Consider the following 72,089-nt stretch of genomic DNA (forward strand, 5'->3'; position numbering starts at 1 on the left):
AGTGCTATTGTGTGGATCAAGTGATCCCTGGTCACAAAAATACCCTGGAGACTGACTACCCTGGCGTCCAGGTTCTGATGTGGTCAGGCATTCCACATGCCTAGTCGATGAGCTGTCTTTGCCATGATGAGAGACTTCCTTCTCAGGTTTTGTAACCCCCAAGGAAAAGTAAAATGCAAAAGGCCATTTTAAAAAGTAGAAGGTATAAGAAAATGCATACAGAAATCTCATTCAATTAATTTCTTTCTGGTCTTTTAAAAAGATATTCTTGTCCAAACAAGAATTTTTTATAATGTATGCATAGAATTGCGAACATCTGCCATACTAATTTAGTGTGAGACGTAACCAGATATTTCTAATTATACCTTTGACAAGCACACATGGGATACTCCAGTTTTACTCTTCTTTTATGTGGGTATTGTATTACGAAACACATTAGAACTGAGAGGAAAGAAACGACTCCTCCCCCCAAACCAGCTCCGTAGACCCTTTCCTCGTTTTGGCCTAGCCTGTGATTATGCTTTGGAGAGTGAAATTTTTAGGTAACATATTCATTTTATGGTGTCCTTGGCGTCCTGAGACCAATGGAGCCCACCTCCCAGTGTGACTGAGTCCCAGGCTGCTGCTGGGTGAGGCTGGAGTGCAGAGTTCTTGCTCCCCTAGGATCCGCCTAGGATCCGCCTAGGATCCGGCGCTGTGCTCCGAGTCCTACTGGACAAACGTGCCCGCTAGGCTGAATGTGAAGCCTGGAACCGTCTGCCTCAGAAACTCATCCCTTGAAGGATAACGGGACTGGGCAGCGTGTAGTCCCGGGTTCCTCCTCATCTGTGTTCCCAGGATTTTACATGTTTTCACAAGGGAATCATGATTGAGTCAGAGGATCAGAGGAGTTCTTTCCCCGCCACCGTCCGGGGATTCTTTCAGGAAAAGGAACTTTAGCGTTCAGAAGACCGCAGCCGGTGGTACTCCAGTCCGAGAGAAAAGCAAAGTCTTCCGAGTGAGGCTGCTGGAGCAGCTTTTAGTTGCTGACTAAGCAGAACAGGACTGCAGACAGTGCCGCGCCTGCCCAGACCCCCAAGAGGGAACCAGCAGGATCAAAACCGGAGCTCTTAGAAAGCCCTGCCGCTTGGAAACCTGCAAAGAGAGCAGAGAAGGAGCCCGTGTGAGAGCCAAGGAGGGGCCTTCCGTTCCCCTCCTGCCTCCTCCTGTCACCCTCTCTCCAGGACAGCTGTCCAGCTCTTGTAATTCATTGGTTTTCCCCGCCCCGCCTTCAAAATACCACCCCAATCCAGTTTAGTCCCCTGCCTCACCCTCTGACCTAATAAGGCCATGCACACTGCAAGAGACCTATATAAAAGTCAGGACTCGTGGGGACTTTGCAGGACACCTGGAGCAAGAAAAGGAAGAGCTGTCCAGCTTGGGAACCAAGAAGGTGACCATGGCTAAGGAGTGGGGCTACGCCAGTCACAATGGTGAGTGAAGCCAGGGCATTACAGGGTTGCCCTTGGCATTTCACAGGCATGCTGGAAAACGTGGGTGTAGGGGTAGTTAGGAAGTAGCATTTACTGACCATGCCGCTGGTCCTTTGAACATGATTCACTGTTTTCCTTTCCACGGAGGAATCTGAAGCTCAGAGACACACTGTAACTAGTCTAAAGTTCAGTGATGAATCTGAGAAGTCACTGGACCAGAAGTCAGGTCCTATTGAAACTGACCCTGCGAAACTGAGCAGTGAACACTTGGTTTCTTTGAGTTTGGGGCCCCAATAACAATCAATGTTCTGATTTTGAGTCATCTCTCAGCAAGAGTCATCTTGGCAAGAGAAGAAAAGTGTCCCCTGAAAGCTCCAAAGTAATGTAAAAATGTGATCAATATGTGATTCGTTTCAAAGATAAGCTTTCAGGCTTCATGATTCCCAAGCCAGGGGAGGGTCTGAGTAGACTGAAATACTCTTCGAGCATAGATAAGCAAGGTTCTAAATAGGTTTGGAACGCAAAGTGCTATGTTGCTTAATCTGAACCCAAGACCTCTTAATATGAAGCCAAGACTACTCTCTGGTCTATGCATATTTTTTCTGGCTTAGTCCACTGGGAAGAGGCCTTGGGTTGTACTAAATAAACATACTCTCTTCTTTTTACTTCCTAGGTCCTGAGCACTGGCATGAACTTTATCCAATTGCCAAAGGAGACAACCAGTCACCCATTGAGCTGCATACAAAAGACATCAGGCATGACCCCTCTCTGCAGCCTTGGTCAGCATCTTATGATCCCGGCTCTGCAAAGACCATCCTGAATAATGGAAAGACCTGCAGAGTTGTGTTTGATGATACTTACGACAGGTCCAGTAAGTACAGCACTTAGGAAGGGTCATGTGGGTGTTTTTGGTATCTATTGTCAAAATGCAGTTTGTGGCAGAGTGACAGAATTACTGGGAAGAGGGACAGGCTCATCCCAGAAATGGAGATGATATTTAACCTGGCTCTAGTTGTAAAGAATTATATTTATGGAATGAAGAAGAATATCACACCCTCCAACTAATTTAGTTACTCTGTTGCTGAAAGATGGCCATATACCGAAGTTAAACGTTCATAACACACTCCTGAGACAGATTATGGTTGGGTAGGGAGTTCACGTGGACTTTCTTCTGACTATTGAAAGTTGAAGTTCTTGTGTTTCCTGATGGTATGGAGAACAGGCTCCCTCAAACAGAAGGAAATCAATTGGTTCTTCTCTTTCCTGGGTGACTGGAAAAAGGCCAATCAATGGGGAAAGGTAGGGATATTGTGTGAGTTCAGGTGACCTGGGTCCAGTACCTCACTGGGGTTCAACCAAAGAATCTTTGTGTTGAGTGTTTCTGATGTATATGACCACTTCTTCTTGGGTCAATGTTAGTGTAAAACTGGAAAAATAATATGTTTTTTAAACTCTACACTAGTATCCAATCTTTGAAATAAGACTAATTTGACTTTATTTCAGACAGGCTTGGTGGCTCTTACCTATAAACCCAACACCTAAGAGACAGAGACAAGAAGACTGCCACAAATATGAGGCTAACCTGGTCTTTCTAATGAGTTTGGGGCCAGTCAGAGCTAAAGAGTAAAAATTTGCTTCAATTAAGCAAGCTTTTATTTCCTTGCAAATAAGTCTAAGTAAGAATTATTCTTTAGTTATCAAGAATGCAATTTCCTAGAACCATGTTCTTCATGATGAGCTAAAATGAATGAACATCCTGGTGATGTCATAAGAAATAATGGTAGAGTGGCCATTCCTACCTTCCAGCTAAGGGAGATGACTGAAGCTTACCATTTCTTGAGCAATTATTTCAGGCTGCTCTTTCCCACTTTTCCTTTGCCTTAAAAGCTGAGGTTCCATTTGGAGGAAAAAAACAACAACAAAATTAAAAACTACAAACATAATCACATAAAATACCATTTAAAAAAACAAAACATTGAGTATTAGAGATTTAATATAGTTTAGTACAATAAGTTATACTCATGTCCTGATCATAGTTATTCTCAGTGATTGGACTAGAAACAAACCAAAGCACCTGCTTTCCATTTGATCAAGCTGGTTCAAGCCTAGAATTATTGCTCTAGGTCTGCACTGTGGGTTTCCTGTCTCACTGCAAGAAACCAAGCCTTTCTAAAATAGCTGCAGTTACAATGTTATTTGCATCTAACTTAACATTGGTAGATGTTAGAGTTAGAGTTTCTGTACAGTTTTCAGTATCTTTTAGAAGACATTTGAACTTTGAAATTATTTTCCAGACAGCATGACTAGAGATCAAATTGCATGAGAGATTTAGATAAGTGTTGTACAAGCCCATACTAATGCCCCAAAATTGTCATATATTATATTTCATATATAGCATATATCATATTTCATATATATATGTATATATATATATAAGTCATGTATCATGTTTCATATATATATATCAGCCCACCCTGACTAGCTTCCTGGGAAACTGCTGAAATTTTGTTTCATCTGACTTGAGCAGTCATAGTCTAAAGTAGATGTGTATGAGAGGTCTCATTTGTCCTCTAAAGTAAAACACAACTGAAATTGGGACACTATGGAGGAGTCCCCACCTGCTCAGTGTTCCCTTCCTCTCAGGGTACTGTGAGATGAGCACCATTTAAGTGCTTGATCTCAGTTAATCCTCACAGCAGCTTGCAAAGTGTGGGATTATTAACACCTTCTTAGAGATTCAAAGACCAGTTCAGAGAAGTTGAGTGTCTTGCCTGAGATCACACAATGATGTGTGTGGACTCGGAAATGGTATCTAAATCCCGTCAAATACCTAGCTCTTCCCTGAACTACTAACCTATCCTCAGGGTCCTATAGTAGTTTCCTAAAGTGTTAAAAAGACAAGAAAAACAAGCAAAAATAAGAAAGGAAAATTCTTCCTTTGATATATTTGAACTTTAAGTTACAAACACTTGCAGATGGCTCCATATTCTTAGGAGTGACATCTTTTACCCATGGAGTCTTCTGTAGAGTGCTGGTTTCAGATAAGGCTCTGCAGAGGGATGGGGACTCATCAGTCACCTTATCTTACTCACAGTGCTGAGGGGTGGTCCTCTCTCTGGACCCTACCGACTTCGCCAGTTCCATCTTCACTGGGGCTCCTCAGATGACCATGGCTCTGAGCACACGGTGGATGGAGTGAAGTATGCTGCTGAGGTAGGAGGAACCACCCTACCACTCTAGGTCTCAAATGGTCAAAACTGGAAACTTAGAGACAACTGCAGAACCCATTCTGCTTCAAGCAGCTCACTCACAAAGTGGAGCCCCACATAAACTAGGACAGAGAAGAGTGGACCAGTGGCTCAGTGCTCTCAATGAAGATTCTCCAGATTAGATTGAAAAAAATGGGCATAGTCTTGAAAGGAACCAGGACCAGCAAGGCAGCTAATGTGTGTGAGACTAATGTGTGCTCTAGCTGATCTGATCCCCACCACAACAACTTGTAAGAGGTTACAGATAAGCAACATAAGGTTACATAATAGAAGCAGTGTGGCAGGGCCTGGTCTTCTTTGTACAGACTGGCTCAGGTACCTCTTTTATGGGTACATATAATGCTTCAAAAAACAATACTTAGCAATTAAAAAAAATCCTTACTTTCTGCTTGCTTAAGGAAGTATGCTTGTATGTATATGCATCTTGTTTAAGGCAGTAACTTGCAGATAGAATAAGACAGGGTACTTCCCATTTTCATTAGAAAATCAAGTCTGTATTGCATTACCCTAGAGGTGAGCAAAATTCACGTTTTTTCTGCTCTACTCTTTTCCAAAGCAGATGTTGGTGGGGACTGGTTTTGGATGGAAATGTGAGCATAGCAGCATACTGCAGCTGATCCATTTGGGGGCATCACTGAGTACTTAACTGTTGGTTAAATAAAACTTGATGAAACTTCAAATACTACCCAGGCCTTATCTGGTTGGCTTCTAAATTAGATGAGATATAACACATTTAGGGTGCCACAGCCATTTCTATATAGCCAATGAGGTAGAGACTAATAAATTATTAGGACTGTCTTCCTGAATAGACATTTCCTTCACCGTTGGAGAAAGCTCAGGCTAATTTTTTTTCCAAATTAGAAATAGGCTTTGAGTGTGATATTTGTACATGGGTTATCTCACAATTTTGGAATTGAATAAAAATTTTTAACAACTATAAACCATTATCTTGCCATTTTAAGGAACTAAATATGGACAACTCGATTACTTAGGCTGTGCTCATGTCCTGAATTAAGATAAGCTTGCTGCTAGACACTAGAGTCTGTCAATTAGGAGGCAAATGATTTCAAACACTTTTTATTTGAACTATTAAAATTTCACTGAAGCTTTGCTTATTAATAATTAGAATTTCATCAACTTCCATGAGAGTGTTCAGCAACAACCTGAAAGTTGCACACATTTGAGTCTCTTGTGGATAATAATGCTCATTTCTGTATCCAAGGATTTTTCTCACCGCCTGTGTTTCGTGGTTGCAGCTCCACCTGGTTCACTGGAACCCAAAGTACAATACCTTTGGAGAAGCTTTAAAGCAACCCGATGGAATTGCTGTTGTTGGAATTTTTCTGAAGGTGAGGTAGACATTGATGGTAATTTTTCTCATTCAGAATGTAATCCAATACTAATGTTTTGAGACCACGCATTCCATCTTTTCCTTGTATTTGAAACATGTGTGAGAGTAGAGGCTCAGAGTTTATGAAGGGAAAGACAAGGACAAGGGTGTGTGAGTCTGACATGTGTTCATATTCTTTTCACACTGGAAACAGGAAAGTCAGTGCTGGAAACTTCTGTGATGCCAAGTGACTGGTTGGACCTACCCTCAGCTTAAGGGGGCCCCCACCCACAGGATCTCAGGCGCAAGGAATGCGTGTGTTGTCCAGCCAACCTTGGTTTAAAGAGGACTTAGTGACATTAACACATGAACTTCGTGGTAACCCAATCTGAGTTTTAAGCCAGTGAATGACCTACTTTGTTCTATGTTCTGAATCCACAGAGAGGACTATGAGGGGAGAGACAATAAGTTCAGTTGTGGAAACATTATCTACTTTTGCTTTGGCTCTTTTAAAAAATGGAATCTCTTTGCAGAAAAAGCCAAGGAAATAGAGTTGAAACCAACATATAATTTTGTGGTTTTGAACTTCAGAGAACTGAAATTCAAATTTAGATTAGAAAATATATATTCTACCATCTTTTAGGATGAATAAACTTATATTTGGCTTAACCAGTGACCATGGAAGATTTATAAAACACCAATAGCAAGTAGATGGGTCAAATCAGCTTTTATGATAATCTCCAATTATGAAGAAGGGAAAAATATCTTATTGGATGTCTATTTTCTTACAGATAGGCCGGGAGAAAGGAGAGTTCCAGTTTATCCTTGATGCCCTGGACAAAATTAAGACCAAGGTAAGAGAAAATCATTTAAGTATGGTAAACTTGAGTCAGAACATATCAATTGTCTTCGAATTTCTGGGAAAACCTGCCACTGTCTGATGGGTGCTATATGTTTGCATATAATAGTAAATATCCTCATATTTCTTTAGTGTTGAGTCCTTAGAGCACTTTCACATCTGTTATTTCATTTGTTGCTCAGCCTATGAGACAAGGACTTTCCACAGGAAGGTGAGTGAGACGTTCGGGGTCTCCTTCCTCTCTCCATGGTGGGCACAGGATCATTGAGGTTCCCTATGCCACCCACTGTCATTCTTTAATCTTGGTACTGTAGTTTTCTGGTAGCTCCTATATAAGCTTAATATTAACAGTATTCTTCTAACTAACAGACTTACTTATCTGTTTTTGAGATTATTCCAAGTAGCGTTTTTTAAGTGTGGACACTAGAAGTAAATATTCTGAGCATGAAATGTACTGAAGTCTTCAAATCAACTTCCAAGAAGTGTTCTTCATTCCGAGTAATCCCTGTGAGAAAGGACAGAATCGCAGTCCCACAGACCATAAAAACAAGGAATAAAATACTGCAATGACTTTAACAGATCGAGTCAGAATATAAAGCAAAATCCTTTTCATCTGAGGTTTACTAGTGAAGGGCCTAAACCTGTTCAAATGGCAGCTTTCCTTTTCGCTGGTGAAATCCCTTCTCATAAATGAGTATGTGAAGCCTCTAGGGGGCGCAGAGTGCACGTGTCCTCTTAGAGTGCTCTTGTCTTCTAGGGCAAGGAGGCTCCTTTCACTCACTTCGACCCATCGTGCCTGTTTCCTGCTTGCCGGGACTACTGGACCTACCATGGCTCCTTCACCACGCCGCCCTGTGAAGAGTGCATCGTGTGGTTGCTGCTGAAGGAGCCCATGACCGTGAGCTCAGACCAGGTGAGTGCAATCACAGGTTGGGCATCAAAGGTTGTCAGGCTTGTCATAAGCACCTTCACACACTGAACCATGTAGACTGCCAAGGCATAATATGTTTTTATGATAATTTCCTATTTTATGATCCTTTAAGGAAAAAAAAAGGAAGGAAGTGGTTAACTTTTGTTGTTTGTTTTTCGAGACAGGGTTTTTCTGTATAGTTTTGGCACCTGTTCTGAAACTGGCTCTTGTAGACCAGGCTGGCTTTGAACTCACAGAGATCTGCCTGCCTCTGCCTCCTGAGTGCTGGGATTACAGGTGTGCGCCACCACTGTCCGGCCTAACATTTTAACATATGGCCTGGTTTTAATTTTTTTTCTCGTCCTTTAAAGTAATTTCATAAATACTTAAGTTGGTCGCACAACGGAAGCCTATCAAAGTTTTTCTTATTTGCAAGCATTCAATAAACCATCATCCCTTTTTATGTAAAGTGATACAGCTCATGCTGGCCCCTCAGTTTACAACCCGGGAGAAATGCAGGTGGGAAAGGTGGTTATCCAGAGAGCAGGGCATCCTGAATGTAAAGAAATGCTTATATTATGAACTGATATTTGCCAACTCATGACCTATCCATGGAGACTGGGTCTGTGGTTTGCGTGGCCAGCTTAGAAAGCCAGTGGTTTCTAACAGTCTGCTATCCTTTACAGATGGCCAAGCTGCGTAGCCTCTTTGCCAGCGCTGAGAATGAGCCCCCGGTTCCCCTAGTGGGGAACTGGCGTCCTCCGCAGCCCATCAAGGGTAGGGTGGTGAGGGCCTCCTTCAAGTGAGGCTCTGTTTCCGTCCTCTTCAGGAAAGAATACCTGCCCCTGAAGAGTTGACTGCCTCCTGGTGCTCTGTGCTCTGCGCTACTCTAAAACACCTAGAGGAAACACGATGCAGTAGCAGGACACCGCAATGCCCTTGACACTATCTAACCCAGAAGCATGAATTTCACCCCTAACCTTTGCAACAACTATGTTTTCTATAAAATTAGTATTTCTAGCATGGGTTCAATGAGGAAGAAATAGAAAAATAGAGATATGGAACTTAATGAGCATACTAAATTTCTCAGAACCTCATGGCTCCTGTTTCCCAGCTGAGCTCGGCCATGTTATTTATATGTGTGGGTATGGAGGCATGTGCCCACCCTACCACAGTTAAGTGAAGGCACAAGTTAAGATCATTGTGTTTGGCCTCTTAAATGCCAGTGAAACTCCATCACTTGTTAAAATTTTGCCTACTATGAAGTTTGCCTGGTTTCAATTGTCTGTAAAACACACACACACATGCACACACACACACAAGATCAAGTGATTTAAAATGTTTGATCTAGCATTTGAATTTTTCCTTCATAAAGATGGTTTTCTTTGAAGCAGGGCCATTTCTTTTTTACTACACTACTTTCATTTTTGCATGCCTATTAAAATAATAATAAAGATAAGAACTCTCTCTGGTGTCTTTTGAATTTGAGGCTGGAATGAATGATTCCTAGAATAGGAAGGAGTGGACGACAACTGAAGCCAAGAGTTTCTACTGTCCCAGAAACTATAAAGACAGGATGCAAATGAAAAGTGTGTGTATTCTCTTTTTAAACGGAAGTCTTAGATTAAAATATTTGTTTTAAGGTAGCATATGAAGTGATACATTTCATTATGGCATTTTCATGCATTCGAGTCATTATACTTTATTCTAATTTAGCCAGTCCTTCACCACCACCACCCATCACATCTGTCCTCCAACAGTTCCCTCTTTTGATATAACATCACATGAATCCTGTTATCCTCCCCTTTAAAAATTTATCTCTTCCTCCCGCCATGATCCCCTTTCAAGTTTCAAGACCCCTTCTATGTCCATACACATATATAATTTTATGCTTAGACTTTATATATGAAAGAAAATATTAAGTATTTATCTTTCTGAGTCTGACTTACCTATAATAAGATTGGGCTGTGTGTGTCCAACTAATGGAAAAGCTTTATAAATGACAAAAATGGAGGAAACTGAGAATGACAAACTTCCCAGTTTTGTTTTTTGTAACTGGAGGATAGCAATAAAAGACTCTCAAGTTCTGAGTTCAGATGTTCCATCCTTAGGAAAGGGAACAAGGCAGTTGGTAAGGGCATCTAACTAAACTGCACACTTGAGCAGAGGGCGTTGCCAATCTCATCATGTGACAGTTCCCAGTTGGACAAGTTGAAGCTGGGTTCTGGCATTCAGATCAGTGCAAACAACTAGTACTCCTTTTAGGCAAGAAAGCATCTTTTATATAATTCTTTAAAAAAATGTACTTCAGCATTGTATTTCCCAACAGTGTAGAAATGCATATATTTAACTTTTAATCCATTTAATATCTCTATATACAAAGTTCAATTGTGATGTGGGATCATGCCAACGTGGCCAACTAAATCCACTTAAAACCTGAGAAATCTTCAAAAGTAATTCTAGACACAAAAGAACAGAGTTAAGCATAGCTTCTTGGTAGCCTGCATTTTGCTTGCTGCTGACAGTGTACTGCAGCTCCTTTAAAAGAAGTCTTCCTGGTTCAGTAGTAACAGAAAAAAAAGCTGCCCCATTTTAAAATGGCTGCTTCCTGGGCTATGCTACCAGTACAAACTCTGATGAAGTCTGGCTTTGGAGCATTTAAATGGGGGTGTATAAGCAGAATGCTACAACTCTGCGTGCCTAAAAATGGGGCAGTGTGCATGGTTTTCACAGGCAGTGAGCAGTTCCACCATGCTGGACTGGGCAGAGCAAGCAGACAGGACTGTGTGTGGAGTTGGTCTTAGCCCTCCACTTAGCATTAAAAAAAAAAGTGCTCTTGGTCAAAAGGTAATTACAGATACACAATAAAGACAAATTCAGATGGAAACGACCTCTAAGTGAGTTACAGTGTTGAATAAATGTATGTCAGCTTGGGAGAGAGAGAGAAGAAAAAGAGTATAGAGAGTTATAAAAATAAATGGGTTTAAACAAAACAAAACAAAGGCTTTAAAGACACAGAGTACAGACAGTCATAGATTAAAGGAAAAAGATCATAAAATAAATATTTAAAAGTAATAGAATAATAACAAATAACCCATGTAAAGATGCAATATACACAGAACATTTGGATTATGTATATTATTGTGTTTCCTTTGAATTTTTTTTTACTGTGAAGGACCTAGTACAAAGAGACATTTCATTGTATGGGCTGCTAAACTAATCCAGCATATGTGTTCTAAAGGTATCATGATTTCCAAATTTGGGTCTAAGGATTTGTTGCTTTGGAAAAGAGGTTCTGCTTTTGTTTCCACAGAAGATGAGAACCTGTGGAATCCTTTTCAGACTAATATGGTTTGATGGACTAAGACCCTCAAAAGGTCATCTGAACACCCCCCAAAATTACTTGGCCCACAAAGAGCAGGAAGAAGTTTGGAGAGAACTACACCCAAATTCTTTAAATGATTGTTTATAAATGTTTGTTTACATTTAAAGGATATATTATAGTGATGTACATTGGTATGAATCTTGGTTTACTGATACAAATTTAAGGTCAGTTTTGTTATATGCCTATCTCTGCTCTTGATTAAGGTATTGTGTTTGTGCAGTTCATTTAAAAATGTAATGTATAATTAAGAAATATAGGTTAATAGAGAGTCATCTATAATAGTCAAGTTTCTAGTCATGTTAGTTAGGTTTTCTAGATATATAGAGATATATGGCAGTTAGGTATTCTTCAACTCTTTCAGAGACTTTAAGAGCATGGCATTTATAGTGCTTTAAGAACTTAGGACTTGAGGGCTGGAGAGATGGCTCAGTGGTTAAGAGCATTGCCTGCTCTTCCAAAGGTCCTGAGTTTAATTCCCAGCAACCACATGGTGGCTCACAACCATCTGTAAAGAGGCCCGGAGCCCTCTTCTGGCCTTCAGGCATATACACTGACAGAATATTGTATACATAATAAATAAATAAGTATTAAAAAAAAGAACTTAGGACTTTTCATGACGTGAGACACATCTCTTCCTGGTTCCTGGCAGAACCAATTATTTCAAGAGGAAGATGGGCATTGAAAAGGCTCCTTATGAAGTTTGCTAGCCATTGGGGCAAGAAACTGTTCTTCCCTGGACTGCTTGATGCTATGCTGTGTGAAGTGGACATGCAGGGCCAATGGCTACTGAACTTGCCTAATGATGAGATGGTCCTTTGGGGTTCCTGCTTCATGAAAGAGTCTGTCAGACCTTCTGCAGGACACAGAAGAAAGTTACTGTCAATATGGGTGGAACTGTCTTTAAAATTTCCTGCTTCATGGAAAAGTCTGCTGGATACTATGGGCCTATAGGCTGAAGATGGATGGCGCAATGGTACAGAAGAACTTTAGGTTCCAGGCAGCGAGATGCCTCTGTCAGCTCTAGCATTCTGACAGTAGCATACAATGCACTTTCTGTTTACTTAGGTAATATTATATCCTTCTGGTGTCATTGATGGAGTTGAAGTTACAATTATAGTTTTCCTTAATTATGACAAAAGATAAAGTAGATATAAATTCTTTAACTATAATTGTTGCTTGATAATTGCTTTGTTGTTTGTAATTTTACTATGTTAAAGTTAAATCCTTCCTTTTAATTAAAAAAAAAGAGAAAGTGATGTGAGATTCCCTTCTGTATTCTGTGAATATCACTGTTTAATAAAGAAGCTGTCTTAGGCCTATGGAGTAGAGCTAGGTGGGGAAAACTAACTGAATGCTGAAAGAAAGGAGGCAAAGCCAGGGAGAAGCCATGGAGCCTCAGCTGGAGACAGAGGCATTAAATCTTTGCTGGTAGGCCATGACCCCATGGTGATGCACAGATTAATGGAGATGGGTTAAATTAAGATGTAAATGTTAGCAAACAACAAGCTAGAGCTAATGGATCAAGCAATGATTTAAATAATATAGTTTCTGTGTGATTATTTTGGGAGTCTGGGTTGCCAGGAAATGAAGAAGCAGTCTCCTACAACACAGTTGTACAGTTAGAGATCTTGGTTATCTTTCATTGCTTCCTTCGCTGGTCTATGTGTTAGCCTTTGTAAAAAAGGGCAGCAATGAGCACATTACCTTAATGGCCCTGGGTCACGAGAGCCCTGAGACATTGGAAGCTAAATCATGTAACTAATTCCTGTGAGGCTAAAGTTATTTAATAGATTACCACTTGGGTGAGGTAAAACCAGATTGGTCAGTGTGAAGAGGATGTGCTAATTAAATCCCTTGAAATTAGGAGGTGTGGAGCTCTGATCATTAGTGGTAATATATAAGCTGCTTGTCTCAGAATACTTAGTTTGTGACATTCAGAGTCCTATGTAGTAATAAGGGCGGCAGGGCTGCATCCCCAGCACCCCGGCTGCCTGCTAGCCTATGCCCCGAAATAACAACACACAAATTCTTTTTATTTAACCAATGACCTTCCTCCATCAGTCCTATGAAGAATGTATCCATTATTTTGCTGTGTATGGTAGACACATGGTCCCGCACTTGTTAGAAATGGTAATTATTCTATGCACACCCTGGGCAAGGCTGGAGGAGGCTATCTCCCTGGACCATCAGCTCCCAGAGGGCTTGGGCATTACTCTTGCCACTGGCAGTTGCCTGTGACCTTATACTGTGACAAGCAAAAAATAACCACTTGCTTACTTTTGTATGAACAGATGATGTCATGAAAATAGGGGTCCAGGGAAGGCTCAGCCTCTTGAACTTCAAAGCACTTTGAATGTTAATGCTAATACCACTTTTGTTTCTCACAGTTTGCATCTTCGTGAAAAATCATTTCATTGGCAGCAGGTAGAGACTTTACAGTGTGCAGTCTGCTATTACTGTCAGTGATTAATACTGCACACAACAGTTTGTCATGTTAACCCCAATCTCCTTCTCACTGTTCCTAACGTGTGATGCCATAATAAACTTCTGCATTCAAGGGGCCATCATTTTCTGGATTAGGTTCAAACCTCCAAACAATTGCTCTACAGGCTTCAGCAGCTTGCAGAACAGTGTGCCAGGAGCTGCCATCTGAAAACACTCCAGAACACACCAACCTCATTCTTTAGGGTGTAATTGCAGGTATCTTCACATTTCAAAGTGGGGAGAAACCTATGTAAATTAAGTGTTTAATAACCTTCGGATAACGGCATGCTTAAAAGCCTACAAGGATAACAACACTAGCAGACTGTCAGGCTGGAAGGTGCATTACATAGTCCTGCATTTGTGAAATGGAGAGATACGATAGCTTCCAGCATCTAATCATGGCCACTTATGTCATTAAACAAATCTAGTTGAGATGAACCAGTCATAAATATGCTTGGAAGCATTTGAAATGGTAATACATCAGATACCAGAATAAAACATACACAGCAAAATAAACCATATGGTGCTAAGGCACATTAACTTCATTTACTAAAAATTAGTTCTCAATTTTCTTTAAGGGTTTATAGGATATATGAAAGAATTCTGGACATGGGTATTTAGAATATGAATAATAAGAGGAGTAAGAAGAAAAATAACTATAATATGTCAGATTTTAATTAGTTAATATTTAATGTTTGCAAATTTAATTTTTTTTAATTAAATGTCACCCTGGATAGTAAGACTTTAAATGCAAATAAAGCCTAACCATGTTTACATGTTATTTTCATTTTGAGCACTAGATGGCAATAAAATCTCTTCTACAAAAAAAGCTTTCCAGCATGTTGCCATATAAGTTGCTCAGCTATTAAAAGTTTTTTGAACTGCCACTTTGTGTCCTTTGCTTACATATTTACTCTTATCCATTTATATTAACCGGCCAAAGAGATGAAGGACTTTTACTCTTAAGAACATTAGCTGAAAAAAAAAAAAGAACATTAGCTGACACCCTGAACCTCATGGAAGAGAAAGTGGGAAGTTCACTTGAACACATTGGCACAGGAGATACTGAGAGAAACAATTAATAAATGGGAACTCCGGAAACTGAAAAGCTTCTGTAAAGCAAAAGACACGGTCAACAAGACAAAATGACAGCCTACAGAATGGGAAAAGATCTTCATCAGCCCCACATCAGACAGAGGTCTGATCTCCAAAATGTGCAAAGAACTCAAGAAATTGGTCATCAAAAGAACACATCATCCAATAAAAACAAACAAACAGACAAAAAGAACGGAGTACAGACCTCTACAGAGAACTCTCAACAGAAGAATCTAAAATGGTTAAAAGACACTTAAGGAAATGCTTAAAATCCTTTGCAGAGAAATGCAAATCAAAATAATTCTGAGATCCTATCTTACACCTGTAAGAATGGTCAAGATCAAAAACACTGATGACAACTTATGCTGGAGAGGTTGTGGGGAAAAAGGAACACTTCTGCATTGCTGGTGGAAATGCAAGCTGGACAGCCCCTTTGGATATCAGTATGGCAATTTCTCAGAAAATGAGGAAACAACCTTCCTCAAGACCCAGCAATACCACTTTGGTACATATCCAAAGGAAGCTCAATTGTGCCACAAGGACATGTGCTCAACTATGTTCATAGCAGTATTGTTCGTCATAGACAGAACCTGGAAATAACCTAAATGTCCCTCGACTGAAGAATGGATAAGGAGTACTACACAGCAGAAAAAACCAAACAATGACATCTTGAAATTTGCAGGCAAATGGATGGATCTAGAAAACATCATATTGAGTGAGGTAACCCAGACCCATAAAGACAATTAGCATATGTACTGACTCATAAGTTGTTTTTAAACATACAGCATAGAAAACCAGCTTACAAATCACAATCCCAGAGAGCCTAGACAACAATGAGGACCCTACATGAGAGATGTACATGGATCTAATTTACATAGAAAGCAGAAAAAGACTCAGGTCTTCCTCCTGAGTAAATTGGGAGCATGGGGACCATGGCACAGGGTTAAAGGGAAGGGGATAGGAATGGAGGGGAGCAGAGAAAAATATATAGCTCAATAAAATCAATAATTTTTTTTAAAAAAAGAATCTTAGCTGAAAAAGAAGGACTGAAGGCTTACAGGAAAGCTGTTTTTGAACAAAGACTGAGATCAGTTTAAAGTCCTGTTTCAGGTTGGAAAAATTACACAGCTGGTTAGGAGACCATGAGTGGATGCAAACTCTGTATGCCTGTGGGAGTGGTCACGATGTCTATAGGGAAGATATTTTAAGAATTAAACAAATTAATATGCTTAAAATACAAAACAATGTCATACTGACAAAACTCTCAATAAGGGTTAACCCTTATCTTTTAAGTTGATTTTACTTAAACATAGGAAAATTCTAATGACTTATTACAATCCTAAAGGTCATGTTTTAAAGTAGCTTTTTGATGTTAGGAATTTACATCTCATCTGTTCATACTGTAAGAAAAGGTATGAGAATTCTACTTACGTCTGCTTATTATTTGATGACTTTCTATTAAATTTATCTGTGTATGTATTTATGCTTGTGTATGCATTCATTTAGGTAGGTAGCTAGTTATATAGTGTGTGTGTGTGTGTGTGTGTGTGTGTGTGTGCAATTGTGCGTGTGTGCTTGTGCATGTGTCACAGTGTTCCTGTGAATGATAGAGGATAACTTTTGGAAGTGAATTCTTTCTTTCTACCATATGGATCTTGGAGGAACAAACTCAGTTCTTTAAGCTTAGCAGCAGGAGACTTTCCCTGCAGAGCCATCTTGCTGGCCCAGTGATACTATTTAATAACTCAGGTACCAGAAGAGAAACCAAGGTGTGGTCACACTGAACCAACACATCTCCTGAAGAAGTGGTTTGGAGGAAGACTAAATTATTTTTCCTGGGAATGTTTCTGCCTCAGGAGTTCTTTTCTTCCTGGAGGAGGCACATGATTAGCAAGACATCCAGAAAATCAAACACAGAACAGAGGCCAGAGAATTATAATGCTCACTTCTGTTGGACATTGGCTTTTCAAATGTCATGAACAGGGTCTCCTGCAGTGCTGAATGAGGTGGAAAAGCCATCTTAATACTGATGGTGGGAAATGTCCTGCAGTGATTAATTTGAGTGTGCCTGGGCATGTCTCAAAGTGAGAAGACAAAATATGATGTGCAAGTTACACCAGGGAGAAGCATTTATGATGCTGAGGGCTTTCAACTCCAATGGAAGAAAATAAAGTCAGGCAGTCTTAGCATAACATCCAGGATCAAGGGATTAGGCAGTGCTAATGATCCGTCTTCTGCTGATGTGAGGGTGTTTAGCAGGTACAACCTGTGACAGCTCAGCCAGGGAGATAGTCACAGGTGATCAGCAAGAGTAAGAGGGAGTGTAACAGCACAGCCCCAGGGGACAGAGTGCACTGCAGTGGCACAAGCCCAGTAATCTAAAAGCTAATTTTAGCCAGTTGAGAAGCTGCTCTACAGTAAACAGGGAACCGAGTTCTCCCTTGCACTTGAATGAGCCCCAGGTAGAAGAGCCTGAAACCTCAGGGAGAATATTTTTCCATTAAGTGAACATTTCTCTCTGTTCCAACTTGCCTGTAAATTTCTATTGCATTCATGTGCTCATTTGAAATTTGGATGGTTTCAAACACATTTGTTTAAGGGGAAGTCGTTCCCTAAAGACCTCCTGATTCTCATGGAAGCATAATGCAAATGGAAGTGCCAGAAAGTACAAGGCTCACAGAAGTCATACTTCAGCCTCTCTGTGAGCAGAGTAGAGCAGAGCCTCAGGTCACCAGGGGCATTGCCTGGATGGAGCAAGAATCCCAGAGAGACTGGAAAGGGCGATGAGCCAAGCAGAGCAGATGTGAGAGCAGGGCCCAGTGTGGAGCAGAGATGAGAGAAAGGCTGTATGCAGTTCCCTGAATATATAGGGACTCAAGTTCTTGCTCTACATGTTAATTTAGGAAGAGCTAATGTATTTAAAATTTCTATGTGAAATGAAGTTTGGTATGAGTTAGTATGAGTTTTGTGAATAACAGGAACAGACAAAAAGGTTTTATGGCAGTAAGGACTTGATCTGTTGTGTTGCACTCAGGACTGATGACCTCACTTATAACCAGGGACCTCGTAGAACTCAAAATTATTTGTTAAAGGATAAGGGAATGAATGGATGGTGAAATAAGATTTGCACTTGTCTTTGTCACAGCATTCTGGCAGGAGTTATTCCCTCACACTTTGAAAGTTAGAGACATCTCGAAGAGGTTTTGGAAAATTGTAGAATCCAAGTTATGAAAAGAATGCATGAGAAAAGCTATTTTACATATATCCAAATATTTGTTATTTGTAAATTTATAACTGAATTCAGTAAAGAAGAGATGTGTGTTAGAGGATAGGAGAGAAAATTCTACACAGGATACTTATCTCTTTTAGCAGCTGCACTGCTCTGTGCAAATGGAGCGAGGGGCTGGCAGAGCGCCTGTGGGATTCGGTTCCAGGAGCTCTCATTTGCACCATCATCCTGCTGCTTGTGTTTTCCCAATCTCTTTCTCCTAGAAGTTTTTCTTAATTTTCTCAGTGTCTTTGGTTCCCCAGTAGTATCCAGTTTTGCGGGAGGATGGGTAAAACAATTCCACAGACATAGTAAAGAGTCCTTTTCTTAGGCCTAATCCTTGCCTCATGGTCAAATATCAGAGAATAGAATGCATGTGAAGATTCAGTAAGCACTTCTAACTCATCCACTCCAGGAAGACAGTAAGTTCAAGGAAATGGCCTCCTCCACGTGCAGAAGAGACGCAAATCCTCCCGATAGTACTACCAATTACTACTCAGTACCTTTCTGCTGTGTGTATGTGATGCTGGGCATCAAGCATGCACTCTCCCATGACTACATCCTGGACCTTTTTATTGTTATTGTTATTATTGTTGCTGTTGTTTTAAATTTTAAAACAGAGCTGCATTAAATTTCCAAGTCTGACCTTAAACTTGTAATTTTTCCTCCTCAGCCTGTCTGGTGGTTAAGATGATAGATCTATACCATGAGGCCGATCTTAGTACTTTTTAATATAGCTGAGAATATTTTCAGAAAAAATCCAAAATTTGACCCCCAGACAATGAATTAAGAGAAAACAGAATTGCTTTGGTGTGGGGAGATTAGATGGTTTTTTATATCTTAGCTCAGAAGTTGACTTGTAAATTTCTAGTTCCCTGTTATAAATCCTTTTCTTTTAAAGGAATATTTTAATGACATTTCATTAAAGAATGTCTAATTTCTCCCCTTTGTTTTCTCTATAAAGGGCCTGTTGTCAAGATTGTGAGGTATGCTGAGCCTCATGTCCTCAGCAGCCTAACTGATAGAGAACATAGATAGGGAGGAAGAGTTCCTGAGGAGTAGGGAATAACCACAGGCTCAGAAAGGAAGGGATGTTACTAGAAGTACTGCCGTGAACTGAATATAGAAAAAGCTTTCAGTCTTAGACATGTGCTTAAAATATATATACACAAGTGGCTTTGTAAAATCCTCTTTTCAGAATTACTTCATGCTTTTCAAATATGTTTGTGTGAAAAGAATATAAGAGATCAAAGAAGGTCAATAAACAACCTGGATGCAAGAAGGAGAAAAGAATAAGAAGAGAAGGGCAGCTGCTAAGCATTGCTTGAGAGAAAGGCTGATTTGGGCTGTGGCCACCAGAAGGAAAACTTATCAGGCATGGGCATGGCCACAAAACCAGGGAGTGTTGAGTAGAGATATCAGCACCACTGGAAAGGATGCTTAGATAGCAGGGCCCGGGACAGGTGGCCTGCAAAACATGGTTCTGGGTCAGCAGGCCTGGGATCCCATCCAGCTTACTTTGGGTGATATGAGCCCTGAGGCACATGATCCCCAAATTGGACTTTTTAAAAAATGATATATGTGCATATATAACTTATATAGCTGCTGTATAATTATATAACAGATACTTTAGTTTTAGTATCCGTTTTAGGATAAAAGTAGACATTTAATCATAAATACAAGTTCTTCTGTTTTCTTCCTGCCATGGGTAGCAGACATATCATGAACAGCTCTGAAATGCATGGAGTTGTGGGTAGAACTGGGGTAGAGCCTTTTACTAGCTAGAGCGGCTGTGGCCTTCAGCCTCTCTGTGCACCCTGTTCTTTCTCACTCTGCTAATCTGCTATTTCATTTACAGGCTTACTACGTGGGCACCTGAGAGGGAATAGTAGGAAAACAGAGCAATAATCCTTCCATGGTGGGAGAAGGGAAGCATAGTCCAGCGCCAGCACTTGGTGGGTCGAGTTTGAATGGGATATGACCCTTTCAGTTTGATCAGGCAATGCAAAAAAGAAAGAAAGAAGAAAGAAAGAAAGAAAGAAAGAAAGAAAGAAAGAAAGAAAGAAAGAAAGAAAGAAAGACTAAAAGGAAGCCTGTTGTTGAGGAGAAAAGAAGAAGTAAAGAATAAAAGGTAGAAATAAGAGGGATGGACAGAGGAAGAGAGTAAAAAGGGACATAGAAGAGAGAGAGAACACATTTTTCATTTCATCTTTAGGGGTCAGGTGACATTTACTATGTTTCCTCTGTCCACTGAAATAACATTCAGTTATTCATTAAAATGTGTGTATTCATATTTCAGCCACTGTAGAGATGGGGGAAAGAGAGAGACAGGGCAGAGAAATGCTATTGAAGACTACACCGTTTAATTTTGAAAATTTTGTATGAAGTGTGGTATGAAGCAAAGGTGCTCAAAGCAAATGCTGTCAGAGTTCAAAGTCAGAAGCATTTTCTTTGATTATGCTTTCTATTTTCCTGAATCCTAATTTTGAATAGTACAAAACTTTTAAAACAACTTATTTTGCATGTGAATAAAATACATTTTTCTGCTTCTGAACAAACTTAGATAAGCACAAAGCAAGAAAGCCACAGTTAAAAATGGGGCCATTCCATTTGCTGAAGCCCACTCATACATGTTACAGGGCTGTGCATCTGTCTGCCCCTAGTGAGCAGGGCTAGTGACTCTGGCCTCCTTCCCGTAAGCAAGAGAAATCATGTCATCCTCACGCCCTTATCCCCGCATGGAAAGCGCTAGCTTGCTCTTGTTAGTAAGAGGGAGTCAGAATCCCCCAAACAGAGCGGTGACTTATAGGTGTTTATTCATGCAGTGAAGCTAATCCTCACCTAATGAACTGTTAGGATCTGCACAGCACAGGTGTGCATTCAAGCACCATAAACTGACGATTTCCCAAGGTGCAGTGGTAGGATCCTATTCTTTCTTACTCAATCCAGTAAACAAAAACAATTACAAATACAAATAATTGTTTTCCCGATTCTCTCTCTCTCTCTCTCTGTCTCTCTCTCTCTCTCTGTGGGTGTATGTGAAAATGAAGCCATGATTTTGCTCATACTAGGCCAGCACTCTGCTCTTGAGCTCTACCACAGTTCTTTACCATGTAGACAGTCTTATGTCAGAATTTCATGGCCCAGAACAGTGGGTTTTCTCATATGTGAGGAAATAGATAGATCATTCTTGTTGTTCTTAATTCCTGGCTGGCTGCGGGTTAGAGGGTAAAGACCTTACGCGAGGAAAAAGACACAGACACGCGGCGGTCCCACGTGGGTGCACTTTAATGGGGGAGGGGCAACGGGCAGGTAAAGGTGTGCGGCCACAAGGGGAAGGCGGGGAAGAAGAAAGAGAACTCGTGGCGGCCTTTGCTTTTAACGGGGAATGCAAAGGCTTCTGGGAAATGTGTCCAGCGCTCACGTGCGCTGGAGTCCAGCGGAACGCTGGGAGCTGTAGTCTTGCAAAGGAACAACAATTCTTATCCCCAGATGCTCTGCTGTTTTGGTGCACAGTTCTAGTATTAATTTGTCTTCCCAAGTTTTGTACTCTGGTTACTACTTTTGTGCTTTGAGTCATGATGAAGTAAAACAGGTGTTGCTTGAAAAAAAAATTCTCAGATACCTGGGTGGTCAATCTGATAACCAAGATACCTGATAAATTGTTATTGGCAGGTAGTGTTTGTAGCATATCTTGGTGAGATCAGTCAGAATATTGTTAGATTTCATGAGAATGGTAAATGATAAAAGTTTTATAAATAGTTTGTTTCTGGAATCTACCATTTACTATTTCCTTTATCTGACTGACCGTGGATAACTGAAGCTAATGAAGCTGTGGGTAAAGAAAATTCTCTAGATAGGTGGCATTAGGGGTTGAACTGTGGCAACCCTTGACCTTTGTCCATTGGATGCCAGCCACACACCACTCATGTCTCCCAAGCAAGGAAAGCTAGAAGTCTCTCCAGAGATCATCAATGTCCCCTGTAGGGTAAATCAGTTAAGAACCGATGTCCTAATGACAGGTGGGCTTTTATTTATTAGAATATTGTGATGGTGAATGAGGCAGCTGCGCTGAAACACCTGATATTAAAAAGGTGTTATTCACATGCTTGAGCATAATTTTTTCATTTAGTATTTCAACTCACTTCTGCTTAAAATGGAAAGTTGTTAATGTACTTGAACTCATTGACTACTCTGGATGAATTTTGTTCTCATAGAAATTAAATATTACCAGTTTTTATGAAAAGCAAAAACATTTTTAAATGTCTTTGAAACTTAGAAATGTAGGCATTACACTTTTTTAAAATCTAGAAAACATCTGGCTAAGAGCAGTTGAATTCAACTGTTTGTAGATATAAAGTTTGTGTTATCTCTCCCCCATGCTGTACTCAGAAGGACTTTGGCAGGATGTTCGAGAAGTGCTTGGCATGTTGACATAACTTGGCTTTCCAGAGTAGGGCTGCACACACAATCTTAACACATTGTTATTCCACTACCATGGAGCAGAGTCCTTGACAAAGAGGAATGCATTGGCTCTTAGGAGGCCAAAGGACAGGTGGCTGAGGGTTCAAACTGGAGTTACCAGTTTGTTTCACACCTGGCTCTGTTGCTTGCTAGCTCAGTGACCTGGGGTCAAGAAGCTTATCTCTGTCATCCAGTGTCTCTGGCTGCAACTTAGACTGTTGTGAAGAATTTAATACTGTATTGGTAGATAAGTACTTTTAGTAAGTTATTTTTCAGAACTATATTGGTAAATGAATAGTTTTAACAAATTATTTTAAGAAATCAAATTTTAAGCATGTTATTTAAATTCTCTTTTCCACACAAGTTAATAACATAGAAAAGGCAATCTATTATTTTTAGTGGAAAATATTATAATCATCATTATATTATTAATTCAGGAATAAAACCATGTCAGGCTTTTAAAATCTTCCAGACCCTTTATCTTATATCTGGCTATTCTATGGCCAGAATTCTCTCTCATTATTTTACAAATGGAGCAGGACAAGCTGAAAGGGATTGCATAACTTGCATACCTTTAGCTCAGGGCTATGGTGGAGTCCAGGGGTGGACCTAGCTCACATGGAAAGTCTGATTTTAATTTTGTTAATCCATGCTTCTCCTCTACAATAAAATGGAACCTAACAGAGAAGCTAAATAACACAGGAAGCCTTAGCTAAGCTACATAAATGAAGCTTATCACTCAACAGCCCTGTATTAACAGTGCTGAATACATTCCACATATAAACACAGAGGCTTGGGGAGTGGAGCAGATCAGGCAGGTTTATACAGTGGAAAAGGCTCAGAGACCCAGTACAAACCCATAAGCCTGTCTCTCATTCCTGAAGAAGAAAGCCAGGAGCCTCACAGGAAAAAAGGGAAGCCAGAGTCAGAGTCAGATGTCTTTCCATACCACAGGGACTTGTCATGAAGGGAAACACAAAGGTGGAATGACAAGGGGAACACAGACCCCCTATCTTACCCTTGTCAGTAAAATGAAGAGTTGGAATGGGTCACCTCAAACTTCTGTCTATCTTAGTTATAATTTGCATCAGTCTCTTCCTTACACTTGCCTCTGGCTTCTTCGTACTCTTAAACACAAAACGCTTTCAAAAAGTTTTACAGGGCTGGAGAGATGGCTCAGTGGTTAAGAGCATTGCCTGCTCTTCCAAAGGTCCTGAGTTCAATTCCCAGCAACCACATGGTGGCTCACAACCATCTGTAATAAGGTCTGGTGCCCTCTTCTGGCCTGCAGGCATATACACAGATAGACTATTGTATATATAACAAATCAATAAATAAATATTAAAAAAAAGTTTTACATGAGTGGCTACACGTTTATCCTGGGGCTCAGCTTAGGTAAAGGGTTCTAATACCTAGGATATAACAAGAAAGAGTATTTCTTAGCTAGGGTTACTATTACTGTGATGAAACACCATGATCCAAAGCAACTTGGGGAAGAAAGGGTTTATTTTACTTTCAATTCCATATAACAGTGCATCATCAAAAGCAGTGAGGACAGGAATTCAAGTAGGGAAGGGACATGGATGCAGGAGTTGATGTAAACGCCGTGGAGAGGTTCTGCTTACTGGCTTGTTCCCCATGAGAGGCTCAGTCTGTTTTCTTATAGAATCAGTACCATCAGCCCACCTCCCCACCAATCACTAGGTAAATGTTGCATCTTAGGCAGACATTTTCTCTGTTGAGATTGCCTCTTCTCAGATGGCTCTAGCTTCTATCAAGTTGACATAAAACTAGTCAGTGAGTATGATACAGTTTGTACTTTCATGGCTCAGTGTATGTTAGAATGGATGTTCCTGTCCCAAACATTCTTCATCCCCCGCCCACCCCCTCAAAGAAATTCCAGGCAGCTGGAGGCTTTCTCTCCCTTTGGCCCAGATGTTTACTTTTACATCTGTTGCATGGTATTTTGTACAGCCCTGGGTAGGACGAACTCTAAAGATATAACTTATTGATGACTTCAGGTGTCAGGTGGTTAATGGGCACTCACTAACTGAATTCACCTCACAGTAAGCACTCAATGGCTTATGGTGGTGTGTTACAAACAGGTGCATAGACAGTGGTAACAGATTACTTTGCTGCATCACAGACACTAGGTTAGAGAGTAGACTACATATAGAGCTCCAGAAGCCCTGAGAAGTGAATGGCCCTCTGTCTCCATAGAACCTTATTACTCTAATGAATAACTATGAGATTACTGACTCCTTTCCTTGATTATGGCATGAATCAAATCATATGTATTTCTTTGTAACATATATTAACTATCTGTATTTGGGAGTAAATCAAATGTTTTCTCATTTTGTTTTAAATTTTTATTCAGATTCATAATAAAGACTTTTTAGTATAGTAAGTGAAACACAATTTTAGTAATTTTTATGTTTTCCTGATCCTGATCATCATGTGATACATATAATATATATATATATATATATATATATATATATATATATATATATATATATATATATATATATATATATATATATTTTCCCCTGGAGGTACATTTCTTCTCTCTAAAAAGACATGAGCACAAAAGAATTGTTTTTGTTTTTAAAAGCCCAGTGTTAACCTCTGAAAGCCACTGACTGACGACAACCTGGAAGGAACGTCAGCTTGACAGTGACGGATCTATCTGTGTGACTGTGCAAAGCCATCTCCGGCCATGAAAACCTAGCAGACAGAAAATGCCAACAATCATGTAATTTGAAAGGGAAATGAATAAGAAATCCAATATCCGAGACTGTCTTGATTGTCCAAAGTAGGACAAGGGAGATTCCCTAGCAGGAGCCTGGCTCCCAGTAAGAAGTACCAGAACCTGGCAGTTGTGGCACACGCCTTTAATCCCAGCACTCGGGAGGCAGAGGCAGGAGGATCTCTGTGAGTTTGAGGCCAGCCTGGTCTGCAGAGTTAGTTCCAGGACAGCTAGGGCTGTTACACAGAGAAACCCTATCTTGAAAATAAAAGAAGAAGAAGAAGAAGAAGAAGAAGAAGAAGAAGAAGAAGAAGAAGAAGAAGAAGAAGAAGAAGAAGAAGAAGAAGAAGAAGAAGAAGAAAGTACCAGAGATGATGAAGATTCCCAGTAGCTACAACCGGAATTGGTGGGATACTTGATCAAAACCTGTTCCTATTCAGTGCAGGGCAGTAATGGAACAGTGGACTTCACAGGAAATGAGTCAGGGCCACACAGCAAATTATTCAGGTCTAGTGTCACAGATGGAAGCACTCTGTGAACTACATTCTGTAAAAGTCCTAGAAATCTAAAATTAGTGATTGACTCTCCTTTGTCAAAAATTTCCCTTGACATCAGCACGAAGACTCATATATAGAGACACAATTTTCTGAATCTTAAAATAAGAACAAGGAGATCTACGCACACATCATCTCTGTGTGGCATTGACTGAAATAAATGTATGTAGATTCCAAGAACACTGAAAATCTAGTCACATGATAATGTGCCATTGCATTTGCACATAGATTTTAATATATAAGTAACGTGAAATCTAGCACCCTCGCCCCCAATTATATCCAGCTTAATTTTATGGCCTCAGATCCACAATAGATTCAGAAGTCTACGAAAACGTTCTCAAAGTCAGAATGGGAAGAAACCAAAGGGAAGTGTTTAAATATAAAAGCCCAAACGGAACACTGCGAAATGTATCTCTGGAACGCCTTAGGTTCCTGGAAAGCCAGAGAGCTACCTTTTTTTTTTTTAAAGTCATTTTGATCAAATTATTTTGTTGTTTGTTTAGGCATTCCAAAATTCCTTTGCCAGGCAGGAAAAGTTCTCGTCTCTTTGGAAGATTTTTTAAAACCCGATTCCAAAAGAAAAAACGATTTTTGAGAAGTGTTGGGTTATGTTGAATCAACACACGACTGGAAAGCTCAGTGTCCTGTGTTAATTTGCGGGCAAGTGAGAAGCTGGAGGAGGGCGCCCTGGTGGCAAGGCTGGGTCGTCTTGCCGCAGCCGGGCAGCAGGGGGCCCCGGTTCCCCGCTCCCGGCTCGGGTATCCCTGTTCCGGGCTGCTCCAAGACGTTCCCCGCCCAAGGTCAAACTCTGCAGACGCGTGCGGGCCACTGCCAGGTGGTCGGGCGACGCTGGGAAGCGGAGTCGAACTCTGTGGGCGGCTAGCGCGGACTGTGCATACAATGGTGCCGGGGTTGTGGGGCGCTGGCGGCCCGGGAGGTAGCGACGCTCCCGGGAGGGGTGGAGAGCGCGCGGTTGCCGCAGAGTGGCTCGGACGCAGAAGCGGAGAGCAGCCGGAGGGCGCCCCGCCCCGACCAAGCAGCGGGAGCCCCCGGCTACCCAAGCCTCCGCCTGTCACCTACGTCCAGCCAGCTCCACGGTCTCCTCCCCTTGTTCAGGTCCACTCGGTCCCTCCCCTGGGCCGTCCAGAGCGCCAAGTTGGCGGGAGCCTATAAAAGCCGGACCGTGCGACCCGCGACACATACTGCAAGACCGCTAGACAGAGGACAACTGCTGTTCTGCCCCAAGCACAGGCGCGACCATGTCCCACCACTGGGGATACAGCGGGCACAACGGTGAGTGCGAGGCCGCGAGCTCTGGGCCACGCGCTCCAGGTCTCGGTTTAGGCTGCTGCCTAGCACCCAGCTCCCGTAGCGCAGCTGGATGCTTGGGTCCCAGCCGGGCCCCCGCGCTAGGATGTCCCTGGCGCGACTCGGAGAACTGTCGAGGATCTGGTGTCAAGCCAGCCTGGCCGTGCGCAGGGGCCGGGAGGGACAGCGCAACACAAGACCGGAGGACAGTACCTGTAAGGACCACAGCTGGTCACCTTATGCCAACCTAGGCAGAAGCACACGAAGGTTGTTACAAATATTTTAGCTGTAGGTCACAGAAAGATTACGGAGGGGGAGGGGGAGACGGGGAACTCTTGTCCCCTTCGCTTCAGTCTCTGCCGCACCTGTAGCTAAGATTTCCAGCGCAATTTGTTAAGGCATCTTCTGGAGCCCGTTTGAATCTAAATGAGCTGGCTCCAGAGTTCTCCATTCATTTCTCAACTTGCAGTGTCGTTGATAACTAGATGTTTTCCTGGTCACAGACCTATGTGCCAGAGGACAGCTGAGGGGAAAAGAAAATGCACCTGGCTCGCGGCTGAAGTGTGTGGGTCTCTAGTAGAAAGAATTCAAAGGAGGTGTCTGTGCCTGAGCTTTGGTCTATATCCTCTGTACTCTCAGCTAGAGTGACAGCAGCAGGCATCCAGACCTGCTAATGCCATAGGGAGAATATATATCCCAAACCCAATCTCAAGAGGATGTGTAGCCTCAGGTGGACTACAGCCCTATCAGTAGTTCTGCCCAGTCTTAGTTACTGAATTTAGGTAAAAAGACCTTAAAATTGTTAACGTTTGCCTGACATCATCTGTTAAGAAATGGATGTATGTGAATTCTAATTTTCACACAGATCTTTCTTAGGAAGGCTTGAAATATTATTGCTTCATGTCACTAATATGGAGACTGAGGAACATTTTGTTTTTGTAAATGTTACAGTGCTGTAGAGTATCACCTCCAAATTTGGAACTGAGCAGACTATCTCTAGAATTACCCGTGGTTTCTAGTTGCTAGTGTTCCCTTTCCTACACTGATGGCTTCATGGCGCCTTTTCACTTTCAGGACCAGAGCACTGGTATAAAGACTTCCCCATTGCCAATGGGGAGCGGCAGTCCCCGGTTGACATTGACACCAGCACTGCCCAGTACGACTCTGCCCTCCAGCCGCTGAGTGTATGCTATGACCAAGCTACTTCCAAGAAGATTCTCAACAATGGCCACTCCTTCAACGTGGAGTTTGATGACTCCCAGGACTGTTCAGGTCAGTTTCCATTTTAATGGAAGTTGCAGGGACACTGACAGGAGGCCCTTGCCACCATAGTTTGTTTCTAGAAGCTAAGATGTCATGCTGGTTTCTTTATTAGGTTCTAGAAGCAGGCTATGTAAACTATCCTGGGGCTGTTTGCCACTTTGTCAGATTGTGAGATCTGTAGGGTATTGTTCAATGTGCCTTCGAGAAGTCATAAAAAGTCCGTAACCAGGGAATTTTTGAAAATTTTAAACTTTTAAGATTAACTTAACTTTTAAACAACTTTTAAAACATTTATCCTCCCAAGCTGATGATGTCTATCCTCGAAAAGTATGTCTTTGGTGTCTTCAAGTAAGCAGTATGGAAAGTGATGAGTCTGATGACTTAAAATGTTGAAGTTCCTGGTAAGCATCCTGTGTATTGGCCAGTGCCGGCATACTGGGACAAAGGCAGCAGGATCTCATTCAGAAATTTGCTTCACAAGGGAAGAGTTTTCAGAGTGAGTTGGCTATGCTTAAGCAGTTACTGAAAAGCCCAGTTACCATAATTTATTTGTAACTGGGCTGCTGACAGGATGTTGGTGAATGCTTTTTTGCTTTGTTTAGAAAGAGGAGACTGATTGCGTTTAGACTTGGTAGCTGTCTTGATTTAATTGCCAGTGTCCTACTTTCCTGAGTGTTCTCCTTTGAAGGTCACTGAGTGAAATGGACCTGTAATACATTATGCTTGGTGGTAGTTTGGAAAAGGACAAAGATAGAGAAAACAGTTACTATTGCTGTCACAGGTGAAAGTAATGCCTCTGCTAAATACTAGCATGTATATGATGTGCAATTAAAATATTATGTTTCAGTAGCAGCAGAAAAATCTCAAATACATCAGAGAGAAGCAACAGTTGAAAAAGGTGCACTTATTGGGGGGTGAGGTCGCATACATATACAGCAGATGCATGGAGAAAAGACCCTCTACAAGAAGATGGAAAATTCTGAATACCAAAAAGAAAAAAAAAGCCAGTCTCTTCTTGAAGGCAGTTTTTTTTTTTTTTTTGTAAAGCCTCTGAAGTATTTTTCTCTCCTGACTTAAGGTTGGTCATTTTAAAGAAAGCTGGGTGGTTGATTGGCCCACAATTGTCTGTCGGGCCTGTCCTGAGCAGCCCTTGGGACTTTGTTGAGTCAGTCGGTCAACAAGGGCCCTGCTGGTGGGAGACAGAAGTCTTGCAGAGCCTTGTTGTTATGTCAAGTCACACCTAGCTATGGCCTCTTCCCCGTGTCTGCCATACTAGGAGTCTTTCTGTCAACATCACTAACAACATGCCTTGTTAAGATAAGGGACATGAGGGTAGTTGAGGTCTGATTCCTTTCTTGTATCCTCAGAGTCCAGAATGTACTGAAGACGTCTCAAATAGAAGGCTATAAAGAAGGCTATAAAACAATAGGCTTTGACGGTAACCTCAATGCATGCAAAAGTAAACTGTTCAAGGAACTGATATGAGATCCAAGGGTCTTGAAATGGATTGTTTGGTTTAAGAATTCTCTGAGGAGTGTTTAAGACCCTAGCAGAAGCAAACAATGTGTGGGTGGATGGGAGGGGGGTGTTGATTGAAGAGAAGAAGAGGGTTCCGGTGGCACAAGTCCGGTTTCCGAGCTTTTGGAAGATAGAGTAAGGGGGATGGTTTTGTGGTAGTAGCTTGCCCACAGGCCCAAGCACAGGGAAGTGGGTAGGGAACAGGATATGTGGCTACCAATACGTTTTTTGATTTAAATTTGTTCCCCAGGTGGGAAATCCTGACATTTGGAAGACAATGTTCTCAGATGGGTATCTGTCAACATCTGCGAAAAGGGAGGGCTGTCACTTTGGTGCTTGCAAAAATGATGTGAGAAAAATAAGAAGGCTTAGGCGTCCACATGACACCCCAGTAAAGAATTCCCAGAGTAAATTCCTTTCCTTCGGAGGAATAAATGATTGGGTTTTGTTTTAAGAGACTCCAGCAAAGGGAATTAGGAAACTCCAGGGGGTTAAAGAGAGAACAGAATGTGTGTCTTTGTGCCCTAGATAGCAAAAAGGTCTAAGAAAAACAAGGGTCAGTGAAGATTAGAGGGAATTGTTCTCCCTTATCCATGAAAGATTCCTTTGTAATTTTGCCAGCGTCTCCTATCTCTTTCAGTGACATTGGCTAAACAAGAATGTAGAATGTATTAAAATGTTGATATAAAAGGAAAATCAACTTACAGAATAAGTTAAAAAGTTATGCAGCACCTGGAGAAATACTCTTTCGATTTTCTTTTTAACGATTCTTAAATTCTCAAAAGCAGAGGAAATGGTAGTCAGCCCACAATCTGAAGAAAGAGAACCATGTGCTGAGGCTTGTCCTTCCCAGCACCACTCTCCTGTAAACATTCAACTAGTGGCCTTTAATATTTGTGCATATGAATACTCAAATGATAAGCACTGTCAATGTTTAATTCTACATACCATATTTTTAAAAGCTGATATTACACGTAAGTCTCAAATGAATTCATTTTGGTTACTTCATATTTTGAAAGTTAACTTTAATGATTCTTGGTTGAGCTATTTTTAATTTTCTGCATTTAAATGCATCAGTAACTTACCCCAACCCACTCTGTTTGCCCCCTGAGATCGCAGCCTCATAGAATTAAATCTTGAATTCTGGCCTTGAAGTATGTTCTAAATGTTATCTTACACATAGATTTTAGTACCTGCTGTCAAAACTGAACTAGCTGAGTTTGATGTTCTGTCTTTTTACCTGGAGGTATTTCTTTTAACACATGGAATTAATAGGTCTTAACCTGAAACTCATAGTAAAGTTTTCAAAATTACTTTAAAGTCAATAATCTTAAATTAATGGAAATTTGCTAATAATCCCTTTTTAAAGTTCTGCTTGAGATGTTTTCCTGCCAGCTTTTTCTGGTACTAAAGGAGTGGAAGCATTAACCACTGCTAACTTATTAACTCTCGTTAATAAGTTAAAACTCTGCTTTATTGCAAAGCTACAGAAGAATATTGAGTAACGTTGGAATTTTCAGTCAGCTCACACATCATATTCATTCCAGTTAGGGCTTCCTTTTTTAAAAGAGAAACAATGTTTATTTGTTTATGCTAGCTCAAGAAGAAAGAAGGAAGCTGAGTTGTTCCCCAGTGTACCTTTGAAGCTGGCCATTGTCTGGGTAACATAATGGAGCTTTGTACCTGGGTTCTGTTTAACTTTGCAGGGACTTAGTTTTGGAGCTGTAAATTTATCTTCCACAAACAATCATGAGTAACCAAGGAATCTCTAATACTCAGAACACTGATCAATGTTTTCTAAGCGCACTAAGTAGTGGTGACATGCTCTCCTAAAAAGGGTCAGGCATAAGCCTAAGTAATCCTACATAACGTAAGCTAAAACAATTGATTTTTCACTGTGCTACTCTAATGAAGCTGATAGCTCAATGTTTTATTGTTTAGCAGAAATGGAATATGAGCTCCTCTCTCAGATATGCTTGCATGACTATAGATAGTCTTAGGATTATTTGGTACTGCCAATCGAAAAGTATGTATAGTTTAATAAGTAGTTAAAATTGCAAGCATGAATTAAAAAATTTCAGAGTTTTTGCAGAGAAAAGATTTTAAGTATTAACGTTGACATCTTATCTGTGGAAAGTTTTCATTTGTTTGGACAGGAAATCAGTAAATGTTGGTTTATGTAAACAATATTGGGATGTTTACTTATTTGGATTAAAGGAGATTACTTACCCCAGTGGTCTTTAGTTTGTTGTTTAAATACATCCTAATTAGCAATAGTGACTAGGAAGAAAAATAGTGAAAAAATGGTAAATTTTCAGTTATTTTATATGGGTTTCTAATTGGTTTCAGCAGTATAGAATCTCCTATTTTAACAAAAATATGGTTTAATAATTTAGGTATTCAGCATAAGAAGACATTATTATATAGTGTTATAGTATTTATACTGTGTTTAACTGGTAACAGATTATAAAAGTTGAAATTGGGACAAGTTCTGGTTTTAAGAGTTGAAATTTAATTTGCTATTTGAAAGTCTACAGTAAAGCAGAATAGAAAGCACCCTTTATCCTCCCACCTGGTGGAACAAGTTTCTGTGGCATAGCGAAAGCATGAACTCTGTGGAAACCCCTTACCCCCAAATACCTAGATTTTACAGAGGATAATCATACAGCTAGTAATTTCTACCACGGTGAAAATTTTTTGCATGAGAAAAAGCAAGCAAGGCATATTTAAAAATGGGGTATCACAGTCACAATAAATAAATTTATTTAGGAATATAGTGTAAATTATTTTTATCAAAGTGTTATATTTTTTATTTCTTAGACAAAGGGAAACATGTTATATTTATCCAAGATAAAGACATTGTAAGATTCTGACAATGTTTTCCAATTAATCAGCTAAACTTCATGTTAACAATTTCTGAAACCAGAACTGTTGCTGTGTGTAGCAATTTAATTATAAAGATTTAATAATCTTTACTAATGACAATGGACTTCTATTATGCATAACAACAAGTTTTATTTTAATGTGGAGTAAAATATCTGTCTAGTGTTAAAACCACTGGTATATTTAACATTGAATCATTTCTTCTAGTGTCCACAAAGCCTTTAAACATAAAAGTGCATATGCACTCAAAATATATTTGTGTTTAAAATATTCCCTAAAACAAATGGAAGATGATGCAATTTCAAAGTCTGAAAAAGAGGGAATAAGAAATAGTGGGAAAGTATATTCACTTTAAAATATGAGGTGGCGGTATGATTCTCCTCTGGTGGAATGCAGATACACTGAGATTGGTGATGCCTGATGCTTAAGATAGGTTCATTGACTTGGATTAGCCCCTTGAGTGATCTAATGCACATGACATTATGCATGGCTTTTGCTGCATACGAGCTTTGCAGAATTAGGGCAAAAAGCCTTTTTCCCTAGCACTAAAATTGCTTCATCAAAATGATGGCATTGTTAAGTGTGTATTTGTGATGGTGTATGTCTGGTCATATTGTAGTTTGTGATGCTGTATTTGGTTGATATCCCTGGATATCTTGGTGGAGGGGAGGTGGAGGGGAAGTGTTTGGGTGGGAAGTTCATCTGGAGAGGGGAGTTGTGGGGAGAGACTGGTGGAAGGGGAGAACTACAGTCAGGATGTAATATAAGAGAGAAGAATAAAAAGGGGAAAACCGTATTCTTTCATTTCTGAAAAAACATAGCATATGGGCCTGGTCTCAATACTTTCTTCCCACGCTCATCAGATAAATAAACACAGTCGCTTCTGTGCTTCAAGGGACACAATTTCAACATAGTACATTTGAGTTCATGTTTCTTCACATGAGTAATATAACACCATTTATGATTCATTTTTTTTCTGCTTTCATTCTTTATTTTTCTTTGTCCATTGGAAGAGTAAGCAGCCAATGGTTGCATAGTTGCTGTGGAAAGGCCACACTGCATATCTCTGCCATTTTCACCCTTTGAATGGCTGAATAGGCCTTGCTACAGTATTTAAGTGAAATGAAGCAAATGATATTCATTGTACAGACTTTGCCCTTGTGTTTTCAAAGCCCTGTGGATTTAAGTTCATTATTTTACAGAGTTATAGTCCAAGGCCAATAAAATGTACCTAAAGCAGCAGATGCTTTTCATCCTAGAAAGATAGACTCGTAGAACGGAGTCACTTCCGAAAACATCTAACTGTATTGTTTAAAGGGTATAGATACATACAAATAAAGTAAAAGTTTCAGTTTGTTTGCTTCTATTGTAACCCTTGTTCCAAAGACACTTGCCAAGTGTCTCTAAATGACGCAATCCAAGCCTGTGGCCTCTAGGATGATCTGTTGACTAAAATGAAGTTAATTCCAGGATAGATAATCCAAATAGTTTCTATAGTTTAAATTTCAGCTTCTGAAATAAAGCACCTTGCAATACACATAGAGATGATGGATAGGTTATGATTAATGAAATAAACAATTGAACTACACATTTTACAGAATAAGAAGTTTCAGAGGTTGGATACAGATTTTCAGGGACAAAGTTAGTTAGCATAAGCACAGTTAAATTTTATAATATTTTGAATTCTTTCACAAATCTGGTGTTTGGACTGTCAGGATAATCTTTGGGCTACACGGGAAGATGGGCCCCTGGGTTTGCAGATCATTCCACTAGCCCTTTGGCTAACTGTCCATCAAGTCTCCCCTCTTCGGGCCTGAGAGCTTACAGGAGACATACCAATGTTCCTGGCAAGTGTGTGTGTGTGTGTGTGTGTGTGTGTGTGTGTGTGTGTGTGTGTATCTGGAGACATTATATGCATGTATTGTCATTTCAGTGCTGAAAGGAGGACCCCTCAATGGTACCTACAGATTGATCCAGTTTCACTTTCATTGGGGCTCATCTGATGGGCATGGCTCTGAACACACTGTGAACAAAACAAAATACGCTGCAGAGGTAAGATCATTTCTTTGTCACAGAGAAAAGCTTATTTAGCATAAATTTCCAAGACTTAGTTTTATATAAAGTCTAACACATACCAAGTCAACAACCTCTTTGCAAAAGACCTTCATATTGGTTCTTAGGGGCTTTGTTACCATCCAGTTAAGTCTGTCAGAACAGCACGGAGTTTATTTTATTATAAATCCAGAAATAATCTCTGCCTTTTCTTGATATTCTACATTTCCTCATCTTAGAGTAGTTTTTAAAGTGATGTATTAATATAACAAATATAGCCAGAAGTAAATCAAGTTTTTTTTTCTTAAAATTATCCACATTTTCTTTTTAATAAAGCTATAAAGAGAAGAGAGGGAAGAGTAGCCACTAGATGAAATCTTCACTTTTATCATGTGATTCACGTACTGTGGTTCTTCTCTCCTGACTTTAGCTTCACTTGGTTCACTGGAACACCAAATATGGTGATTTTGGGAAAGCTGCACAGCAACCAGATGGACTGGCTGTTTTGGGTATCTTTTTGAAGGTTAGTTAATGGCCCAGTTCTTTGTTTGATTGGCTAGATAGAATATTGATAACAGGAAGAACATACTACTAAAATTCTGAGAAAATGCTTTGGGCACTAAAGTATTTCCAGGCTCAATTCTCTCTCCACCACTTCATTCTATCCTATGGATGTCTGAAAGACACCTCGAGTGTGTCACTTAGAAACCAGTTAGATATTAATGTGATGAAAAGACAGACATAAACTTAGTGTGACCAGTAAGATATTTGCTTTAATCAAACCGTCAGCTAAGGTTCCTACTTGATTAGTTGTAGGACAGACAGTGCTAAAGTGAGATCAAGTTCTGTGGGGTGGTGCTGGGGTTCTGGGTCAGCTTCTCAATGTTGGCAAATTTTAGGAACTGTGGGCTCAGAGTTGAGCTGCCCCTAGCAAATTGGAAAGGGAAGTCTAGAACACTTTGGGATGGACATTCAAGAGTTATGTCCCATGCTAAGGAGGAAGTTGTAGCAGGAGTTCATGAAGCTCATTCAAAGGATGCTCATGCAAAGACAGCAGAAAGAGATGATAAAAATACTCAGGATATAATCCTGAGAAACTGCTAATGCGAGAGGCCTTTAAGCCCTGAGAACATGGTTACTAATGATTGAAAAGAAACATAGGAGTCAAGAGATAGGAAGGTGAGAGAGTGGGGAGAGCAAAAGGAGAATTTGTGTAAGGAGGGGTAGTTCCTTCAAAGGCATTAACTGAGGTCAGCTTTTGAGTTCATTCAGCTTAGCAGTTGGAGGTGATAGGGAACATAGGGCAAGGCAGTTCAGGGGAGCGAGTTACAGAAGCAGAGGTAAGCTAAAGATTCAGTGACAGCTGAAATGCTATGTTGTCAGTGTTTACAAGGCACAAATGACTTGTGGCATGTCTAAGGAATAACTGCTTCTTCTCCTTCTTCTTCTCCCTCTCCTTCTCCTCTTCCTCCTCCTTCTTCTTCTCTCCTCTTCCTCCTCCTTCTCCCCCTTCTCTTCCTTCTCCTTCTTCTCCTCCTCCTCTTCCTCCTCCTTCTTCCCCTCCTCCTCTTCCTCTCCTTCTCTTTCTCCTCTTCTTCCTCCTCCTTCTACAGAAATTTTATGATTGTGTTGCTCAAATCAAAACTGGTGAGTGCCAACTGGCTTATAAGGTCTTGTAACTCTCTGCTTTTCCATAGATTGGACCTGCTACACAAGGCCTTCAGAAAGTTCTTGATGCCCTGAGCGCCATTAAAACAAAGGTAACTCTTTTCAATACTCTAGATTTTAAAATATTCTTTTGATCAGAATGAGTAGTTTTATTGATGATGTGGTGGTTGGATGAAAATTTCAGTGAAGGCAAATAATTCCTTATATTATTTTTCCTTCTGCAAAAATGGATTCTAATTCTGCTGAATAGTTTGTCTTGTATTGACTTTCTATTAGAAGCATACATGTTCAAGACCCAGAGGACATCAAAGGGCCAGAAAGATCATCTGAACAAAGCATTCAGTGATTCATACAGTGTTTTTGGAGGCTTGCTGTGTTATGGTCTCTATGTTAATCTAGGAGATCCAGAAATATTTGGGGTGGACAAGCCTGCTCTATGGAGATTCATATTCCATGATCTGAGTTCATCCATTCTGTGTAAACCCTCTTTGCAGCATTGGTATGTTGAGGCTTTGGGACATCTGCTTATGTGCAACATTCACTTGCCATCATTGGCCATCCCTATGGCAGCCTGGTTGCACAAAGCCCATCTGCAAACAGCACCCAGCTTATAAAATACACAGTGTTTGCATCTATCTTGCACATCCCCTCGAGTCATATGTGATAAGACTGATCTTGTCTTCTTCACGGTTTTATTTTCTTTCTTAATTGCTAATTGTCCTTGGTTCCCTTCATTTCTTTTTTTCCAATATCACTTCATCTCAGCAACAACTTTAAAGGGAAAATAGTAGCGTGAAAGTTTGCAGTGTCGTCCAGTTACTGGTTTAATAGTGCTGCATCAAGATCTGGACATTTTGCTTTATTGTAGCTCTGAAATATAGAAAAACCATTTTTTTATTGCCAGAGATCATTTATTTTTGTTAATATTGCCACCTAAGTATGTTTACCATTTTAGTAGTAACAATATAGTTTTAAAGAAATGCCATAAATGATTAGTTAAGGGCAATGGAAAACTTTAATTGTTTTGATGACAAGATGAAGCACAATTAACTTGTCATGATCTCACTAGGCAATCTATGTTTCTAAGTGAAATGCCTTCTGTTAGTGCTCTTCATTTCGTTTGTCATTAAACCTGGCATTTCTGTACACACGACTTCCCGTGACAACTGATGAGACTGTGGCTGACAGTCTCCAGCTGTGGACTGGTGCTGACTTTCTTCTGTGCTTTGGCTTTCCAGGGGAAGAGCGCTGCCTTCACTAACTTTGATCCTCGCTCCCTTCTTCCTGGAAACTTTGACTACTGGACATACCCTGGCTCTCTGACCACTCCGCCTCTGCTGGAATGTGTAACCTGGATCGTGCTCAAGGAACCCATTACTGTCAGCAGTGAGCAGGTTGGTTTTCTAGAGAGAATTCTCATTTAGCTGAGACAGAAAAGCTGCCCTTCCCAGTTAGACCTGGGATATAAGCCTCCTGTGACTTTTCACCCTGTGGCTAATGTCACAGAAGTCTTTGGCAGCTAGTAAAGATTTGGTGTCATTGCCAGCACCGCAGGCAGTTCTTAAGCAGTTTGTTTAATCTGTGATTGTTGGTTATTGTGAGATTTACATGAGAAAGATGTCTGCTTATTAATGTATTGCTTTTTGACAGCTAGGAGGAAATAGAGGCTTTGAAAAATGAGATTTAATATTGAGGGTTACATAGATATCAGCGATAATTCCTAGGCTGCTGCTCAGTGATGAAAGAGCTTAGTGGAATCCTGTGCACGTGAGATGCCATTCTCAAGCTTGGCTTGGAGAAAAAATATCTCTCAAAACACCCTACCCCAGCTTGCTTCGGAGGCTCACACCAGATATTCATTCTTACATTTCCTGAGCAATTTGGATGTTTGACTGCTCAGTGCAGCCCCGAAGTCACCAGTGAGCCCCCATACAAGCAAACACAAATGGGTGTTTCCTCTGACTTCCTCAGCATATTCTGAGAGTGGAAAACACGCTTTTCTCAGAAATCACAAAAGGTCAGATCCTGGTAATATAAAAGACAACTGCAGTCAGTTTTGAAGTGACAATTATTTGAATAACTGTAATTTAAACTTGAAAAATTTTTGAAGTCATGAGGGTTCAGACTTGCAGTATGCAAGAGAGATCACATTGCCAGACTTTCTTATGTCACCATCTGGAATCTGCTGATTAAAAACTGTAAGCACAGGAAATACAAGTGCATTCCACCCAGTTTTTTGGGCAGCACCAGCTATGACTGGTAACATACTTTCTTTTCAGGCTTATCTTTTAGAATATTAATTTATATTTAAGAATAGTTCACACCCAACCCTTAAGGAAATCAATATACAACTAGAAACTCGCATGGAGTAATTTCAAAATGGGCCACCCAATGGCATGCTTGGCTGGTATACAGCTTGGAAATTAAACTGGGAGTTGAACAGTTGAGCAAGCAACCTGAAGTAGCACGAGGGAAAGGTTAAAATGCCACTTCTGATTGTAGATGTGGTGCTTGAAATACAGTGTAGAAAAACAGTGTTCTTCTTTTTCCTCCACTAAGAACAACTTACGTTAGCTCTGAATCTGGTATCAATAGCTGCTTCAGCAGGTATATTTTATTGTCTGCACACATTTTAGTGCCAAATACCGGTAAGTACAGTCAATGAATTTTCCCTTTGCTGTAGAAAATGGTACGAAACTACAAATATGAATAACATGTTTTGGTGAGATTCCATAGTTAGGGCATATTTACATATCATGGAACACAGGATCTGGAGGTCTTGTCATGATCAGTTCAGAGCACAGCTCTGGTTCTTCCTCCAAGACTTCCTTCTCTTGGCTATGCTTCTTGGCTCTGTACAACCTAGGTGGCTGAAAAACCTCTTGAGCATCACATGCTATGAGGCAGCCCCCACTGTTTCCCTGCCCTGTTCTAAAGATCAAAGATGCCCAGCAAATCGTTCACATCTCTGACTAGCATTGTACTTCTTGTTCATTTCTAAGCTATATTCTAGCACGAGAAAGTGTTCCCATGAGATTTTTTATACGTTGCCTTGCCTTTGATTCTAAAATGATGAGTCAAATTTACCAATATTTGAACACGACATGAGTGATGGAATGGGGCCATAGTGTGCTATCCATCCGACTTGATGCAATCACTTTAGGATTGAGGAGATTGCTTATTCAGGCTCTGAAGTACTTATATCAGGACCTGAATTCAAACTCCAGAGAACACATGAAGAAGCTCAGCATATTGGTGTTAATCTGCAATCCCAATGTTAGGGAAATGAGAACTGATGTATCCTTGGGGCCTGAAGGCTAGCCAGCCTCTACTAGGAGGCAAGCTCTGGACAATGAGAGCCTTTTTCAAAAAGAGAGAGGGGGGGGGAGGGAAGGGAAGGGAAGGGAAGGGAAAAAAGAAAAGAAAAGAAAAGAAAAAAGAAACAAGAAACATTTGAGTCTGCCTGTGGCTGCCTTGAGTCAGGAAACCAAACAAGGTTCAAAGGAGACTAAAACTGAGCCAGTTTCCAGGGTTAGAGCGGCCCGAGTGTCTACATATCAAGCAGGGAGCCAGTCTTTCCGGGGAGATGGTAGCCTCTCCCTTTACACACTTGAGCACCTTCTAAGCTTTGCCTTCTCTGAGCAGAAAACAAAACTTCAATATGGATCTAAAACTGTTATCATTGCTTCACATGTCAGAGGTTTTAATTTACAGACTTTTGATGCTTGTTTTAAAAGGAAAACAAGAAAAGCAAGCTGACAAAAAACTTTTATTGGACAAAGACCCCAGTGGCTTTGTGTAATAAATCGATTTCTCATGAAAGCATACTTCTCTCATTTATCTACATGTAATATAACTTTCAAAATTCATGATAGTGTGAATATTGGAGGCTGTATTTATATTTTCTTTGTGTGTGTGTATGTGTGTGTGTGTGTGTGTGTGTGTGTGTGGAGGGAGAGAGAGAGAGAGAGAGAGAGAGAGAGAGAGAGAGAGAGAGAGAGAGAGAGAAATTCTCTGTATAGTCCCTGGCTGTACTGGAACTCGTTCTGTGGATTTCACTAGCGTGAACTCAGAGAGCTGCTTGCCTCTGTGTGCTGGGATTACGGTGTATGCTACCACTGCCAAGCTTTGGAGGTGTCATTTAAAGATAAGACATGAAACTTAAGTACGTAATATTGTGACACTTCATTTTTTTAATTTCTTTGTGTCTTTTAAGATGTCTCAGTTCCGTAGACTGAATTTCAACACAGAGGGGGAACCTGAGGAATGGATGGTGGACAACTGGCGCCCAGCTCAACCCCTGAAGAACAGAAAGATCAAAGCATCCTTTAAATAAAATGGTCCTGGAGCGGGCGTCCAACAATAGAAGTGTGGCCGCCTCTCTGTAGCTGAGCACAAATCTACCTTGGTGATTTGGATCCCACGTTTGCGTCTCTCACCTGTTGTGCTTATTAATCAAATGTGAAGAAGTCTCAGGAGTCTCTCATGGTGGTAGTGTGGTGGCAGGTTGGTAGCTGACTTATGGCACACTCAGTCACTCATAGCAATCTAATGCAAAAGACAGAAATGGCTTCTTGCCTTTCTCCACAGCCATAGGATAATGACTGCTCAGGCTCGTTTGCTAAAATGCTATTCTTAAAACATAGGAAAGTAGAATGACTGGTTACAAGTCCATATCATGAGACAAACTGAGATAATTGAAGCAAATCAGGTAAAATAGTTACAGTTTTATGATTATAAATTATATAAATGTTCACTATTTCAAGATGTTATATTAAAGAAAAACTTTTAATATGCTTATATATTTGTAGCAATGTTATCTTAAATTTGAATTATGTTGTAACTTAGTGACTTGAATTTTAGAGATGCAAATAGGTGTAAAATTGGTATAGTTGTGATACAGAGTATATCATAACTTAATGGATAATGTATTTTAGATATATTCTCTAATAAAAATCAGAATTATATTCTGGGTTGCCGTGATTGTATGCATTACAGGGACAGAAATGAAAGAACAAATGTCTACTTACAAGGACCATGTCAATTCAGATTTGATAGTCAGCCATCACAGCTAGCTTAAAACTGAAGTAAAGTGCCTGGAGCCATGCACAGTTTGCCAGCTCTGCTTTGGCTGCTTTCCGAGCACTTATGTGATTCTGTGACATTCCTGTGGAATTCATCCTGCAAGAGATGCAGGACTGACTGTGCTAGTTTGGGGGGGGGGGTCCCTCCAGCAGTCTATGGAAGCTTATTGAAAATAAAGCCCATGTGTTTAAAAATTGATACCTGGAATTCAAGCTGAGGCTTAGAACACCAAATTGTATCTACTGCAGACAGGGAGAAGTGAGCCTACCTTGTAACATTCTCTCCCTTTTATCCCTTGTTCTTCATCTAGTCTTCTGCCTTGACCATGAAATGTGTGGCTATGAGTTATTCTGGAAATGCCAAATTTAACCTGCCTTGGACTCTATACTTAATATATAAATACCTCACCATTTTGGACTGAAAACTTTTTGTTTTTAACTCAGGTGAATTTCCTTCTACCTTAACTGTTTCTCTTTCTTTTCCTTTCTTTCTTTCTTTCTTTCTTTCTTTCTTTCTTTCTTTCTTTCCTTCCTTCCTTTCTTCCTTTTTTCTTTTGGTTTTTCCAGAAAGGGTTTCTCTGTAGCTTTGGAGCCTGTCCTGGAATTAGCTATTGTAGACCAATTGGCCTTGAACTCACAGAGATCTGCCTGCCTCTTCCCTTCTGAATGCTGGGATAAAATGTGTGAATCACCACTGCCCAGCTTTAACTGCTTCTTAAGCTTTACTCTAATTTTATGTAGGAGCTGGGTGATAATCATCCAGTCCAGTCTCCAGGACTCTCTGGTCCAGGCAGCTAAGTCTTCATTTATTCACATAGAGCTCCCTTCTCATCTCCACATTTCCTCAGAACCACATTGCCTGTCATCTCTGCTTAGTGGGAGGAAGCTGGAAGCTATACTGTTAAAACACTGCATCTTAATCAGGTTGAAGCAGCTTCTCCAAGATTCTTAATCCCTACAAACACCAGACCTCATAGATGGTGCCCAAGCCAATGGGATAGCTCCGTTGGGAAAGTGACTCCAGAGCCCTGTAGGTTCCTGCCATGGAGTAATTTGTGCTTGCCACAGCTTGATTCCCATTCACGTCTTCCCTGGTGTTTGGAGGCACCTTAGCTGAATAGTGACCATTATCATTAGTCTAGTAGTAGTCTTGTGCTCTCTTCTCAAGACTGAAGGAAGTACCCAGAGGCACATAGAAGCCCCTGTCACATGGTAAGGGTCTTCCAAGGACAGTCTTTCTCATCTGAGCAAAGTACGTTGCTTTGCCTCAACACCAAGGTCTGAGGAGGGGTAGAGATCAGCAAGAATATTCGTGATTGGTTTCTGTGCCTTCCAACTTTTATTTCTTCTGTGTCCCGAGTCAGGGAAAGTAGGCTATCTCTTCTAGTATACTGCTTTACCTTCTACTTTGTTTCTTCCTGAAAGCAATATATATTTGAACTCTTTCCCAGGAACATAACAGATACAAGATATGGGGGGAAAAACAGCCAACCAACCAACAAACACTGTCCCCCCAATAAAACCACAAACCTACTTCAAAACACAGACAATTAATTCCCTAGAGATTATTTCCAGACTAGTCTCCACATGACTTTGTTCATGTTCTGGCAAAGGTCAAATGTCTTCAGCCTACTTGGTAATCTAAAAGCAATTTAACCTGTATCCCCATATCCATATCCCCTCTTAATCTCCACCTTTCCTTTCTATTAGAGAAAAGATACCAGGGTAGTTTGGATCTAGGCTGTTCCCCAAAGATGGGTGTGTAATGTTTGTTCCCAGTGTGACACTATTGGGAGATGGTAGAAACTTTTAAGTGGTGGAGCCAGGTGTGAGGTCACAGATTTTATTCTTTTCCTCTTGCACTCTTTGCTTCTCATCTATAACAAAGGAAAGAGCTTTCTCCCCAAATGCTCCTCTGTGACATCTTGCCTTGTCATATGCCCAAAGCTGTGGATGAGGGGGTTCACTAACTCTGGACTGGAAATCTCTGCAACTGTGAGCAAAATAAACATTTTTTCTTTTAAAGTATATCTTAGACATTTTGTTTTGTCTATATAAAGCTAACTAACAGCTTGCTTTTCAACTTGTAGGCTGGCTGTCTTATGGACCAATGGGTTAATAAAAGAGAACTGATTATTCTGAACCTGAAAGATTCATTTTCCACAAATAGAAAACCATACAATTTTTTGTTGATGCTCTGTCATGATAGCTTAAAAACTGCAAAACAAACAAACAAACAAACAAAAAAACCCTCCCCTTCTCTTCCATTAAGTGATAATTTGTAGAACTTCAGGGTGTAACACTGGTACAGACTTGCCTCAGACTTTAGGGAAACCTGTAGGAAGGGTTGAGACTGGAAGGTGTCCTTTCTGACAGAGGCATAAGATTGCAAATGGAAAAAAAAATTGAATAGTTCAGGTAACCTTGTATACTTTAGGCAAGGCCACAGATGTTGGGAATTTCTCACCCACATCTGTCTTTGGTAGGAAAGTTATTTATTGGAGAAAGCATGGACCTCAGTTCTTAGCACATAATGTTGGCTTGTTTGATAGAGAGTGTGTCCATCCAAGAAAAGGACTGTTCAGTGCTTTGTTACCAATTAGACACGCCCAAGTCCCTTGCTCTTGAAAGCTTTAAAGTCTGTATGCTTCATGGCCCAAAGTTAACCCTTCTACAGGATTAATGATGTCATTCAGCCAAGAAACCTGTACACTGAATGCCTGGAGAATTCCAAAACGATTTAAATTACACACACACACACACACACACACACCACAATTTGCAAAATGTGTGTTTATGCTATTTAAAGTGTATGGCTCTACTGATGACTTAACTGTAGTAGAATTTACCACTGTGTTCATACCTTTTTCCTGTCATATCCTACAGCAGAAGATCTGTGCATTTTAAATAGGGCAGTGTGGGCTGCAGGTATCCAAAAGTAGTGTGGATGTACTCCACACATGTGCAGTACTCTGTGGCCCAAACTTCATTCACTAACAGCCTCCTTTCTCCTCAAAAACTCTAAGCGTACTTTTTCTACAATGCTGTATACTTAGGGTATTAGCTTGGCCTCATTCTCTGTATTTGTGACACATATCCATTTAGTTCCATCACTCCAGAGAAGTCCCACCTGATATACACCCATGTATACTCACATCCATGCAGGAGCACATGCACTCGTGTATATTGCATGCAACATCTAAGCAAGCTACGAAAGACCTTATGCCTTTAATCCAAGACCATTCCCCAGGATGGTGACTGAAGAGTTGCAATTACTCATTTTCTTGCTATTAATCATTTTAAATTCTTTACCCATAAATCTATAATTTGTCATATACTAAATATCACAAAATAAAAAATTATTTACCTTTACCGATAAAGCTTGAATGCCACAGGAATCAGTGTCCAGACTCTCTACCATACCTCCTGTAGGCTGACAGGCCCAGGCCCTCTAATTTCATCAAATCTGCATACCCATACCCATTACTTTTCTAAGCCATTGGTTTTAAATGTCACTAAAAATAAAAACTTTCAGTATTAGTACAACCCAGATCAGGTGAGTCTCTCTATGACTTTTCCTCGGCCTCTCCTGGACATCAGAGTACCACGACTCATGCTTCTGAGTGACTGTCTTGAGCACTCTCCTAAATATTTGTACGTATACGAATGAATGGGCACTAAGTAGACAAAAAGCAAATGTACTTTTTTCTCCATGTTTCAAAATCTAGAAAGCCTGAATTCAACGAGAAAATGAAACTAAATAATTTCCCCATTTTATTACTCTGTAAAACACCCTTTAAGCTTATTTTTTGCTGTTCAAGTAAGCTGTCCGTGAGTCCTTCTCTACAAAACTCATACCTCAGAAGAAGGCAACAAGGATGCAAACCCATCAGCCAGGGATTCTCCCTCTCCTCATATTTATTCTAATTTCTATTTTAGTCTGTTTCAGATAGGCATTTTATTCATTTTAGTTTGAAATCAGGCGTAATTAATCGAGAGCCCTTTCTTAGCCTATCTTGGTCTAATATGACATAAAAATGTACATATTGAGTTTGAGGAGAAAGATATTCCATATGAATCATTGTTAGCTATTAGTATGTAAGTTATCAGAAACAAACTAAGATAAGAACTTTTAATAAAAGAAAGAAGTAGCTGGGTGGTGGTGGTGCATGTCATTAATCCTAATAGTCCGGAGGCAGAGGCGGATCTATCTCAGCCTGGTCTACAGAGTTGAGTTCCAATACAGCCAGGGTCACACAGAGAAACCCTGTCTAGGAAATCAAAAAAGAAAAGAAGAACTTCCTTAAATGCCAGCCCAGAGGCCTGAGTTCTAACTGTGTGACCTTGAATAAGTTGCTTAATGATTCACGCCTGTTCTGTGTGTAGGAGGAGAGATCTGCTTCCACAGGTTTGACAGGAAAAGTAAGAGAGATTATATACAAAGAACACCTGTGTGACTTGATTTATAGTAAGTGCTCAGTAAACAATTCTTCTTAGAAATACACTAGTCACAAAATAAGATCTATTGTCCAATTAAACAAAGCTACAGCTACAGCCACAGCTGTATGTGAGGACTGCGTGAGCTTCTGTCTCGTTGCCGTGTGTGCAGCCAAGTAGCAGCTTGTACGGGATCGATTTGGCCAGACTGCAATGCTGAGATCCTGCACTCTGTGATTACTTCCTATGTGACTAGGAAAGATACTCGCTGCTTAGGGCAATAGATTCCCCATCACCTATGTGAATATACTAAAAGCACACTCACGAGGGTTGCTTTAAGGATGTAAAGGACAGTCTGAGTAAAACTCTTAATATACCTAGTTCAAAGAAAATGTTCAATGCATGTATTAACTTGGAAGAAAACTCATTGACTCATGTTATAGAAAGTAGTTTTTTTTCTAAGCTTTTAAAAATGAATGACCAAATAAGAAAATACATGGTTGATTTTACCTTCCAATAAACTTTGACATGTGGTGAGCCTGTGAAATGCCTGATGTTCATGGGAATAGCTCAGGGAAAATCCACAGAGACATCTCTGAAACTGTCCACTCTCCAGCAGTTACACGATTCGTTAACTGTCTATCAGTCCCTGACAGGAAGTTGTGAAGACTAAGTGTCTAGCTTCTTCAGCATGGAGTTAGAGCTGCTGGTCACCAGGGTCCGAGAAGCATGTTTATGGGGTGCTCTCAGTTGTTTTCACTTAGATTTGTTTAAATTTGCTTACTTTTTAGGTGATTTTGCTGAGTAATCGCAAAATGGTCAATAAAGCCTTAAGTTTACAATGTGTTTATTTTAAAAACGCTATTGCCTTTACAGTAATTATCTTACATTTAATATATATATTTATTTTTATGTACATGTGTGTGCTTGTATGAGTTTATATGCATCACATGCATGAAAATGTGGGCACTGATCTTCTGGAACTGGAGTTTTGAATGCTTGTAACCTGCCATATGTGTTCTGGGAGCCAAACCTGGATACTCTACAAGAGTTTTTAACTGCTAAGTCATTTCTTTATCTTTCAATATTTACATAAATATTAAAATGTAAAATGCACTTAAAATGTATCCTAATAAGATTGTTATATCCAAGTGTGCAGACAAGTCAGAAAAAATTTATAATAGTGTTTATAATTTTGAAGCTATCATTTTGCCTCATGGAATTTCAGGATGTTTTGTCTGTGAAAGATTCTTTTCAAATACATTTTCAGATCTGAGATGTGCATACATTTATTTTTAAAATATTCCTTGATCATAGTTTGATGTTACTACTTGCTAACATAGTATGGAATCAAGAAAGTCAGTATAAGTAATCTGTAAGTGATGGATTGATTCAGGTTCCTGGTTCTGGGTCCACTGCCTGGGCTACTAGTCAGGGAAGAGAACTGAGGACCCTGGATGTCTCTGTCAACTTCGTAGCTTCCAGCAGAACCTGATAGCTACACGGCCGTCTTGCCTACATCCTTTACTCAGCTCAAGAGGGTTGCTCTTGACAAACAGTCGCGTCCTATCTCTTTCTGTACTATCACTGCTGTGTGTGCTAGGAAATGCTGCAGGTCAGTTCTTTCAACACACACACATGCACACACACACACATGTATACACAGCATCATTGGTTGCTAGGGTTCTCCACAGCATTGGGTCCATAGGATCTCCATGCGGTGTGTAACTTAGACCTGCACTCTCTCCTCACAGCACTTGCCCTGTCATGGTACATTCTGGTTTTAATCACTTTTTATTGCTGTTGTTTTGGAAAACTGGAATCCCAATGGAATCCGAGTTCCCATGCCTTTTTCCACAGGTAGGAATATTTCAATTGTTACAAAACCTAATTTATTTTAACATATACAGATGAGAATGTCCAGCTCTGTTCTACAGTATACCAGCTTACAATCTTTTGGATTCACGGGGCAGAGGGCAGTTCCTAAATCCACTCCCCAGCAGTGCTTGGCTGACTCGACTGGTTGGCTAGGATTTCTGTAGCAACCAGCTACAGCCTGAGTGAACTGATTAGGCTTTGTCTCACAGGAGGGTAGACTGGAGGTGTGAAGGGCTTCGTCAACCCTCTGGAGATGGTCAAGGAAGGCCTGTCTCATGACCTCCCAATCGAAACCTCATCTGAATAAGGATTCACGCAGATCAGATTTCCAGCACACCTTCCAAAGGAAATCTAAACAAATTGACACGATTTCCAAATAATGGAACTCCTGGAGAAGCAAGCAGAGAGGACTCCAGCTCCAGTACTTTATTTTTTATTCTTAGAATGCAAGTCAACATCTAATACTGTCCAAAATAACCTTTCTTACAAAAGCTGTTTACATGAAAGCGAAGTTATAAACTCTATATTCCCTACTAACTCCTAAGTAACTGATTTGTTACATTTTGAGAACAGGTTTTTGTGGATTAAGTAAGATCAATTTTAGTCATGGCAACAGAAATTCAATATTATTGTAAAGAGGAAATGCACATGGTGGAGCTCTGTGCATTTATATTGTATAAACTCAAGTCTTTTGCCTAAGGCAAAGTTTTTCAACAGAATATTTGTGTAAGTATTATGCAAGAAATAACAAAATTGTCAAGATATACTCATATCCGTGACACCTTTAAATGTATTTTGCTACACATTTTTATGTTTTGTAAAGCAAGGTAGGTGTCTCTTGCCTGCATCTTAATGCCTTATCAGCTTCTCAGTTAAGGACTACATAGCGAGGAGATAGGTTCTTTTCTAATGAGGGCAAACTATTTCTATAACATGATCATATGACATTACTGCCAGTTTATGAAGTAAAGCCCTAAGAGTCTTGTTAGTTGACAAATACATTTTGTTTAAAGTCAACAGAAATTTGGATTTGTACCAACTCAGTATAGGAAACCTTCACTTTTGAACTTTTTAAAAATTCTGATATATTGAATAAATAATTTATATAGCTTTCCTTTGTTCTTCCAGAACAAAAATAAACGTGTCAAACTTGTACTGAAGAATATGTGTAAAAAGTTGACCAAGAATGTTCCGTGAAGAAGTGAGCATGCAGAAAAGATCTCCTGTGTGTGCTGGGCTGGAGACTAGAGGATTGTCTAGACTAGAGGATTGTCTAGTAGAGAGAGAATAAATCATCATGCAATGCCTATAAGACAAAGGCCAGTAGCACACAGGAGAAGCTAGTCCTTAGAATACTCTTTGTATTCTTTATGAATTAAGGTGGCCTAGGTTGTTACTGTTCCATGAAGCGTACCTACACATACGAGCAGATAGCGTTTTATAACTATATCAGGCCTTCCATGGACTCTGAAAACATGGTGCCCTCATGAGAACTGAGTTCTGAACTGAGATAGACAGTCTTCTCTGTACACAATCAGGAAAAATCTGTTAAGATTATTTTTATGTAAACAAAAGTCACTTACTCGCGTAGCTCCCACTAGCATAGTGCAGATTTCCTTCCTGTCCCTGTGTTCCTGACATTTGAATGAGCTTCAGACTGAATCAGGAGTAAATGCTTTCTTCCAATATGTGTCGTGGAATCCCTGGTGACAAACAGTCACAGCTAAAGGACAGTGCACACAGTTTAGCAGAAGTCATATAAATTTTCACAAAATTGCTTTCTTCTCAAAACAAAGAAACAAACAAAAAGCCCACCAGGAAGTAAAGTAGCATGTCATAGCCAAATGACAAGATTTTGCTATTTTGGCCATTATATTATTCTTTATTGTTATAGTTAAAATTTGATTAGCCCATGCATGCATTGACTTTGCACATCACATGTTATTTTAGGGAACTGACTAGTCTAAGTCTTACTTTTGCCATGTTGGAAAATGTAGAAAACTGCTTGGAAAGACCTTTTGTGTGAACTGAAAAGATCATGGATTTTAAAGTGCTTTTCTCTGTGTTGGCACATATATGAGTAATAATTTTTATGTTCTCTCCTTCCTCCTTCTATGTTCTTCCTGTTCTTGATATTAATACATTCTCATTTGTTCTTAAAGCCTACTTTCAGTGTTGCATTTAAGAACAACTGTCCCAAACCTAAATGGCAAAGCAATTTATTATCCTGAGATAGTCCTACTTGGTGTTATATTCATTTCATGCATGGTATATACACTGACCTTAAGCAGAAGCCAATAAGAAACCATTTCTTGGATGTGTGCATCAGACATGAGCTTTCAGATGAAGTTTGATGGTATCACTTGGCTTCTTCTACAATAAGGTATATAGTTAGGAATAGAAAAATATTTTTTTCTGGAAATGACCCCAACTATACAATGTGCAGTTGTTTTCCTTATGGTAAGTGTGGGTCTCATCACAAGCCTGTACCATACTTCTTCAGTCATGTCTGAACCTATCTCAGCTGCCAAGCCTCTTCTCCAACAACTGATTATGATACTTTCTCAATATCTGAAAACTGTGAAAATGATTACAGTATTGTTGCTTTATGAAATTAACAGTATGATGCCAAGTCAGCACTTAGGAAATACTCTATATATCAACCATAAAACCAAAGGCTTGTCAGAACACTTGAGGGTGAAGGTCTGCCCCATTGCCCAGAGCTCTTTCACACCTGGGTGAGTTTCGTCATCAGGCAGCCAGGTGAGCTTGCAAATCTGTGTCTTCCAGGCAGATGGTGGCGGTGCTGCCCACACTTGTCTTCACTTCCTCATTCCCTTCCCTCAGCAGCTCACTTAAGTGAACATTCTGCAGCACTCAATCAATTAAATGGAAAAGACCATAAATACATAAAGGAGATAGCTCTTGTTCCTCTATCCTCTTCCTTGTCACAGCATACATTTAATACTGCATTGGTCAGTCTTTCCTTTTTACTGCTGGTTACCCTGTCCTTTTGGGACAGTAATTTGCTATCTATTTCATGTTAGCCTCCATGACTAGCCCCTTGTTCTGTTGGGTCAAGAGGTCTCATGCAAAGATGGGAACACCACCAATGTCCCTACCAGCGGGACATGAATAAAACCTGATCTGTCTGGATGGGAAGAATGAAAGGGACAAGAGACACAAGAAATAGACAGCTAGTCTATTCTGATCAAGTTGCCAACTTTATTTTTTCTCAGGAGTATTATATAGCAAGCAGGCAGAAGGTAGGGTAGGATGCTGGAATGTCAGGTCTGGAGGCATTCCCTAGCTGACAGGAAGAGATAAGGAGATGCTGAGGGTCTGTAAATGTTTATAGGGGGAAATGTGAATCACTTCCGGTGCCTGGGATCCACAGGTCTGCAGGCCTGTAGGCACTCCTATCTCACAGGGAGATAAGAAGGCTTCTGAATAGCTTACTTAACTTGTGATGGCTATAACCAAAATACAGGTCTTTGCTCTCAGCAGGTCCTCCCTTTTTATAAGTATTAGTATGAGGTGAGTTAAAGGTCATCTAGTAGATGAGCAGGCATTAGTCAGTGGGAGGGGGGCAGAGGCCCAATCCTCCCATGTTTACTTGGTGGGAGAAATTTCTTTCCAACTTGGTGAAGGAAATTTTTCTTCAAAGTTACAGATGTCTTTTTGGGGAGGAGAGGGTCTAGGTTTTTATATCAGTACCTCTGGACATCAACCTCTATGCAATCAGGCATGTTCCTGAGGAGACTCAGAGACAGAATGCATGGTCCTCTCCTGCAGTGCTTTGTCCCGCGCTCCTTTTGCTGGTGCCCATGTCTATCGTGGGCAAGCACACATATCTCTGGGTTTTATCTGGCGCCTATAGGAGACTCAGCCAGATCAAGCCAGTGATAATGGACTTGAATGGGCTTAGAGGTCAAGGAGTCCACCTGTTGGAGAATAAACCTAGTGAGCCTACTGAAGGCCCATGCTCCAAAAGCTATCAATAATAAAAATCCTAAAAGGGGTCCCAAAAAGGAGGGTAAGAGGGTGGTGACCCAGCGAGAGGTGGAAAAACCAGTTTTTAAACCATCCCTCCTTTTGGTCTCTCTGGTTTCTTCTATGCTCTAATCCTTTCCTGACCTTAGTCATATATTTCAGTGTGATCAGTATAGAAGCCACATTCCTCTTTTAAGGCACCCCAAAGGATCAAAATTTAAAATTCTTAACGTTAAACCCAAACATTTACAGGGTGTGTCAAACTGTTTTCAACATCTATAAGCAGTTACAAATATCATTAGGTCAATTTCAGTAAAAGTACAATGACATTGCTGTTATCAAATACCAGTTTTAGTCTCTGAACAGCAGTTAAACACCTAAGTCTGTCCCCTTTTTAAGTGAAGAGGGGTTAGTTCAGTCTGAATTTCAGCTCCAAAGTAAACTGTGGAAAATTGTCGTCACTGCAGTCAGGTTATCTCAGCAGGGCCTCTGGGTCTGTGTTCCAAGTCTGGAAGCAGCTCAGCATCTGTTCCTCGGGGCAGGTGACCTTCCTGGGTGAGGTAAACTGGATTCAGGTACCAGAAGCAGGAAACACATCTTGGCAATTATCTCAGCAGGGTCTCTTTGTCTGGAATCTCTGGCAGAATGGTACCCTGAAGTGTAGAGTCTCTAGTAGCAGGTCTTGTGATTAGACACTCCTCTCCGAGGGGGCAGAGAAGACTGGATCAAGGATTCCTCTCCAACTCGGCTCTGGAACTCCTCTATGGGATGTTTGCAGCTATGAAGTCATCTTGTCTGTCACTCCTTTGCTGTACATGCAGTCATCTCATTTAGCTTTTATTTTCTTTCTGTGAAAAAAGAACATAAACACATCTTCGACCCCAAATATAGGCCGAGTCTTTTTATGATTCACTGCAAGGGCTTCTTTACCTTGCCTTAGCAAAGGTCAGCTTGGTGTCATTATGTCAGATCTGTCTGCAGCAGATCTGTCTCTAGCTTTTACCCGTTAAGTTGTTTTCAAGGAGCCGTGGTACGCTCCACAATCCATTTTTGTTACTAACCATGTATGCAGTTCTTCCACTGGAAGAGCCATTTTGGAAAATTTAGCATAACATCTTTAAAGGGATATTTAGCTATAACATTAGCAAAATATAGTTGTGTGAATTGTAGCAATGATCATCTGGGGAAAGATTATTATTACTCTGGCCTTTAAATTGAGCAAATACAATTGTCCAAAAATTATTATCTTAAAAATGCTCAAACATAACATCCTTTAGCCATTAGAAAAATGCAAATCAAAACAAGTCTGAGATTCCATCTTATCCCTGTAAGAATGACCAAGATAAAAAATATTGCTAACAACTTATGCTAAAGAGAATGTGGGGTAAAGAAAAAAAAACTTCATTGCTGGTGCAAGTGCAAACTGGCACAGCCTCTTTGGATCCTAGTATGACAAATTCTTTAGAAAATTAGGCAACAAACTATCTCAAAACTCAGCAATACCCCTTTTGGGCCTAAATACAAAAAATGCTCAACCATACCATAAGGACATGTGCTCAACTATGTACACAGCAGAATTACTTTATCATAGCCAGAATCTGAAAACAACTCCAAATACACCTCTTCTACACATAGGATAAATGAGAGACAGCATCTTATACAATACACATAAGATAAGCACTATAAAATATTTTGGAGTAACTTTAACCACACAAATGAAAAAAACCTGTATGATAAGAACTTTAAATTTTTTAAGAAAAAAATTTAAGACATCAGAAAATGGAAATATCTCTTATTCCCTTAGAAAAGTAGGACCAACATAGCAAAAATGACAATCTCACTGAAAGCAATCTACAGATTCAATTCAAATGCCCATTAAAATCATAGCAAAATTCTTTAGAGACCTCGAAAGAACAATCTTCAACTTTATAAAAAAAATAAAAACTCAGGATAGCCTAAACAATCTTAAAATCCTATATAATCAAGGAACTTTTGAATGCATCACAATCTCTGACTTTAAATTTCACTACAGAGCCAGAGTACTGAAATCAATCCACCTTGGATACGGATTCACATGCCTACAAACAGCAGATTTTTGACAAAGAAGCAGAATTGTGAAAGAAAAAGAAGCATATTTAACCTGCTTATTTATTTTTAATTGTCCTGAAGTTGCAGCTCTCAGAGGCTACCTTATTTCAAATCTGCCTTTCAGCTTCCAGTTGAAGCTGTGCCACATGGCAGGGGGTAGGACACAGGCTTTCTCCATCTGCCAGCCTGCTATCCCGGGCTCTGGAGGGCAGATTTTTAACTATCTTTTTAAATTTAATTTGTAATTATAAAATTAAGAAAATTTCTGAATACTCTCATTTGTCCTACTGGCTGACTTTGGGCTGATTGTGTGAGGTTAAATTTGTTGTCTAAACTTACTCTGTCTTTTGTTTGCTTTTTACCTGCAAGTGGGTTCCATTCAGATGGCTACTGTTCCTATCCGTTTAGCAACTGATAAAAGTTGCATTTGTGCATCTATTACACTTACAGATTCTAAATATCTCTGCCTTTGTTCCTGCTCCACTCTATCTTAAGCTACCAACATATATAACTGAATACTTTTTCCTTATCCCATATATATATAACTTATTTACAAATCTTTACTCCCAATTTAAATTTTGTCCCGCTTCTCTACACTGCTTTAAAATTTATTTTCTATTTCTGAGCACTGAATACTCACGTATTCAGCTGTGGCAAAATTTTCTCTCGTGGGTTCCTCATGTCTGATCACTTCTTTCTAGCAAACTTTATTCCAGAAACCAGATCCCAGGAAAACCAGAAACAAACTTAAAAATAAAAAACCACCACGGGGCACAGAAGCTTATCAGCTAGCTGAGACCACAGCCAGAGATGGTGTTTGTTAGGATGTGGCAAAAGGCCTGTTTTTAAACCCACTTTTTATAGTAGGGGCACCAAGCATTGGGTCTGAACAAAGGAATTTTCATGATCTTGCCCTGACCAGTTAACATAGACCCTAAGGAGGGGAGTGAGTTTTAACGCCAATGAGTAACTAGGCAGCTATCATGAAATATGTTTCAGAGTAGATTACAGCGAAAGTCACTAATTGGAAGAAAACAGTTATCTTAAGCAATTAGTCAGAAAAGGGACTGCTAGTAATACTAGAAAGTTGATAAATGAGAATAATTGGTTCTTGGGCTGGGAACTTAGAAGATAGCAGAAAGCTTTTCACATTTTCTCAAGGTAAAACTCAGATACAGACTGGAATACTTTACAACCTCCATTATCAGAGCTCATTATCAAACCCGTGTTTCTACCTTGTCCAATGTGTCTCCTGGTACCTCCAGGCAGTGTATACTGGAGCCCCACGCCTCCCCTTTGGTGATGCCAGTTTCCTATAACAGAGACAGTGCCTAACCCAGAGGTCACATAACTCTGTTTCCCTGAGGTTAACTCAGTTCACATCTGTCGTTCATCAAGGATGACCAGGACACTACTCTCAGTTTGCAGAGAGAAGGTCTGGCCTTGTAAATAGAACAGCCAGTTGTAAAATGAAATGACCTAGGCTGATGGAGGCTTCTTAAGCATCTGAGAAAATAGCTCACTGTGAAAGACTGACCCTTGATCTACTGAGAAATCTGCTGACAGTCTGTTCTCATTCCCCTAGACTTAGTGTTGTTCCTCTGCAAAACTACAGCTCCCAGTGTCCGCTGGACTCCAGTGCACGCAAGCGCGGGACACATTTCCCAGAAGCCTTTGCATTCCCCATTAAAAAGCAAAGGCCGCCACGAGTTCCCCCCCTTTCCCACCGTGTTCGCATACCCCTTACCTGCCTGTTACCCCTCCCCCATTAAAGTGCACCCACGTGGGACCTCTGCGTGTCTGTGTCTTCTTCCTCGCGTAACATCTTTACCCTCTAACCCACAGACAAGAAAGCCAGCCAGAAATTAAGAACAACACTTATAATTTTATATTTCTTTATTTCTCCATTCTTATTTCTGGAATGTATATTTTTATTTTCTTATTTTTGGACTCTTCAGTTCTAGGCTTTTGTTTTCCTGTGTTTAAATACCCTGACAAAAAACCAATATAAGCAACAGCAGGATTTATTCATTATACTTCCAAGTTGTAGTCCATCATTTTTGAGAAATCAAGGCAAGAACACAATCAGCTTGAGTTTTACATTCATAGTTAGGAAGAAATACAAAATAAATTCACTCTTGCTTGATTGCTCTCAGCCAGTTTTCCCCTCCCTTATCCTACTCATGACCTAGGTACTGGAACCACCCACAATAGACTGGTGTTGGTTGGGGGGTGGTCACACAAAGATGGAGACAGACCACAAAAGTCTAATAAAGCAAACTTTATTTCAGAAACCATATTCCAGGAAAACCAGAAGCAAACTTAAAAATAAAATAAATTAAAAAAAAAAACCCACCATGGGGCACAGAAGCTTATCAGCTAGCTGAGACCACAACCAGAGATGGTGTTTTTTTAGGCTGTTGCAAAAGGCCAGTTTCTGAATCTAGAAATCATAGTACGGGCACCAAGCATTAGGACTGAACAAAGGAATTTTTACAGTCTTGCCTGAACCCAAGGATTAATCAACAGAAATCCTAAGCTGGGGGAGGGGATGTGTTCTACCGTCAATAAGTAACTAGGCAGTTATCATGAAATATGTTCCAGAGGAGATTACAGCAAAAGTCACTAATTACAAGAAAACATGTTTTTAACAATTAGTCAGAAAAAGGGACTGCTAGTAATATCAGAATGTTAATAAATCAGAATAATTGTTTCTTAGGTTGGGAACTTAGAAGATAGCAAAAAGCTTTCGGTACTATCTCAAGATAAAACTCACATACAGATTACATTACTTTACAACCTCCGTTAGCAGAGTTCATTAGTCAAACCAGTGTTTGTACTCAATCCTCTGTCTCTCCTGGCACCTCCAGGCAGTGTATACTGGAGCCCCATGCCTCCCCTTTGATGGTGCCAGTTTCCCAAAGCAAAGACAGTGTCTAAGCCAGAGGCCACACATCTCTGTGTCCTAAAGGTAAACTCAGCAAATACCTGTTGTTTATCAAGGATTACCAGGACACTACTCTCTGTTTGTAGAGAGAAGCTCTGGCCTTGTAAATAGAGCTATGGATTGTAAAGTGAAATAGCCCACTGTTAATAGTCAATCCTCAAGCTACTGAGAAAGCTGCTGACAGTCTGTTCTCATTCTCCTAGGCTTACAACTTTTATATATTTTTTTTATTTCTACAATTATATTTTCAGAATCTATATTTTTATATTTTTGTTCTCAGACTTCAACTGGGTCTTCCTGCATCAATAACAAGACAATCCACCATAAACGTATCCAAAAACCATTCAGATCTAGATGATTCCTCCAACAAGACTCTTCCAAGGTGATTCTAGGTTGTGTAAAGTTGACCTAAGCAACACACTTCTTTCTCTCCTGGGCCTCTTATTGATTGAGTTCTCCATAGAACTTTGTTTCTTCTTGAGTCACACGCTAGGTTATTAAGACTTTTAAATCTATCTTTCAATGTCCTTTTAAAAGTTTCTTCTAATACCATAAACACTAGTCAGTAGAGGTGAAGGTTCTAGGTAGGCACCAGCATGACTTCTTAATGTTCAATGAGTATTGATTGTCTTCAGCATCAGGTTGTGGAGAGCAACCAATGGCCTTGGAAATCCCTGGGATGTTCGGGGATGTCCAAAGGGCTCCTTTGGCCAACAACTTCATTAAATGTATGCAACCCATACCTGGAATTGGAGTTTTGTTTGGTAATGAGAGCTACATTGTTTGGGCTTTGTCCCCCCATTATTTGGTGATTCCATTTAGATTTTTTCATATGTGTATATTTTAAGAAGCGTCTACTATACTGTGTTTCCATATAACCCCTTCAATGGACTTTAGTTTAAGATGTCTCTTCTCAAATTCCTTCTCTTACCTTCATTTTTTCTTCCCCTCCTCATGTGATCCTCTTGTTCCAGCCCTTCCCTCCATCCATTCATAACTATCTATTCTATTTTGGAGATCTGCACCTCCCTCAGTCCCTTGCTCTTTATGTAAGATTTGTAGAGCCTGCTTATTGAAGACTTAAAAGCTAACATCCACAAATGAAAGAACACATACCTTATCTGTAATTTTGAGTCTTACTTAGAATAATTTTTCCTAACTTTATTCATTCCCCAGAAAATTTCAATTTTTTAAATAGGTGAGTAATATTCCATTGTGTGAATATATCATATATTTTTATCCACTCAAGGTACTCTGCACACTATCAAAGGGAGAAAGACAAACACCAAGACAGCTACAAACCATTCAATCTACAATGGTGACCTGTCTGCAAGATATGGCAATAGTGTGTAGGAATAACCAACCAATATCTGATTGGATTTAAAGCTTGCTCCATTATTTCAAGATATTTGATTATACTATGTAAAAATATGTCACTGTAATTAGCTTAATAAAAAGCTAAATGACCAATAGCTAGGCTAAGCAGCAGGGTATAGCAGGGACATCTGGACAGAGAGAACTCTGGGAAGAGGAAAAGCAAAGTCACCAGCCAGACTGGAATAAACAGAATGGGCAAAATGGAAATGAGGTAAAGAGAGCATAGAAGAATGTAGATTTAACAATATGGGTTAAGTTATAAGAGCTAGCTAAAACAAACATAAGCTAAGACCAAACTTTCATAATTAATATCTCTCTATGTCCTTTTTTGTGAACTGGCAGCCCAAAGAAAAATCTGTCTACGCTCCATGAAACAGAATCCATACCTGACACTGCTGGAATAGCCCAGAACCTGAAACTAGACAGGCCAGAGATATAGGGGGAAAATCAAAGACTACTCTTCTGCTAAAGGAATCTTAGCCATAATATGACTCATAAGGACATTCTGCTATATTCAAAGATCAGGTCCTGGCTCAGCAATCTTCAGAAAAGCTTACTCCTGCAGCAGATGAGAACAAAAGCAAACCCATAGCTGTACAATGTACAGAGAGTGAGAGACCTTGCAACAATCAGTTCTAAATAGGATGTCTCTGTCAAATCTCTCCCCCCGAGCTCAGGGAGTTCTATACAGAAAAGGAAGCAGAAATAATGTAAGAGATAGTGGGAATTGAAAATGCCAAAGAAATAAAGCCTTCCAGACACAACAGTACTGACACAATATAAATTCACAGAGACCATGGCAACCTGCACAGGGCCTACATGGGTCAAAATCAGATGGGATCCATTGTGAGAGGGAAAGTAGACTCAAGCCTCTGTCCCTAACCCAAAAGCAATCTCCAATGAAAACCACTTTCAGTTGTTTTTCCTCAGAGTCTTACTGAGCATACAAGCCACTCTTAAGCACAGGTCTCATGCCCAGCAGTAGATGGCCAACACAAAATGAATCAAATAACATTTTTGGAAGTCCTTTTTCTCACAATGCTTTGTCTGGACTTTTTTCTTTCCTTTGCTTTTCTTCCCTTCTTTTATTCCTTTCTTTTTTCCCCCTTACAAGTATTTTGCACATATATTATGGTTGCTGGTGGTATGTTTTTATGGTGACTATATGCATGTGAACTTGTGTGTTTCTTTCTCTGTGTGCATTTCTTTTTTTTAAATATTTGTTTATTTATTATGTATACAATATTCTGTCTGTGTGTATGCCTGCTGGCCAGAAGAGGGCACCAGATCTCATTACAGATGGTTGTGAGCCACCATGTGGTTGCTGGGAATTGAACTCAGGACCTTTGGAAGAGCAGGCAATGCTCTTAACCTCTGAGCCATCTCTCCAGCCCCTCTGTATGTGTTTCTTGTGCTTATTCTTTGGCTCTTTTTGTTCTGTTAGTTTGTTTATTCCGGTTGTTTATTTGGATTCTGTTACTGTTTTTAGGTATCTGTATTCTAATGAGAAATATAAAAGTTAGAGATTTTGGTGGGTGAGGAAGTGGGTAGGATCAGGGAGAATTGGGAAAGGGAACACTGTATTCATAACATAGTATGTGAAAACTGTTCTATTTTAATTAAAAATAATAAAAATAACCAGGTGGTGGTGGCGCATACCTTCAATCGCAGCACTTGGGAGGCAGAGACAGGTGGATCTCTGTGAGTTTGAGGTCAGCTTGGTCTACAAGAGCTAGTTCCAAATACAGCCAGAGCTGTTACACAGAGAAACCTTGTCTCAAAAAACAAAATAATAATAATAAAATGTTCTATTATATGGCAAAATCTAGGGCCTCATGCATACTAGGCAAGCTTTCTACCACCAAGTGGCATGAAAGGCAACCAGTTCAGAATCCCCAAATTCCTTTCTCGCTATCCTCTAAGGCAAGTGCCCATTTATTCTCTGGCTGTCTAATAGTTATCTAAACTTTATTTCAGCAGAAAGATGATTGAAATCATCTTTGTAATTTCTCTTAGCTCTCTGGGCATCAAAGGATATTATTTTCTATACATGGCTTAATGAAAAATTTAGAAATCACATCTGAGTGCTAATTTTTCCTAACACTTTTCATTCAACTTTTATCCAAACCCTTGTGTTTTCTGTTAATAGCAGTAAAACATTTCCAGATGTCTTCCCGCTTCTATTTCCAGTTAATTTTCTACACAGAAGCTGTAGTCAGCCATCTAACACACAAACCTCATTGCATGCTTCCCTCTGTGATAACGAGACTCAGTTCTTTACCGTCAAGACTGCACATCCTGGCTTCAGCCTTCCTCTTCAGACTCCTTGCCCTCCTCCATTTTCCTATTTTGCTATAGTCTCCTATACTGTTGTTTTCTCACTTAGTACCCCTTTCTGGGATTTCACATGCCTGTCACGGGTCATCTCAGCTGGAAGAATGCCATAAGGAAGAGTTCATACTGTTTTAAACCATTCTCTTACCAGACAGCACTGACTTTTGCTGTTGCAAACCTCTTTAACACTAGCACTGGCAAGGCACGTCTGGTTTGCAAAGTGATGTCTACATGAATAGGGCTACAAAGCAAAACTCTGTCTCCAAAACAAAACAAGAAACCAAAACCCGAAACCCACAAATCAAAAACCAACGCAGTTCCAACACCTTACTCATCACTTTCCCTGTGTAACTTCTATTGAATTTTCGGCAAAACACCTACAATTATTTGGAATGACCTTATTTATGTACCTGTTTATATACTTTATTCATTGTATTTCATGGCCTTCAGTTTGTAGCCTCTGGCAGTGTGCCTCTCCTCTGTACACGGCTCTTGCAAGGTTGACTGGACACTTTAATTCTCAGCAAAGGTGGAATAGCTGTGTTAGAAAGTCTTGATGAATTAGAATCCTTTCTATAATGCTAATTTGTATTTATAGGTTACTCCATAAATGTTAGTTGTCGTAATTACTAAGACACAGATTTTGACATAGAAAACTAGTAATTCAGTATCCATTAATAAATGTTTTCTATCCCTGAAGTGAGCATGGAAACGCATTTTCTCTTGTATTGCCTATAAAAACATGAAGATTTTAAAGCCAGGTCAGAGGATATTAGTAATTTTCAATATGGTCTGGCCTCTCAAATAAAAGCACATTTAAAAGCAAGAACAGAAATTTACAATGGGGGTATAATCATAGTTTTGTCTCATTCCCAACTTTCTTCTATTACTTATATTGTTGTTGTGAGTGTATAATAGGCAAACAAAATAATTTTGGACAATTTAGATTTTTTTTAAAGTTAGGTCTTATATCTCTGGTAATCTAGCTTTCATACTCAATTATTTGAAAATTTTAATAGTGAAATAAACTTACAAACATATTATAGAATCCATTTTCCACTGTTTTCTATTAGCAAAACTCAATATTTCTTTTTCTTTGTCTTCCCATCTCAGTTATCAATGAAAAATAGTAAAACACACACACAATCACTAAACGGATGAACACAAGAAAATTATTTTGCTGATTTTGTATTTTTCACCAGTTTTAATATCACTTTCTTTGGCAACCCAGTGCCTTCAAGACCTGTAATTTATTTATTCATTCTAGGCCCCTGATTTTGTAGATGCTATTTACCTTCAACTGATATGCTGTGTTGTTCACATCCACAATTAACTTTAAATATTTACCTCTGAAATAATAACCATGCCCTTACCCTTTCCTCTTATCAAACAGCCTCACCTTCTACTTCAGTGAGAAAATGAAGGCCATTTGCAGAGCCAACTCCTTCTTTTCACTGAGAACAGAGGTGAGCCTGGTGTGAGCATCGCCTCGCTGTGACATAGCCTGTTGATCTCAGTCTTTCTAGGTTCGCGTCCATGGATTGACTCCTATTTTGAATACTATCTTTCTAGGTTCACGTCCATGGATTGACTCCTATTTTGAATACTATCTTTCTAGGTTCACGTCCATGGATTGACTCCTATTTTGAATACTATCTTTCTAGGTTCGCGTCCATGGATTGACTCCTATTTTGAATACTATCTTTCTAGGTTCGCGTCCATGGATTGACTCCTATTTTGAATACTATCTTTCTAGGTTCGCGTCCATGGATTGACTCCTATTTTGAATACTATCCATGTCACCACTTTATAACTCCCGAGTGTTTTCTCTCCTTTGTTTCAGAAGAAGGAAAGTTTATTCATAGGCAAAAGCTTCAACTTTCCTCGTCACTTTTCCCACAAGAACAGAGTCCACTTTCCTCTCCTGTTACCATCCTCTTTCTCTTCTTGTAACATATTCTATCTCTCATCCTCACTAAAAACAAGCAAAATTCACCCAGCATGGCTTTAGCTAACCTTCTCTGTTTAAAGTCCAAAGTCACTTGGACAGCTCACAACTGGGTAAGTCCACTGTGAGAACCTTCTGGGACTTTAAGCTTGAGCAAGCAAGTACTCTGGCCTGTGTTGCTTGGGGACTGTTCATGTCTCCCTGAGCACACTCCTACACATAACCATGCCTGGCAGTAGGAATTTTGTTTAATAATCCACTGCTTCTAGGAGCACTACTCAGGAACCACACACATTAACTCACATCAGTCTCTCTTTTGGAGTTTTTAATTGGGTTAAATTCCAGTAATTTTTCATGTCTTTTTCATGTATACCTTGCTTTGCTTAACTGGTCTTCCCATATCTCCCCACCGCTTCACACTGCACCTTTTTAAACATTTCTGCCTCCAGTGTTGCCATCTCTATTTTTTTTTTGTAGATGTTTTCCTGCTTCTCTGCTTTTAAGGCATTCCCCACACTCAGTGCCCCTTCCTAGCATCCACAGGTAATCTGCTTGCTTACCAGAATGAAATAGTAGAAACTAGGACCCAGAAGAAAGTGATCATATGACATTTTTGTTCTGCTGAATCTGAACCACCCCACTGAAAATATCTTTTCCTGTTTTATCCATTTTGCTTCAATTTTTACAATTTCATTTTTCTTGATGGCTGAGATGAGTAAAATTACTTTTCACATATACATCACTTTTTTATTATCCATTCATCAGTTGATAGACATTTAGGCTGTTTCCATTTCCAAACTATTGTGAATTGAGAAGGAATAAACATGGATGTGCAGGTGTCTCTGTAGTACTGTCCTTAGGATATATGACCAGGAGTGGAGTAAATATATACTAGATGAATGTTTAATTTAGTAAACAAAAAAATATGAGAATTATATTAAATATCACAATGCCCTTTTGACTATAAAATACCTTGGGAAAAGACACCAACTCAAAGAATAGGTAGTGAAAAGTGATAGTAATCTCAATAATACCTGTTTTGTGATGTTTTGTCTGCTATTATGGTTATTTGTATTCTCTTTTACTTTAAACGTTTTTAATTTGTAACAAGATAGAGGTACTTTGTGTAAGTAGTCTATACCTTGTCAGTTTCCACCATGTAGTCATTCAACAACAGAAACATGGGCTAATGACTATTTGCTCCCATTCTTATAGTATACATCCGCCAGCATATATAAGGTAGTATACATATTCCTACTGCATTGTGAACTCCTTAAAGCTATGGGTTGTGTCTCCAGAACTAGGGTAGACAAGCACTTAGATATTTGCTGCAGTGCTGAGTGCCCCGCATGCCAGCATCATATTTAATCATTCAGAGGAAGCTCTATAAGACAGGTTCATCAAGCAGAAAGCCAGAGAAGTTAAGGAAAGAAGTTAATCAGCTAAAAATTAATTAGGAATGCATAAATAAATGGGAGAGCTAGGCTCAGTTCAGGTTGATTTTGAGAAAAAAATATCATGTTTGCTTCACTTCCCCAACTTTGTACCCCAAAAGTAAAACTTTAAAACTCTTATAAATGAGAAAAGAATTACATTAATATTGCAGGCAACAAAAAAAATCAATCAATTTAATCTTATGAATATGAAGGCAATGAGCCCTTATATAATACAGCATGTACTGGCAACTCTATTTACAGATAGAACATATGTATTAAATTGCAACTTTATCTATTTCATGCTCAGTTTCTAAAGGGATTTAAGGTAGTGGATAACACTTGGGTTAATTGTGAAATAAGAGCAAGTACAACACAAATGAATCAATAAACTTGATTAATAAAAATCAAGTACCTGGCCTGTAAGTTTGGGAAGAACAGAATGGACTTCTTCTCACTGTTTCTGTGGAGTACTGTTAGGAACCCAGAGCTGCCTAGCTTGTTGCTCCTGAGACAACAATGTATGAGAGGGTAGATAAGGCACACTTGACTCACCTGTTCTATTGCAATCCCATAGAGGAACATTAGTGGAGATCAGATTTTGATGGACAATGCTATTGTTTTGAAATAGCTCTGTTAAAGAAATAGAAGTAAGTATATGTAATGGCTACCTCAATGCTAAGTGGCCTTCTAAACAATGATTCTTTCTTAGAATTTAATGTTCTTAACTTGTCACTTCAGGCGTTTACTTCACAAATATTAATTGATCAATTCGAAGATGCTGAGCAGTGGGAAACAGAGAAAGTAGAAAGTCCTGCACATGGAGTTTGGGTATTGTTTAGGAAGTGCATATGTCAACAGATGTTTAAAATAGTGTAGGCAGATCTCTAAAAGCAAGGTGTTACTTCATTTACCAAGATGCCTTGGGCTCACAAACGAAAGGATAACACAAGGAATAATAAATGGTGTGAAATCAGTGCTCACCTGAAGGGAACACATAAACAGCCAGTTCAGTTCCGACCTAAGTTTACAACATAGTGGCAGAGAGGCAAGTTGAGTTAGACTGGATTAATTAAGACACACTAAAGAGGTCTTAATCCTAAAATCAGTGTGGAATAATTGGAGGAATTCAACATCCTCATAACTGAGTTTTAAAAATGCTTCTCCAGCATAGGCAGTGTAGAAAAACATGCTGGAATTGGGAGAGTCAGAAAACAGCAATGCAACTTACAAGGAGGAACAATGTAAGTTCCGAATAAAAATAACTACGGTAGGCATGGAGAATTGTGAGAATGGATTGAACTATAGCAAACCAATTGTAATTTTCCTTTTATTATTACAATTCCAAAGAAAATTATATTCTTTGGCTGTAATGCCCTTGTCCTAAGATGGCTCTTGTCATTTATATCACCATGGTCAAAACTTATCCAATATCATCAAGCAGAAAAACAATTCTTGTTTGTTCTTTCTGGTTATTATCTCATCCCATTTGCTCTTGTCAAATTTATCAGTTATGATTCTGAAAGAAAATATAGAGATTAAAAAATTTTCGATACATATCTTCTATTGAATTCTACAAGGCACCAGAGATGCAATGCTACAAAAATACAAGCATTACTAACTTCCTAATATTGTCTGAGAAATTCAAACTGGATTTGATATTTATGCCTAAAAATAATAAATAAAAATAGAAGCGTAACATGTTAAGGACTATAATGACCTTGTACTCAATTGTGAGAGAAGTTCTAGGTACTAAATGCAATTGTTTCAACTTTTAATGTGATTTTAGAAATTAAGGAGACAATTATACAACATGGAGAAATGTTGACAAGCATTGGTGGGGGACATGTGGGGTCCCCATACTGTCTTTTTTTACTTTGGGTTCAATTTAATGTTTTCTTTTAGAAAATATAAAATCTTCCTATTTAGCAGTATTTTATGGTAAATTTCTATACCAGAATATTAGATAGGTTTTAATTTTATTAAATCATATGGTTAACTCATTGAATCTCTGGATTTATAGGCCTGTGGAATTCATAACATAGACTTGCATTATATTATTTTAGTGTTTTAAAAACAGTCTCAAACATCTCCTATAGAAAGCTGTTTACATTAAGGATTCAACTTAAATCAGTTTAAGATAAAAAATAAAAGCAGTACATGAGTGTCTTCCATCTGAGTAATTTAGTTAGAGGGAAGGGAAACCTTTTGTGTATCAGATAACTATTAACTTATTAGAAGACACCGTTTTATTTTGTCTAACTGTTTATGTTCCAAATTATTTCCAGTTATGTGATGTGAGCTATGATATAAATATGTTGTTTCTTAGCCTCAAAAGATTATTTTGCTCAAATAAAGTAATTAGGCCTAAGGAGAATTGTCCTTATAAATCATTATAAGGGTATAATTTATTCCCATTGTTCATGTCAACAAGGCTTCTGATAAAACTCAAAATGAAAGTTGGCTTAACTGGGATTGAGAAACAGCAGTTAGCAGGAAGGAATTTTTCTTCTTCTTTATCCGAACACAGTTATAAAGCAAATGAAAACTTAGGAAATGCAGTTCAGCAGTAGTTAATGTAAATGACCTCTTCAAACAGACCCTACTAGTTGTAAATTTCAGTGCACAGAAAGAAATGATGAGATCTGTGCTTCCCGAGGCCTGGAAAATCCAACAAACTGCAGCTCTCCATTTCCCAAATTTATGATCATCAATATAAGCAAAACAGTACCAAGACAATGCTCAAGTTATGTGGAAAAGAAGATCCAGTCAAACTGACAAATTATTTGAAGTAAATAAGCTGTTAGAACGTTCGCTTAAAATTCAGAAAGCATTTTCTCTTGATAATAATATTTCATATGGGGATTTGGCCTCAATAAGTTTACAGCATCATTAACACATGGTATGTTTGCGATATGTAAGTGCAGTATGGTGCTGGAGAAATACAATGCGGGTGCCCTGCAGACGTTTAACCCTGGGATTCTTCTGACTGAAGAGGAAGTTCAGTCTATACCTCCTGTATGATGTCCCCTGCTTTCTCTCCCTTTTGGCTTTTGGCTTTGTCACTCTGCTTTCATCACACTACCTCTCTTTCAGATCCTCAGATATATCAAGGCTCAGTTTCACCATCAGACATTTTCACTGCATTTTTTTCTCAGAATGGAATTAGCTCTGATTTTAGCAGAACTATCTCTTTTTTTTTCTTTTGGTATTTAAATCATTCAGAAAATGTCACGGTGACTATCCGCTGAAACTCACATATTAGACCTACTCTGATGACCAACATAATATATATATATATATATCTCCCAATAGTATATATGTGTGTGTGTGTGTGTGCATGTGTTTGTGTGTGTGTGTGTGTGCATATATATATATATTTGCATTCTGACTGCATTTTCCCCTCCCTCCTCTCACTCCAGTTCCCCCCTCACCTCCCAATCTGTTCCCACCCCCCAATCCACTCCTCTTCTATTTTTGTTTATGAAAGGGCAGGTTGCCCACGAATATCAACAAAACATGATATACCAAGTTGCAGTAAGACTAAGCACCTCCCACTGCATTAAGGCTGGGCAAGGTGACCTAGTGTGAGAAGTAGGAACTGTATTAAAGGGTTACAACATGAAGAAGGTTGAGAAACCCTTGTCTAATTGAGATATGATTGGTCCAAATCTCAAGTCTCAGTCTCTTAGAAAGATGGCCCTATTCAACTTAATGGATTTTGTGTAGGATAAGACTTGCTTGACCGGATGCAGAAGTGCACAGACACATGCCTGGAGTCTCAGAGTCATTTGAGTCCCTGTTGGGAGTACATCTGAGAGCAAAAGTGCTACAGGACAAAGGGATGGGAACCCTGAAGCGACTGGTTCCTGCAGACTCTAGTCACAGGAGTCATCACCTTCCTGTTACTGGATTAGTCACTCTGAGAAGCTCTTCACCTCCTACAACAGCACATACATTTACCATGGTTAAAATACTTATATCAGCTCTATATAGTGGCACAAAGATATAACCAAGTCCAGCCTGGAAAGCAGAATGAGACCTTGTCTCAAAAATACTTTCTGCAGATTTTCATTTTCCAATGGCCAAAAAGAGTTAGTCAAGTGTTTATTATATAGTCCTAAGGCTATTGTGCCAGACAAGCACAGCTAAAACAGATACATTAAAAACATTGCTGAAAATATGCCAGAGACATTCAATAATCTAAACTTAGCTTGCTATTTTTATTATCCTTTTGCTTTTGATGCTGGGGACAAACCCACCTTGGTCTTGCTATATAAGCATTTTACCAACGAACTAAAACCCCAACTCTCACTGCCCTTTCTTGAGAGCTTTTAGAAAAATTTTATTTCTTTTAATAGACTTAGCTAGCAATCTTTTCTGGAATAAATACAAACAATTGACGATCTTAACAAGGTCTGTATTAACAAAAGACTAGAGAGCATGTCAGAATGTGTCTCAGATAAAGAGCCAAAAGTTGAAAGCTCTTTTGACTTCTTTCTGCAGCAAACTGATTACTTGGGGAGACGAAACTTAAAGCTACAATGCTACTGAAGTACAGTCAAGGAAAGAAATCAATTGAGGCTTTAATTGTATCCCACTTGGTACATTTGTTTGCATCATTTCCCTGGGGGGGTGGAAAGAAGAAGCTGACTTCAGGATTTTTACAGAAATTGCTTAATAATTAATTCACCTTCTCAAGGGTGGTCAGGGACTCAGTGGATGAGACAGACTCTGGCGAAAAATAGCAACTGAATTACACATTGCTGTTTTGTGTAATCTTGACTAAATCTCTTGGCTCACCTTATGGTTTCTCTGTAGAATAGCATTAGTAGTCCTGATGGGCACCTCTGTCTTACATTTTGGTTCTCTTAGTATATAGAAAATGTCTGTAAAGTGGATCGCACTCCTCTTTTCAGGCTTAGGCATACCAGCTCATTATTTACCTGAAAAAAGTCTTTGAGGATTAATTAATGTCTACAAAGATGTTGAAGACAGTGTAGTACCTTACTATATTTTCCTTTTTATACATTATGGATTAAACTATATAAACTGATGATTTTATTAGGGTCAAAGTGTACCCAAAGGTCAGTGTAGGTTATGGTACAAGAAAGCAGAATACCAGAATTGGAATGTTTCTGATTTGGATATTCCTACAAATCTTAGATTTGTATTTTTGGCAAGGCTACTTAGGTAGTAAGGTATGATGTGAATAAAAAGTTATAAATATCAGAATAAAAACAAGTTTTTTGCTTTTAAATTTGGAAGTTTCAATATATATGAAATGCCTTGAATAGCTCTGGTAATATAATAAGTTTTTAGTAAATATTGACATTTAATATTACACTGACTATATTAGTATGGACTTCCTTGATATAGTATGCCTATTTCCACTCATCAAGGACTTGAGTCTGTTTAAGATTATGTATGGTGAAAAGTAACTAAAATAAGTAAGTGAGAGCAGGAGCAAGTGTGTGTAGGAGAACAATACCTTTTGTAAAGCCGATATGCACAGATATATACGTACAAACCTAGAGGTGGCATAAGTTGTCTTTGTAGTTCTCAGTGGCCAAAAACCAAACAAACAAACAAACTTAGGATCAGCTACAACTGCTGAATGTTCTTGAGCTAAAGCAAAAAATTTATTGAGCAGAAATCTCAAACTTGGGTAAGAGACCTAGGAACATTTTCCTATAGGTCTTCATGCATGCTTCAACTATTTTTAATACTGGGATATTATATATATTCTTCTTGGAGCACTTTACAAAATCTCTAGGAAAGTTTAGACATATTTAATAAAAATAACCCTTAAAAGTTATTTAAATGATTATAGATCTAGACCATACTCTGTAATTTCAAACTCTTTGGCCTGAAAACGTTTTCAAACAAAATTATGCCATTTGTTATAAGACCATTCAAATAGTTTACAAAAGATAACCATATGATATTAGTTGAATAGTAATGGAATCACCAGTCTTCCCTGAGGGATTCATTATAAACATTATGCCCTGATTACCTAGACTATAGAAATACCTGACTCTACTGCTCTGTTTATTTTTAATAGCTAAATTATTTTTCAAGGATCAAAGTAACCATTTTACTTTTAAACCTAAAATAAGAAGCAAAAGAATATTTGCTTTATAGTTACTTGAAAGAAGTCATTATGATTTCAGGCATTTCCATTTCTGGTTTTCTTACGTGTCCCATGACAAGGTAAAAGATAACTCATGAGTATAAGAGCTCCAGGAGGAAGAGATGTGTTGTATTTTCCATTTTTTAAAATTGTTTTATCTCCAAAGAGTGGACCTGTGTGTAGCACTCTGGAGGTAATAATGGCAGTGTGCCTGAAATACCAACATTCACTTCACAGTTAGTGATACAGATAGAAGCTTTCAATTTCTCTCTCTCTCTCTCTCTCTCTCTCTCTCTCTCTCTCTCTCTCTCTCTCTCTCTCTCTCCCTATCTCTCTCTGAGATACGGTTTCCCTGTAGCTTTGGAGCCTGTCCTGGAAATCATACTTTTTAGATGTGCATCCCCTAGAGAAAACTCACATTAACCTGGTTTGATTCACACTATTTCTGAATTGTTACTAATTATTTACTTCATAGAACTAATCTCTGCTTGGCTAGATCTTGGTTGGGAACAGAAGATGCATGAATTGGGCAAAGTTATTAAATTTAAGAAAAGGATTTGACTCTTTAAAAAGTGTAGACAGGGCTGGAAAGGAGACTCAGTTCTTAAAGTCTTGACTCACAACCAAAAAAGAATGGGTAGGCCATGCAATCTACACAAGACAGGGCATGGAGAGAGTGAGGTCAAAAGGCAGTCTCCACTCCCAGTATGGAGAATCCAGGCTCCAGAAAGGTGACTAGATCCCAGAGAGGAAGCTGTGAAGAGCCTCTTGAATAGCTAGAGGAGATAAGCCAAGTGCCAGGAAGGTAAGCCTCTGGCAAGACTGTTCCATCAGAGATGCCTTGGCAGGCCTAACAGGAAGCGTCATGGGGAGGGCACTTCCTAGGGATAAGTAAGTCCACAGAGAAGCTTGGCAGGAGATGCAATGTGAGGAGTGAGGCAGGGAGGAAAACAGACTTTCTTCAGTCCCTGTAGTGATATCTCTAGGTCTTCAGAAAAGTCACAATAACAGGGCACACATGCGAAGGGCATCTCTTCAATTTTCCCCTTTCCTCGAAACCAGAATAGAACTGTTCTGGGAAAGCAGGGCTGGGTAAGAGAAAAATATCTGAGAAACTGAGAAATCTTAAGGGAGGCATCATTTTTTCCCTCAATCCATTTAGGTTTCCAAGAGACCAGAATAACTGAGATGTATTTACTTCAAGAATTAGAATGAGCTTATCATTTCTATTTTAATTGAAATTTTTTATGTAATATATATGATTATACTCCTTTTCCTCCTCTAACTCCTCCTGATTCCTCCCACCTCCCTGCCCATCCAACTGTATGTTCTCTCTCTTCTCTTTCTCCTTTCTCCTCTCTCTGTCCTCCACTCTTTCCTTCAAAATCAAAAAACAAGGAACAAAAACAAGAATCATAAAATCCACAAGATTCAAAACAAGCAAAAGGCCAATAAGATAAAAAAGGCCTAAACGAAACAAAATGAAACAACAAATACATTCACTACACACACACACACACACACACACACACACACACACACACACACTGGAGCTTATTTTGTGGTAGCCAACTTTTTCTGGGCATGGGTTCTGTTTTGGAGTGTGACTGACATACTCAATGACACTCCATTGGAGAAAACTGATTTCTCTTTGCTGGCCAGTACTAGTTGTGTTATACTAAGCATTCAAAAATAATAACCAGCTATAATAGCTTGAAGTAAATAGGTACATTTGTATATACACTACTCTGTTTTCTGAAAAGAACTTGAGCTTCTGTGAATTTTGGACAAGGGTCTTGAAACCAATACCTTCTAGACATGAAAGGACAACTGGGAGAAAAAGCTGCTATTTAAATTCTAAGCTGTTAAGTCTTAGAGCAGCTAAATCAGGTTAGTACCCTTCTGT

At 39.5% G+C, this 72,089-nt stretch overlaps 2 protein-coding genes across 2 annotated transcripts; both read left to right on the top strand.

Moving 5' to 3' along the window:
• Positions 1-1,317: 1,317 nt before the first annotated feature.
• Positions 1,318-9,307, top strand: Ca3 (carbonic anhydrase 3). Its single transcript, XM_075971559.1, has 7 exons — positions 1,318-1,472; positions 2,146-2,343; positions 4,567-4,685; positions 5,998-6,090; positions 6,863-6,925; positions 7,688-7,843; positions 8,527-9,307. The coding sequence occupies exons 1-7, from the start codon at positions 1,439-1,441 to the stop codon at positions 8,644-8,646; spliced, it is 783 nt and encodes a 260-aa protein (XP_075827674.1). The 5' UTR covers positions 1,318-1,438; the 3' UTR covers positions 8,647-9,307.
• Positions 9,308-26,649: 17,342 nt separating this feature from the next.
• Positions 26,650-41,498, top strand: Ca2 (carbonic anhydrase 2). The gene is made up of 7 exons (XM_075971560.1): positions 26,650-27,132; positions 28,222-28,419; positions 34,745-34,863; positions 35,294-35,386; positions 36,561-36,623; positions 37,770-37,925; positions 40,748-41,498. Exons 1-7 carry the CDS (start codon positions 27,099-27,101, stop codon positions 40,865-40,867), a joined length of 783 nt encoding a protein of 260 aa, XP_075827675.1. The 5' UTR covers positions 26,650-27,098; the 3' UTR covers positions 40,868-41,498.
• The last annotated feature ends 30,591 nt before the right edge of the window (positions 41,499-72,089 follow it).

Source organism: Microtus pennsylvanicus, chromosome 5 (assembly GCF_037038515.1).
Source record: "Microtus pennsylvanicus isolate mMicPen1 chromosome 5, mMicPen1.hap1, whole genome shotgun sequence".
NCBI lineage: Eukaryota > Metazoa > Chordata > Mammalia > Rodentia > Cricetidae > Microtus > Microtus pennsylvanicus.

What these genes read in the sequence shown, in the direction of transcription:
- Ca3 (XM_075971559.1), top strand. Translation starts at nt 1,439, where the DNA reads ATGGCTAAGGAGTGGGGCTACGCCAGTCACAATG. An exon ending in GGGCTACGCCAGTCACAATG is followed by an intron (nt 1,473 to 2,145) that starts GTGAGTGAAGCC and finishes TTTACTTCCTAG; the next exon opens with GTCCTGAGCACTGGCATGAA. An exon ending in TGGACAAAATTAAGACCAAG is followed by an intron (nt 6,926 to 7,687) that starts GTAAGAGAAAAT and finishes CTTGTCTTCTAG; the next exon opens with GGCAAGGAGGCTCCTTTCAC.
- Ca2 (XM_075971560.1), top strand. Translation starts at nt 27,099, where the DNA reads ATGTCCCACCACTGGGGATACAGCGGGCACAACG. An exon ending in AAACAAAATACGCTGCAGAG is followed by an intron (nt 34,864 to 35,293) that starts GTAAGATCATTT and finishes TCCTGACTTTAG; the next exon opens with CTTCACTTGGTTCACTGGAA. An exon ending in TGAGCGCCATTAAAACAAAG is followed by an intron (nt 36,624 to 37,769) that starts GTAACTCTTTTC and finishes TTGGCTTTCCAG; the next exon opens with GGGAAGAGCGCTGCCTTCAC.